Source organism: Lepisosteus platostomus, chromosome 1 (assembly GCF_059453375.1).
Source record: "Lepisosteus platostomus isolate fLepPlt1 chromosome 1, fLepPlt1.hap1, whole genome shotgun sequence".
Classification (NCBI taxonomy): domain Eukaryota; kingdom Metazoa; phylum Chordata; class Actinopteri; order Semionotiformes; family Lepisosteidae; genus Lepisosteus; species Lepisosteus platostomus.
This window is the reverse complement of record NC_142611.1, coordinates 48,416,160-48,488,248: the sequence shown is the minus strand read 5'-3', so window position 1 is coordinate 48,488,248 and position 72,089 is coordinate 48,416,160.

The following is a 72,089-nucleotide window of genomic DNA, read 5'->3' as shown; positions in this document are numbered from 1 at the left end:
AAATTTCCAACTGTGCAACCAGAATACAAAGGTGCAAACATCCCTCTGATACTAATTCAAACACAATAGCTCTGTTGCACTCTAAAAAGGTCAGGTGGAGCTGGGTAACAGGCTAACATTTCAACAGATGAGTAGATTTACATTTATGAAGAATTTCTATCAAAATATTACCATCTAATATACTGTACATAATGCACCCTCATAAAATAATTTAGATTGCTGTGCTTTGGTTTGGGTTCCAAAATATGAAAAGACATTCTCATCTTGAAAACGTTCAGCGGAGAGCAACAAGCAGCCAGAATAATCTGGTTGAGTACTGTAAGTTATTTCGTGCACAGAGATTAAAGGGACTCTGTCACTTTAGCCTTGAACAGATAAGAGTTTGCAGGCTTTTGATTGACATAGGCAGAATCCTGAAAGAAACTGAAATAAAACTCAGCCACAACAAATTCAAACTCTTCAATTAAATGGAACAGAATGCAAGTGCAAAAAAGAAATTATGTACCTGTCAGGGCTTCCCAACCAGTCAATAGTGGAGTGCTTGCCAGTCGATCGATCGCAAGAGATAAATAAAAAATAAATGGGCTATTTGACTATTTACTTTTTTCGATAGCCTAACAATTTACGCAAAAAAGGGAAATAAAGAACATTTCAAAACTGCACACAAAACATATGATGTGGACTTTCCCTCTAAAAGTGAGTTACGGAAAAGAAAAGTGGAAAAATTAAAATCTAAACTAGCAGCAGTAGGTTTTCACGAGGCCTAATAGAAGAGGGAAAGTGGCAATCATCACATCGTTCCGTGTGAGCCACTGTCACGCCCAGTACAACTAGAGGATGCTTTACTTCTCTCCTGTTCCTAGTTCCCTGTGATTATTCATGTATTTCTGGTGTGTCTTGTTTTTTTTTTATTTATGCTTAACAAAAGAACATAAATTACAATACAAACAAGAGTACATATAACAATTCAAAACAAAAATATCGTCTGGGGTACATACTACTACATAAAATTCAAGTTATGAAAAAAGATTAAACAAATTAAATAAAAATAATGTACGCACCGCTTTCATATTTTTGCATTTCGAAATAGTCTGCAAATACCCCTTTACTTCCGTTTTAAAATACTCAAACACAGGGTACCTCCCAGACCACTTCATTTTATGTATGTGATAACGTGCTAGTATAATTAAATTTATTACAAATGAAATTTTTATATACTGGTGTGTCTTGTTGTGTAGCCTATTTACTTCCTGCTTCTGCTCTGCTCCTCGCTCAGCATTGAGGTTCAGATGTCCTGAGACCCGCCTAGCACCTGGTCACTCCTGTCCATGGCCTGAGGGCATAGGTTTCTATAGGACGTTTCCTGAACAGCTGAGCCCGGGCTAACCCCCGTCTCGCCGCTACACATAGGGTCTATTTTCGCTCTCCTGCCGTTCCACGGTTCGTCCTTTCTGACATCCATGACAGCCACGTCCTGGCTAAACACAAAAAGTCATTCAGGGATCGAGAAGTAATTGAAGTGTTTGCTGAGGCTACTGACTTCTTGTTTGGAGATTTCATTTTTGGCAAGGTTCAGACAGCTGTTGCCTGAAATCAAAGAGTTTCTCAAGTCGTCTAAACATGGTGAATATGCCCAATTAGAGGATGACCAGTGGCTTCTTAATTTAGCATTCCTCACAAACTTGACCGAACTGCTAAATGAGCTGAATGTTGAACTGCAGGGACACACTAATAATGGCATTGACATGATCAGCAGTGTGAACAGTGTCAATATGTTAAAAAAATTACAAGTGTTCTCAAGTAAGCTTCTCAGTGCCAATGCTCACATTAAGGTAGGATATTCTTTTTTCTAAATGGGGAACATTACTTGTTCATTGTAGCATGAGTCACTTGCTTTTACTTGCTGTCATTTTAGTGATGGGTATCGTTATTATACTGATGTGTCCACAGTTTGATTTTCCTATATCAGAGCTTCAAATTCACACTGGTAGATTGTGCTGGACTGTGGACTGTTTTTTAAGACAGAAGGCTCTAGTTCATTTTAAGAGTTTTGTCTGTTTGGAACAAGGTGGAATGACAGGCCCCCCTTGCTCTTTTACATTTACGGTATATACAGATTTTTTTTTTAGCCTCACTTCAACCCACTTTAGAAAGAACAAGTAATGGATAATGGAAAGACAGATAGACAACAGTTTTGTAAACATTTTTTATTTTGATCCTGAAGAGACATGCTCAAATTATATAATTTTGTGTGATGTGATAATTTTGGGAATGCCATATACATATGCAACCACTCGGAATGTGCAGTATTTTTTCTAATTACCTCAAAAGTAACGTGGTGTGGTGCGTTATGTACAGTAATTCACTGGCTAAAGATTAACAATAGGTGGCACTTGTGGTGTGTTAGATGATAGTGAAACGATTGCTTCATTAAATCTGTTTCTCTGCTGTACATGTTTAAATCCACTTAATATGGAATTCTACAAATTTTGGTAGCAGAAAATAAAACAAATGTAGCAATAACTAAATTATACATAAATTAAATCACCATTTGAATCAAAATTGTGATTTGTCAATATAATTGAATTCATTTAATTTAAAACAACCTCTAATTCATAGCAATTTGTGATCAATAAAATATACAGATTTAAGGATAAAAAACATGTTTATGTTGTTACGGCAAAAAACAGTACATACAGTAGATGTAACCAAACATAAAAAGTACACAACAGTATTTCACCTTCTTCATAAATATTTCATTCATCAAAGTCTTTAACTTGTCAACTTATGTTGTGTATTTTGGAAAAGTTTTAACTTGCTTGTTCAAACTATATAAAGGTTATATATATTGTACTTAATAAAAAACTCTAATGTTTTGTGATGTTTATTTATAATGTTGCAAACATTGGCTGCAATGGAATACGTAAAGGTTAATTCCAAGCTGAAAGGAAGAGAGACAAGCACAACATATCTCCTCTATTCTGTATCCTCTTTAGTTTACAGAACTATTCCCTCAGAGCCACAGCCTTCTCCATGATCTTCTTATGTCTAATTTCCAGGGAATAACCCTGTATCATAAGGGAACAGCGCATCAGTCCTTAATTATGGATATGCAGTACATACAATGTCTGGTGGAGTTTCAGCATTCACTTTAATTTAATCTGTACAGAACCGTGACATCCCATCAAGTTTAATTGGGGTGGTATTACCCATGTCTATATCACTATATGACAAGTTTGAGTGGGAATGTCAGACAATAAAACAGAATGCTTCCCATTAAATTTAACTACATCTTCTTTTTCCACTCAATCTAAATTAGGCAAATAGAAAGTCAAATCAGTCTGGATCTCGGAGTTTAAAAAGCGAGTGCTTTGGTCTAAAATATTTCGGAAAACACGAACTTCGGCATCTAGACAATGTACATTAATAAACAACAGAGTAAGATAAGACTTAACAGAGTAAGACTTAAAGGTGTAACACATCTATCGTCACCGTCATGGTACGGGTTCAACATATTATTAAGATGTTCTCCAGTTACTGGCAATTGTCCCTCCTTTGATTAATTATGTGAAGAATTTCTTATTCAAAAAAACATTACTTATAAGAATTCTTCCAGATACACATACTCCCGCTGGAGCCAATTTTCCCAGAAACAACCTCCCAGTAAGTCTTTGGACTGTGCAGTGCTGTGCAGTACAATATATTGTATGGTACTGTGCAGTAATCAACTGCAGTATGATATAATCAGTATACAAAAATATACGGTATACACAGTAAAAACAGTATGATCCTGTATGGTTTTAATCCCACTACAGTACAGTACTGTATGTTAAGGAGGTGTGAGCCTGGTCAGTATCTGGATGGGAGACCTCCTGGAGATAAAACTAAGGTTGCTTCTGGATGAGGTATTAGTGGGCCAGTAGGAGGTGCTCACCCTGTTGCTTGTGCGGGTCTTAATGCCCCAGTATAGTGTGGGGTACATTATACTATAAAAAGGCGCTGTCCTTCATATGAGATGTAAAACCGAAGTCTGGACTCTCTGCATTCATTAAAAATTCCAGGGCATTTCTTGAAAAGAGTAGGGGTGTAACCCCGGCGTCCTGGCCAAATTTCCCATTGGCCTTTACCAATCAGGGCCTCCTAATAATCCACATCTTTGAATTGGCTTCATTACTCTGTTCTCCTCCCCACATATTGCTGATGTGTGGTGAGCGTTCTAGCACACAATGGGTGTTGTTGCATAATCCAGGTGGGGCTGCACATTGGTGGTGGTGTTCTTTAAGTAGCATGTCCAAAAAAGTGCTACAGTATATGAGTGTAAAGAATTATTACTAAAGTTAAATTCAGAGGCATACAAAAGACTCAAAATGTTACTTGCATAAAAGTATTGTTACTTCAGAAAATCAGCAATTCAGTAAAAATTTCCATTTGAGAAAACCACTGAAGTAAAAGTACAAACGTATCATCTCTTATCGGTACTCTAATATTAGAAAGTTAAAAGTAGCTGTCCTTTCTGATGTTACCATGACTTTATTTACCTACTTTTTCACTAATATTGCCAGCCTCTTATAAATAACAAATCTAATTGTTGCCAAACCAACTAGTGGAGCAATACATGAAGACACTTTCAATATATAACTTACATAATTGTGTTAAATTAGATCCATCCTGAAATGGCTGACTTCCCTATGGAGAATTTTTTTTATGAAGCATCTCATAGCATTAGTCACATCTTAGTCTGACAAAAATATATTACAGATTAATTTCCAAGTGTTTGTCAATGGATTTTGATTGCTGTAGACGCATATTTAATTGCTTGAAAAACATTTTCATAACCGATGCTGGGAATGCTTCAGAGACTGCTGGATTGCTCTGTTGAAACCCTAGCTAGGGTTAGGGTTAGCATTCCAACATTAGTCCATTTTTATGCTCACTGCTGGATTTTGGGTCCCAACTGAACCTTAGGACATGTGGTATGTTGCTGCTATCTTCAACATTTTTTTGGAGACATTTGGCTGCTTATATTGTATATTGCAGAGTTTGGAAACTTTGTTCAAAGTCTAAGCCAAATCAAATATTGCAATACAACCTGTTCCACTGAGTGAACTCTTTTAATTTGCTCGTTGAACATGAAATTAGAGGAATAACTGGAGTCAGCATTTAATGGTTCTTGTAACACAAACCCTTCACTGGCCTGAAATGCAACACTCATTGCAAATACCATTTTCATAGCAGTTTTCAGCTTATAGAACTTTTGACTAGAATAAACTCACTATTGAAGAAGATGAATTTCCAAGTGTTTTGTCAACGGATTTTGATTGCTGTAGATGCATATTTAGTTGCTTCAGAAACATTTTCACAACTGCCTGGAGTGCTTCAGAGACATATTGCAGGATTGTTCTGTTCAAACCCTAGCTAGGGTTAGGGTTAGCATTCCCTCACTACTTACACAGTTTTTACACCCAGTGCTGGATTCTGGGTCCAAACTGAACTTTAGGAAAAGTGATAAGTTTCTGTCATCTTCAACTTTTTTTGGAGACTTTTGGATGCTTATATTGTATATAACATTGTTTGAGATTTGTATTGCAAAACTGAGTAAGTTCAAAAGTTGCAATAAAATGTGTTCTGCTGGGCAATCTACAGTATCATCATTTTCTCAATTAACATGGAATTAGATGTATAATTGCATTCAACATCTGATGGTTCTTTTAACCCAACTGTACACTGAACTGAAATGTACGCTCATTCCAATACCATTTTAACAGCAGTTTCAAGCTTACTGAAAGTTTGACAGACAAGACTCATTCTTGAAGAAGATGAATTTCCAAGATCTTTCTCAGAGGTTTTGTTAATTTTTGACTCATGATTTGTTGTTTGAGGAACATTTCAAAATGATGCCTGGAGTGCTTCAGAGACATATCGCAGGATTGCTCTGTTCAAATCCTAGCTAGGGTTAGGGTTAGCATTCCTACAGTACATCTTCAACTTTTCTTTCAGAGGCTTGTGGCTGCTTATATTGTATATTGCAACTTTCAGCATTTGTATTCCAAACTGAGTGAGATCAAAAGTCGCAAGCAAACTTGTTCTACTGGGTAAGCTCTCTTAATTTTCTCAATTAATGTGCAGTTAGGTGTATAATTGAAGATAACATCTAATGGCTCTTTTAACCTAAACCCTACACTGGCTTGAAATGCACACTCATTCCAATACAATTTTCAGAGCAGTTTTCAGCTTATTGAAATTTTGCCTATAAAAAAGATATTATGGAAGATGAATTTCCAAGTGCTTTGTCAATGGATTTTGATTGCTGTAGATGCATATGTTGTTGCTTGAGAAACATTTTCACGACTGATGCCTGGAATACTTCTGAGACACATTGCTGCATTGCTCCGTTGAAACCCTTGCTAGGGTTAGGGTTAGCATTCCAACATTACTCACACAGTTTTCATGCTCACTGTTGGATTTTGGGTCCCAACTGAACCTTAGAACATGTGGTACACTAGTTTGCTGCTATTTTCAACTTTTTTTGGATACTTTTGGCTCCTTATATTGGATATTGCAGAGTTTGGGAACTGTGTTCCGCATCTGAGCCAGAACAAATATTGCAATACAACCTGTTCCACTGAGTGAACTCTTTTAATTTGCTCGTTTGCTCGTTGAATGTGAAATTAGATGAATAACTGGAGTCAACATTTAACAGTTCTTGTAACAAAAACCCTTCAATGGCCTGAAATGCACACTCATTGCAAATACCATTTTCATAGCAGTTTTCAGCTTATTGAAATTTTAACTGACAAGATTCATTCTTGAAGAATCTGAATTGCCAAGATCTTTCTCAGAGATTTTGTTCATTTTCGACTCATGATTTGTTGTTTGAGGAACATTTGCAAAAATGATGCCTGGAGTGTTTCAGAGACATATTGCAGGATTGCTCTGCTGAAGCGCTTGCTAGGGTTTAGGGTTGCAGTCCAAACTACTTAGATATTCCTTATGCTCAGTGTTGGATTTTTGGTCCCATGTGATTCTTTGGATGAGTGATTATTTGCTCCTGTCTTTTTTTCTGAGACTTTTTCCTGCTTATATTTTACAGGAAATTGGGTATTGGAGGTGTAGTTCATGTGAAAGAGTAACACAGTACCAAAGTATATGTAAGAGGAACAGGAACATGTACATGGTGAGGTTGCCAAAGCAGCAAGGACAGCTATTCCTTTAGGCATTCCAAATACAAAGGCAACTAAAGCTAAAAAAAATCTTATTGAACTTTTTTTTAAAGATGTTATCAAATTCATTCCTCATCATGGCCCACTTTGCACCATCTGTGTGAAATATTAATATCTGAATAGATTAACATCTCACAAGGCACCCTCCAGTCCCTCATGATACATAAACTACATACACTGTGTGGTGCCTTTTATTTCCACTGAGGAAAATAGCATGAAAGAACTACAAATGGCAGTATAGGTCGTCTGAGATGATAAAGGACAGAAAGTGACAGACTGTAAGCATGGGATGACTGGCTGCCATTTTGTTGGCATGGATACCCGATGGATTTTCATCATAAATAGATATGCTGGTAATGTAAATAAATAGAGGTCTAGAGGGAATGCAAGTCAATATCTTTATTCCAGTAAAACAGAAGATAATTTGGGCGGAATACACTCTATTGGTTAGTTCAAACAGTATAAACTTTTTAGTATAAAAGCTTTCTTTTCAGGATGGAGCTGACAGCAGAAGTGTTTGATTATCTGTCATGGTCAGCAGGATAATGATTTCAATAGGATTAAATGCCTGGACAACTATCTGGAATATTTTGCCAATAATCCAGCTCATTGCTTCTAGTTTGAAAGGAAATGCATGTGGGCCCAAATACTGTATGTGAACAGCTGTTCTCTGGAGAATCAAGTAATGAAATATACCTATGTATAAAATTAGAAAATATGGAGGAATATAAGAGATAAGGTTAAGATCCAAATGGAAAAGGGAGGTTGGCACTCCCATAGCAACAGAGGAATCTACAAACATTAAAATTTGCATAAATCCACTAATTCACCTTCCTGCAGAGAATCTCTAGAAACTGGTTAAAGCTGGACAGACTGAGTGTTCAAATATGCAAGGACTTTATGATTGAAATTTCAAGGAGAAAATTACCCACAATTAAAAACATTATAGTACATATTTTTCTTAAAAAGGGATAAGTTGTGTTTCAAGCCTCTCAGTAAAGATATCTTAAAGAAGCCACAGCAAGAACTTGTACAGTATGTTCACTTACCTCAGTATTGTTAATGTACAGTTGGGATCCCTCAGAGCTGCAGACAGCAGTTTCACCTCCTGAATCCCCCTGGTTATTTACTCTCAGATCCAACTCTCTCAGACTGGAGTATTGAGACTGAAGAGCAGAGGCCAGGCCTTCACAACATCTTTTAGTCCACAGCTCCTCATCCTGCAAACAAAAAGATAGGAGCACAACTGAACATCTGCACAGCTCACCCACATCTTTATTTTTAAGTCTTCACTACAGCACCCAGCTCAGCAGTATCATACAACATCATGTCATTATCCATCTCAGAGAGTCCATGGATGAGGATGATGAAGATAACAGCTACTTCAAATTTTGGGCTATAGAGGAAGAAGGAAGATAAGAAGAAATTGCCAAGAAGGGAGACATATGAAACTATAATGACTGGAATAGGGAAACAGAATGAGATAGACTTTGACTTTTAACTTTTAATTTAAAAAATTGCTTCACATTTTATTGTGCCTTTGTTTAATATATAGTCTTGGTTGTTTTTCTTCAAATGTTTGAATTAATACAAAATTAACAACACTGGAGTAAGTGAACTGGAGATTTATATGATAATAATATTTTCTTATTTTATAAGAAAATAAACCATTTAAACAAAAACAAGCAAGGTTATAACTGTAACAACTCATAATAAAAAGCTGAAGCAATAAACAGCATTTATGCCCAACCCCTAAATATTGTAGAAATCCCACAAAAAAAAGAAAAAAAAATGAACATCAAAATAAATAAATAGACCCCTCTACAGACCCTCCACCTGAGACTGTTTATCCTATTCTTGTTGAGAAGTTGGGCCTGGAGCAGCAGAAAGTGCACTGGGCATGATTCTTATTCTTATTGACTGTACTTATATAGTACAGTAACTCAGACTGAACACAGCAGCAGGGCTGCTGAGGGCCAGACTAAGGGTAGAAAAGAGGTGGAGAGAAATGTACAGGCTTCCCCAGACAGGCTGTGTATCCCATTGCACCTCCAGATGAGCTCACAGGGGAGTGTGTGGGAGCACAGAGAGCTGAGATCAGTGCACAAGCTGAATACTGTAGAGTCAGCTGTGGCCAAAGACTTGTCCCCTAAGGCAGTGGTTCTCAAACTGTGGTACACATACCATCACCCCCAGGTGGTATGCCAAATGACTCTGGAAATTTGTTGCATGCACTGAAAAATTGGGAAATCAAAATTGAATAATTTAGAATTATGTAAATTTTTTACGTGATTTACTTAATTGGTTTCCGAAAGCTTGAAATGGGTTTTCATATTTTCTATTTTAATAAAATTAGTTTATGTGTCAAATACGCAGCCTGAGTACTTAGCTACGTTGATACAGCGCACACCAATACTTGAGTGTTCATACTCCTCTCGGGCTTTAAGAGACACATTCGCCAATAGAGCAAGTGATCAAAAATGAATACCTCCTAAAAATCAAGTATTATGTCATGGCTGAAAGGAGTAGATGTCAAGAGTACTGACACCAGCTCTGGTAGATCACGCACACCCGTTGAGAACAAAGAGGATTATACATCGTCCACTAGGGTTCCAATATTTGGTCTTCAATAAAAGAGGACAACCTGAGCAACTTTTCTATTGCCTTACCTTGGAAGGGGGTTGGGATGGGTTTTCAAAATATCCCAGATTTTATGTTCATTGGTAAAATAACTGTGATGATGTTTAACTGTGTGAAATGCATAACTCCCCCCTGCTGCAATAACAGTATCATCTGTTTTGCTGCCAGATTTGACTAAATAATCTGTTAATTTGGTTGACAAACTCTTTCCTCGAATTGTGTTTGTCTGAGCCAACATGAGCTTGCAAGTCAAGTACACCTTTATTTGTCACAGAGACAAAAGTACCAGGCTTACACACCAAACAATAACCTTTTAGTCTTCTCTTCCACTTCTAAAACACGGAAATTTATTTTTTAGTTCTGCTGTGAATTTCCATTTTCACTTTGGCATTGTGTTAGGGAAATAGGGAGCGTTTCAGGGGAATGCTTCTGCACTGCACAGACTGTGTAAAGACACTGATATTGACACCTGATTTAGCTCTCTCATGACAATCACACATGTACAGGACAAAAACTGAATGACAACATACAATAAGTTGCAAAGTGAATTAGAGACATTTCATTGCCAGAAAAGACATTTCATTGCCAGCAACTACTGCTGCATGCTATATTGTTGTGCATTTGATAAATAAACTTTGATTTGATTTTATTTGATTTAGAGAAGTTAAGACATTCTTTCTCTTTCAAACGATCTGATTATTCTTCATGGTGAAAATAATGGGGTCGAAATCCCAGACATTTTTGGATATTTGAAAATTCCCCCCTGACAGACATATAAGGATCAAAATAGAGGACATGGTCTGGAAAATCCAGATATATGGTAACTCTAGCAGCCACCGAAACTTTACTACAGAACCTGACAGACAGCACTGCTAGTGTTAGCAAGCGTAGGAGCAAGGCGGTATGATCCAAATTAAGTGCTCAGTGCTATTTTTATTATACTGTATGTGTGTGTGTGTGTGTGTGTGTGTGTGTGTGTGTGTGTGTGTGTGTGTGCTCATGTTGGTCATTGAGATTTTCAGTGGTTCCTATGAGAAGATGATCTTTTCTACTCAATCATGCAAACCAAACCTGACTGGAGCTACTGGTTGTATTTGGACCTTGCTACACAAAGCTTGCTATTCTGTGTTTTTAGGGAACTTGGTTTTCCTAAATAAAAGATACCCTAGACGTCTTTTCTGCTTAGGGTGCATTTTTAAAATAGGGAGATTATTTTGTGGCATCCAGGGTGTGCAGAGTTTTAGCTGCAGGTTGTATTGCATTTGTTTAGAAAGGCAGCTTATAATTAATAACTAGTAGCAGTCTGAGGTTTTCTGGGTGATCAAGATGTTAGGCCTCTGAAACACCTCCACATACTGTACATAGAGAGATTTGTGTGTTGTACATTTCGTTGTGTGTAGCATAGTGTTTATTGTAACTAAAATATTTGTTTTACCAAGTGTGCCAGGATTATTACTCCTCTCACCAAAGCTGTGTCAGAAAATAAAGAATCCATGTGCCTCTAATTATACCAACCGCTTAGGCATATTCTGGAAAAATCATTGTTGGGGGCTGTGAATAATTATTTTACTAATTGACTAAACCCATCAGTCAATTCCTGATTTTCACCATTTTCATATCAATGCATATATAAAGATATACAGAAAAACTGCCAGTGTTATAATTTCTTACAGAGGAAGTCAAACAAAAGGGACGTGTTTTGAAATATGGATAAAAATTCAGAAGGAAAGTTGCATGAAAGTAAGTAAGTGATTCAAATTATATTGTAACTTACAGTATAAACCCTTAAAAAAACTGTTATTGTATAGTGTTAATCATATAGGTAAAGCACTAATAAATTAATACATTCATACAATTTTTAAAATAAAAATAATTAAGTCAATGCGACAAACAGCCGACACGGTACAGTAAGAATTGACTGTGTCACCTGTCAGTTTTACAGAGTAGTACAGTCCTGCACTAGATTTGAAAAACTAAGGGTGTTGGGCTTTCATCATTCTCCTGCATTTTTCTATGTTTCTCTATACTTCATATCTGATGCATCTTGAAAAGAATGTTTGTTTCCAACTGGAGTGGAATATTCTTTTTTCTTTTTATCTTTACTTTTTGTTTCTCTCCCAATTCTTAGTGCTTTTTTGAATTCGTGGGGGTTCTGGCCATGTAATGTATAAAATGGGGAGAGAAGTTAAGAAGCGAAACTGACATTAGCTTTGTGAGTTGTAACAGCTCTGCTTAAAGACAAGGACTGAGAGGAAAAACCATAGAATTCAATCAACAATAAACGATTGATTCTTGATTTATTGTACCAAGACATTAACGACTTACAGACCAACCTTGAATTTAGTCAATCACAAATAGAGACACTTCAGAAAGAACACAATGGTCAAAACTCTCAAAATAAACTAATGAAAGAAACCATCCTCGACCTTCACTGCCATAGCATGTGTGACAATCTAATTTTCTCGGGAATACCAGAACACAGGATAACACGGAGGACGTTATAAAAGAAATCATGCATACAGTCTTAAAACTGCCAAAGGAAACTGTAAACAAAATCACTTTTAATCGCGTTACCACCTCAGACCAAAAAATACTAACCGCACTAATATAGAACACCCCTACCCTATTGTCGCAAAATTTGAACACTACAAAGAGCTGGTAAAAAAAGGGAAGGAATTGCAAGGAACTCGTTATGGACTCATGATCAATTCCCACGTGAAATACAGTAGACGGAAAAAACTGGTACCTACAGTACTGTATATCTAATCAAAAAGATAAATTCTTCTTTCAGCCATTTTATAAGTTGTTTGACCAAAAATAAAGTTTTGTTAATATTTGTTTGAAGAGTTTTTAAAAATAAAAGTTTAAAGTTCATATTAATTAAGCCCCTGTGTCATCATTTAAGAAAAAAAAAAAGGGAACAGCAAATTACCTCTGCAAATTAGTTTGATTTTATCTTCATTTTCTGAGACAGCCATCAGTAATCATAAGTAGATTCAGTAAGAAGCTGAAAATTTCTTGCCTGGGTCACAGTAAGTCACAGTAAATGATTCTTCTCATATCAAACTAGGCTTATTATTATACTAAGTTTCTGGTCCTATTAATTTAGCATATTTTTCCTGGAGTCAGAAAATATTAGACTTAGACTTCATATAAATGACAGGTTGTACCAAGACATCACTAAGAGGTTTATAGCTGATAGTATTTCCTATTGAATTCAAGAGGGAAGGGTTAAAACAGAATTAAAATAAAAGATACAAAACAGTCACCATTAACAAAGGACATGAAGGTTTTAACCTCATCTTACACTTTAAATCTTATGGATAATTATGATGAATTTCATATCCTTTTATGTTCTTGAGAATTGACATAAAAATGCAAAAACAAGTCTAGGCCAGCTTTTTTTCTGTGCTAATATTTTTTTGGAATATTGTTTTCTACAAAAATGAACTCTGCAAAGACTGTGATTGGAAACACAGGAAAACATCTTTTAATTAAATGAGATTGCATTTTGAGGAACTCAATTTCATTTTTGGAAATTTGAAAATCCCATGAAAAGAGGCAGGATTTCATTTTAGGGAAGAGTTCAGACTGAACACTGAACATTGACACAAGAGTGAAGCAAACTGCTAGCTTTCAGAGAGCTGGGGTATATAATCACTTTCTGTTGCAGATAAATACCAGCTCTGGTGGAGAGGGCAAATGGTAGCTGCTTCTTCTTCTCAGTTTTCAGTTTCATTTCTTTTGCTTTTTCTAGTTGTATGACTCTTGAATGTTGAATCTTGAATGATTTTGAATACTGTATATCATTTTTAATATAATCTAAGTACTGTAGGTGTATTTTGAAGACTGATGTACTCCTCCTGCTTTATTTCTGAACAAGTTAAAAACTGCTTAGAAAGTGCTTTTTGGCCAATCTCTTCCTTGCATCGTTTTGTTGCCTGTCCTGCTGGGGGATCTAATGCATTGACTGCTTCTAAGGCTGCAGCTCTACATTTTCATTGACTGAGGGATGGCCTGTCAGCCATGTGACTGGAATATGGGCCTGGGATATAAGTGCCCCAATACTGCAGGTAGCTGCATGTGGGAACCTGAGTCTCCTGGACTGAACTACTGTGAGATAAAACAGTTACAGATAAAGTAGCATGGAACAACAAGATTCTGGAGTGCAAATGAGAAAACAGCACAGCTTCATACTGTACATGCAAACCAAGAGTTTCCAATAGTGTTCCTGGGGACCCACATATTAGCACATTTTTATTACAGTTGAGCTCTGTAGTATTTAATTCAACCAACAGATTGCTTGGTTAGAACTTAAAAACCTGCGATACTTACAAGGCAACCTCCTACTTGTATAGGAACTGAAACAATTAACAAGTTCACTTTGAACCTGTTAGGGTTGTTGAGGGTTCAGTTATTTAGTAGAGTGCTCAGGTGGAAAAGCAGCAAGTGTGTGGGATCCTAGGATCAGGACTATGAACTGTGCTGTGCTCTTATTTGAAGTGCAGAATCTTGATGGTACTGACATTTTATGGTGTGGAAGTGGAAGTTTTGCATTTTTGACTTTTTTATTTGCATCTAAAGATTGATTTGTTGCCTGTTGGAGTTATTTCTCTCCTGGATCCTGGACATTTTTTCTGTCTTATGATTGTCTTTTCTGGACTTTCCATTATATTCCTGCAGTATTCTTCACGTAAACTCTTAACTGTCTCCTAATTAGACTCACAATTAAAGTGCACTGTGCAGAAATGCTGTTCATTCATCAATCAATGACCCTAGTCTAGTACTACTGCATAATAGTTATCTAACCATGAAATCCCTAGTAATACATACATTTCTGCAAAGGTTTAGATATATTTTGAAACTAAAACGTTATTTTTTTATTTTCTAAAACTACAAATCCCATAACTGCACACAGGAGAGATGAGAAAATGTAGACAGGCTTCCGTGAAAAACCAACTTCACACCATTCATCCTTTAAAGGGGAACTGCAATCCCAATTTCTCAGGATGGTTATTAAATCTTGGTAACAAGTAGTATTTGTTGGGAAAACAGTCTCGAAATCGAGAGCAATATTTCGTGTAGAGTAAAAGATATATTTAAAAACCCATTTCTTTACAACATAATAAGACCGCATCATGTCACCAGAAGTTTAGTTGCCTCATTCTGAATTGCAGATCATGGTGGCATGGATACCTGGAAGTGTTGTCTATTTTGTGATGCAAATTTGAGGTTTTGCAAGTTACCTGTAATATAAAAATAGCATTGCGGTTCCCCTTTAACACTTCACAGCCAACACAGCTCTGTAATGGAGGAGGGGCTTGTCACCAACAGTACAGAATGCCTGGAAGGACCCGGTAGGCATCAGTGGTCGCTGTGTCACTGAGAATCAAGAGAGCCCTGGCTAAATAACCCCACACAACCTCAATTAGTTTTGCATCATCCCTCGAGGAATCCCAGTCACAATCATTAGTGAATGACCAAGTTCCAACCCGTGATCACAGAGCTCAACCTGAGCTTGTGAGAGACCATTTACCAGTTAAAGCACAAGCATCCTTGCATTTTCTTTACATGCTGATCACATTGCATTATGACACTTAATTTTTCACCACTGGAATCTTGCAATGTGTCTCAGAGTTTGCTGAACGTTTACTCATTTTTGCAAACTGATTTTGGCAGATTTTCATCTCTGGGTGATTTTAACCTTCACAAAGAACCACGACCCTGTTTGATGGGTGGAGCATTCTTAAATTGACTGTTAAATTAAGGACTGTCAGGTAGATTCATAGAATGTTGTATAATATAACTCATACAGTACTTGGCTGTGTCAAATTTGAGAATACTGGACCTGGGCTTTTTGGATAATAAGTCAGTCTCACTACATATTGATTCTTCTTTTCATGTTGTTACACCCAGACATCAGATCACTTTTTTAAAACGTGAAGTCTGTTAATTTAAAAGCTTTCAGAAGCGATTTTTCAATCATATCCAATGTCTAATATTAGAAAATTTATGACATGCAAAACATTAGACTACTTGAACATTTAAACTTTGCAGCACATACTGTACAGTATGAAAACACTGTATGCATCACTCCCCTAGTTCTCCCTGGTATAATGATAAACTGTTTGCAGTCTATAAAGTTTTCAGGTCACCAGCTGGAACACTAATAAAATTAACTAAATTAAGTGTGTTGTGTGAGGCCTGGAAACAGCAAAGAGGGCTGGTTTATGGAATGCCAGAAATACTTACTGCTCGAAACTGATTGGCAGCAAACAGCATAATCTAAGACATGTTTTCAAAATCATAAATAGCTTTTGTCAGCCTCCTTCTGTATCTGCACATGCTACTGAAGCAAAAACTGAAATGTATAATTACTTCATGATTTTATCCTGAGAAAAATCAATAGTCAGGCAATGTATTTGGGTCATTCTATACCCACTCAATGAGGGCTATTCTCTCAAATTTTACTCGATATATTCACTTGTGGATTTTCAGGGATGTTACATTTAGAAATGGTAGTCATTCTTTTATAATAATGATTTTTCCCCATATTAATTTATCTGTCAAATTCTGAGATGGCTGAAGAATAAAAGTATGACCAATTTGGAACCTGTTGATAATACCTCTTTTTCTTTTTTTACTTCCATTTCCTAATTTCTATTCAGTCACTCCATCTAAGGTGGCTTATTTAATACTGTACTTAGTAGGAAGACCACCTGTTTTTATCCCTTGTCTACTGTACATTTGTCACATTAATCTTCTTCAGCTATTACCAATTTTCTGATTATAAATACTTCTACAGTATGTGCACCTAATGGTTCTTCCATCCTTTAAAGAAGGCTGTTAAAAGACCATTACAGTAGAAACTTTCTACAGACTTCAAATCTGTCTTTTACTGCAGTTTCTAGAACTTGTTGTAATCATTTAGTTGTAAAAGCATCTCACAGGAAATGTGTAACTTGCACCGTCTCTCAAGCCCAGTCTCTACTGCCGTTAACACAAAGTATGAGTGGTGCCCTCACTCTGTCACGAGTGCATGCCCATGTCTAGAGATCAGTGGTCTCTATATTCCCAGGGGGAGGGTCCCTCTGCCACACCACACTCTTTGATACACAAGCTAATACTAACTACTCTAATACTGCTTTTCTTACTCAGTGGACTTCCTGGACAGCCCTGTTCTCTCTCACATGAATAGGCTCTCATCTCTTTAAATATTACTTTCTTTTAATCACAGTTCCCTCCGGAATTCTTGCTCTCTCCCTGTTCTTCCCAAGATCTTTCAATCAACAGAGACATTTACTCAAATCTTGCAGACCTGTTCTTTTCTACTTATAAGCAGCATCTCACACCCACTGCTCTCAGAGCTTTGCCCTTTGAGTCTCACTGCCATGCCTTAGCATGCATGTTAGTGGGTCACTCAATCTAGTGTATGCTCTGGTCTCCAGCTCACTCAGCACTGACCTGGTCTTCACTTAGGGAAGCAATTAGTCAACCTAATCATGCCCCCAGCTGAATATCTTTAGCTTCCAAATGGTCTTCAGCTGTAGCCTCATAGTAACACATATCTCTCTATAGGTCCCTGCCAAACACACCCAATATGATACCGCAATTATTTAATCTAATAAACAGCAAGATATAAATTATTTTCTCTATTACTTAAACAGGCAAGGATTTCTTTTTGCTAGGATTAATCATTTTATTACTTTATTAATTGGCATCTCAAAAAATCTGTTGAAATGTTTTGCTTCCATCTTCTGCAAAACGATGCTGTGTCAGGTTCTTACTATACCCCTCAGCACCCCCAGAATACTATGAGTCAGCTGCCAACCCCTGCCTTGTCTTCGACTGTATGCTGGTTCAGCCAGCCAGCTCATTCAGTGGCTAGATGTTTGCATGGAAGCGCAGCAAAGGTAGAACCAGCAGATACTGTAGTTGTAGGTAAATGTAGTGAAACTAATATTGTACACTCGTCTGTTTCTATTGTAAAGAGAGAGGTCATAAAATGGCTGATTGATTCATGTTGAAACATGAAACAAAGACACTAAAAGCCATGGTATTAGTGAGTTCTTCAATGAAGCTGGAGCTTGAACATGAAGAAGGAAACAGTCGGTCATTGTCTATTTGTAATGTACGGTATACTAGCACTAAGCTTTCTGAGTGGAAACCCGTTAAAAGTTATTGAGATACTGGTGCTTTTCAGTCCCTCACATTAGAAGGCGTTTTACCCCTTTTACCCCTAGCCATTTCCACTAATTCCACAGTGTTTGTGCAAGGTTTGGAGATGGGATTTATTGATGTCCCCTTACATAATAGTTTTGCAATCCCCTGTTGTTAGTGCAGAGCAGTGATGGGGGCTTGCCCTTCTCTTCCTTGGAAAGGAGTTTCTATTATTTTGGGAACAATTTAGCTGGTAGGGCCTGTTGCTGTTCTCTGCCCACAGCTAATATGATTGTTGACCCTATTGTTACAACCGTAAAAGAGGTATCAATCACTTTTAGATGTTTTAAAAGAATGTTATCCCTTCTCATTTCCCTCTTGTCTTGATACTCATGTTCAGTTTGAGAGGAGTGAATGCAAGACATTGCTTTGGGAGTGTTAATTTTATGTTCTACTGGTTTTATTGTAGATACAATATGCTCGAAGTTAAGAACTGAACAAGAATTATCCTGAGCTGTCAGTTGGTAGTGATTAGGGAGCTGGAAAAGACAGCAATTGGGTATTTGCTGAATGTAGTTTTAATTTGAAGATGGTGATTGCATAAAACTTGTTCTGGTGATGTCTGGCAAAGTATACATCAGATTGTAGTGCCATCTGTGTATCAGTATGATGTTTTGAGTCTTGCTCATGAGGCCATAGTGGTGTAAATAAATCTATAATCAGATACTGCATATTGGCCTGGGTTAAAGTGTGATGTTAGACCTTATTGCAAGTCTTGCCATTTATGTCAGCTGGCTGGAAAACCAGAATCCTGCTGTGCTACCTTTACATCCTGTGCTACCATTTGATGAACCATTCAATTGAGCTATGGTTGACTGTGCTGGTAATCAGTATCTGTTGACCATAATATTTTTATCTACAAGGTGCCCCAAAGACATTACGTTATGCAAGATAACTGCTACTCTTGTAGTCAAAGGTTTAATCATTTTTTTCCCCCAGTTTGGCTTGCCAAAGGATGAAAAAGACTGGGATGAGGGAGTGCCACTTTTACTTTTTGCAGTACATGACGTTGTACAAGAATCACAAGAAAGTTTAGCTTTTCAAAACAGTTTTTTGGCCATATGTTTTGGGGTCTTTAAGGTCATTAAAGGAAAGCTTACTTGATGAGAAAGCTACTCCAATGAACTTAACGCAATATGCATGTGACTTCAAAGATCATTTGTACCTGGCATGTGTGCTGACTAAAAATCTGAAAAGCACCCAATAGAAGATAAGAGTTTAGTATGATTGTAAGGCAAGAACACATACATTTCAACCAGCAAGTTTTAGTTTTGTTGCCACCCACAAGGTTGCCTGTTCTTGCCAGTTTGATCAGGAGGCAAGTGAAGAGCTTTGTGTAACTGTAAAACCTCCCCTTGTTAGTTCTAAGATCCTCGCACAACCGTTCCAATATCTGCCTAATTTACCTGATGGCAAACGTGTGTCTCTTAACTTTTCTTGTATCCATCTGTTTTCAAATGTGCCAACTTGGACTAATCTCTTTGTTACGGATTCGGCCAGTGAAACCGAAACCAAGTAGTGAACCCACTTGCGGGAGCCGACACAGACGAGTCGGGATCCAAATACCGTAGCCGAAGGAGAGAGCCAAGAGTCCAGGGGAAGCCAGTGATCCAAACAGGGAGAGAGTAGCCAAAGCCAGACCGTAATCCAAAACCGTAGACGAAGGAGAGAGCCGAGAGTCCGGGGGAAGCCAGAGAACCAAACTAGGAGAAAGCAACCGAAGCCGAGCCGTAATCCAAAAGACATAGTAAAAGGGGAAAAACCAAAGTCGGAACCAGAACAGTACGAGGAGGTAGAAGGCGTAGCGCAAGTAAGTAGCTCGAAAGGGAAACTAATACTGAGCGAGGGAGTAGGGAAAGACTAATGCTTAAATACCAGATGAGACGGAGGTGTGGTAGTGAAAGCGTACACTGATAGGTGGACTGATGAACTAAGGCTACGCCTTCTTCTGCCTCTTTCGTTGCCGAGAGGCAGGGATCGTAACACTCTTGTTCCATGATATCAATCTAGATGACTCTAATCCTGTTTAAGTGCATACAGAGTTGGTCCTGAGAAAAGGAAGAGATTTAGTGACAGTGGTATACGTGACTACAAATGGTATAGCTGAAGTTAATTGTAGTGCTTGGATTTGGCCATGTATTTGGGTATCTAAATGGTACTGGTATTTTTGTACTGATTATCAGCAAGTGAATGCTGTTACAAAAGCAGATTCATATCCTTTGCCTCATGAGGATGATTGTAGTGATAAGGGTGGGTTCTGCAAAATTATTGAGCAAGATTGATCTGTGGTCTCTGTAGGATTATAGTCTGCCATGGCTTCAACAGCACCACCAGTCAGCTACAAGCCAGTGATTCATCTCCACAATGTCCTGTAATGACCTCTGCAGCTCCATTGAATCACAACACTGTAGCAGCCAGTCTCCACACCAGTTTAATTGAGACCTCTACAGCTTCACCAGTAAACAAGCAGTTAGTAGACCATCTCCACTCTAACAGCCACTAACTTCGCTGGTCCATAGCAAGTCACTGCTGTGGCTGCTTCAGCCCCTCTGGATTGAGTCAAGTCAATGTATGACCTGCACAGTGCCTGCCAGGGCTTTTTTCAGTCCACAACCATTGTGGTTCCGTCTTCCACTTTATTGGTTTTCTCCTCAACCTGTGGGCTACTCTGGAGAGCTCTGACCCCTTAGCCTTCTGGCTTCTCCGGCAAACTCAAATCTCAACATTCAGATAATTCCAGAAACCTCAGAAACTCCCCAAGTCCAAGCATTTGGAATCCAACCAAATCCCCTCAGTGGCCACTTTCTGTGCATGGTTAAAGCATAATAGATATGAGACAGAACTGGATTTATTTTTTCTAATATGAAGCCTTATGTGTATCACAAACCCAAAACAGCACATCACCCAGTCATGTTACCAGCATCCCTACTGTTAGTCTGGTGGCTCCAACACGATTATCATGGATTGGGAAGCTTTGTCAAGATTGATGGGGAAATGGATCAAGTACAGCATAGCAAAATCTAAAAAAAAGGAAATGCCAAAGATCTAAAACTGAAAGTCACCTTTAAGCAGCAGAATGACCCAAAGCTTAAGGTCAAAGCTACATTGATGTGGTTTAACATTACGAAAGTGAATCACCTTGAGTGAATCACAAAACTTTAAATATCAACAATTTTAAAACAAATTGGATGCTGTAGTTACTGCAAAAGGTGCTTATAACACATATTGACTCAGATGCTTATAAGATGCTTATAAGATCAACATGTTTGAGTTTTAGTTCAGGTGGGTAGCTGCGTCAGCATGGGTAGGCTGCAACGGAACAAGTAATACAGTAGGTTTATTCCATGCCAAAAAAAAAAAGAAAACACAACGTTTTGGCTGTGGAGCCTTCTTCAGGTGTGCCTTGTGCCTTTGGCCTTTGGTGTGCCTTTGACTGCCTTGTCTTTCTCACACCTGAAGAAGGCTCCACGGCTGAAACTTTGTGTTTTCTTTCTTCTTTTTTTTTAGCATGGAATAAACCTATTACTTGATCTTTTGCATGTTTGAGTTTTTCTTCTTCTTTGCATTTTGGCTGACAGTTATCTTCATTCAACTATAAAAGTGTTCTGTTTGAGTTTTTATTCAAAATTCACTTTAAAATGTGTATACATTTGTAAATTAACAAAATAGGAGATCATTGGAAGAGGGTGAATACTTGAGCAAGGCACTGTAAATTGATCAAGAAGTTTTTTGGATAGTAGACTGCAAATTGCATTTGCTAGCTTTGAACTCAATAAAACAGATCAACTCAATAGCAATTTTGTGAGCTTTTATATTGTAATATTTTATTCTTTGCTCTGTGTATACTATTACTATAGAAACTAGAAATTACATTGAAATAGGCCTAATGATTAATTTCTTATCTGCACTTTTCAACTTCAATGCTTGCATTTGCATTCCCTTTAGAGATAAATGGGTGTTTAATTTTTTTAACTTATCAAAAATACCAAACTGTGCAAAGAGCCTTACTTAGTTTAATATGCGTATGTCTACTGAATATTTTAATTTTGCTACATGTTTTCTTAGTATTTGATTAACTAGATTTGCATCAATATTAGATTTCTTTTTCATTTGGAAATGGTGTGCAAGCCTTGTGATTTGATTCTATTCCACACAAAACATTTGAAAGGCAGCAGTCTTAATTTAGTTTAACAAAATTGTATAAATAGCATGCAATCCATGTTTTAAAAAGTAAGTTATGCCTTTTTATAAATATATAGGGTACATTAATATTGTTTAAAACTCTTTTCTGCTATTCTTGTTCTATGTTCTACTTTTTGACAGCCTTGCAGTATTGTTTATTTTTATATTGGCTATGTGTCAAACAGTAATTTCTGCCTTGTCTTTCTATTCTCTTTAACTTTTTTCACTTTCCACAATGCATGTCAGTTTGTGTTTTATCCAGCCCTTTCTCTGCACTTCAGAGAAAATCATTCCGCATGGCTCTTGGTACATAAGAAGAATGTTAATAATCTGTCAAAATATCAGAAGAAATCAAACTCATCAGCCACAACATTGTGGTGTCCTGTACAGTGTGACACCTTACTCCCATCTTGTGCCCTTTGCTTCTGAAATAGACTGGCTTGCTGTGAGCCTCACATGGATTAGTGTCTTAATTAGACTGGACAGCTTGAGGGATAATGAGGAACAACTTGCACACCCATGTTCTGCAAAGGTGGTGTGAACTTTCATCCCCAGCTTTATCAGCAAAAAGGTAAAAAGGTAAATCTAGATGTGAAAGCTTAGTGTTCCAAACAGAACGTGTTGAAAAAGTAGTACTGTACCTATCCTCCTATCGCCTTCTGCATCTTCTAATTTAATGTATGCACCAAAACCTCTTGCATACACCTGCAGTACTGTAAGTCGGAAATTCCTTAGAACACTACTAGATCTAATAACTATGACAAAACCAATAGATTTTAAATTTAAAAGTCTTAAATACAAGGAAATGGGTAATTTAGATAGGCTTTGTTTTCCTTTCACATTATATTCTTAAAGAAAATGTTTTTAGTTTTTAGTTAACTTAAATTCTGTAGAGAAATGTTTTGTTCAGTTTACTAAATGTAAAATTGTCTCATTGGTGATACTCAGTTTTGGAATACCTTTGCTATATTGAAAGCTTGCCAACAGAACAACAGCAGTTTTCAAATTATTGAAAGCCTGCCTCAAGTAGTAACCATTATTACAGAAGATACATTTTCATATCTTTTAAACAAAGGTTATTTTGGTTGTTTAAAGATTTTTTTTTTAATTAATCAAAGGACATTTTCAACTCATGAACTGAAAGGTTAATTGATTAAAAAAGTAAGCTAAATGTAAGGTTACCTTTCCCACAGCCGAAATTTCTTGACATTGTGGTTATACTTTATGACCCATTTGTCATTTAGAATGAGTGAAAGTTCTCTCCTTTCTTAATTTGTTTCAGATATACAGTATGCCTATTGTATTGTATTACAACTATTAGTAAAAACTGTAAAATTCATTCAGGTCAAAAGTTTGAAGCAAAGACATTTTGTAACTTGTCTTAATTTTGTCATTTTAAGATTGAAGTCAAAGTTTAATGGCTATTATAACCCCTGAAAGACATGCTTATTTAGAACACCATATTGGTGAAGAAGTAGACATCTTTACATATTTAATTGTTGAAAAGACATTGCCAACTCAGATGAACCTAGTATAACCCTGGTGTTTTGGGAAAGGTAGGAGAATCAATTTGTAATGTGTTTACAATGGACAGTTGCCTATTTTTCTAAAACTGATCTTTTTAACTGGAAGTATGTTTTGATGATATAATATAACAAGCCTGCAGGTGGACTAGTTATTGCAGCAAAGATAAATAAAAGGAATAATTGCAGTTTTGTCAGAATAATCTATCACAACCTCAAACCACTGTCATTGGTATCTTCAATAATAATTTAATTGATGGTTTACTCCACAGTACACTGCAGTAAACAAATTTGTTCCAGCCCATATTTGCGCCCTTCTACATGGACATTCTTTTTTTACCCCATTCAACCTTGCCCCACTTTGAGTACTGACACCTTTAGCACTCTGCTCATTCAGGAACAATTTTGTGGTATTAATAAGCAAGCCATTTGCTTATGAACACAAGTTCTGTAATTGATTGAGCCAATTGAGCCAATAAAATTTCCAGGTGTGCTTCTTTAAAATGAATTATTTATTCCTGTTTCATTAGTGGCTTGAACCAGTTATACCAGTTTTCAGGCTGTAACTAAGTTTAAATGGGCACACATAGACCACAAGAGCATATTTAATGTCACTTACTGTAAGTTTGGAAATTGGTGGCAAAAATGACTCTCCAGCCTGTTAACATATATTATTGCACATGAGATTATAGGAGGGGACTGGGTAGCACTGATTTGGTGCATTTAATAAAGTGTAAAAGGATTAAAATTAAGGGACATGAAAGGAGAATAAATGACCTGAAAAAAACTCCTTCAATGAAAGAAGGTAAGCGAGGGGATGTACTTTAAGATGTGAGTAATTACTTTGTTAGTAATTTGTTTGGGTTTCAGTTCAGAGGCTAAAAACGTTACATTTTTAAAATATTTCAATTTCTTTCATATTCAATCCTGCTGTGTTATTCAAAACTTGGAATTTCATCTCACAGTTATTTTGTAATTTTTTAATTATGAATGGAAAGATGTATGGCATGGGAAAAAGTCAAATTTGTACTTTATTTTCAGACTTTTAAATCAGTGTTAATGTAGAGGAAGTTTTTTCAAACAAACACCTTCATGTCAGCAATAACATTAGACATGAATACATACTGTATGGATATGTGAAGGCTTTAGTCTATCCCTTTGTGCTGTTTTAACATCTGCTGAATCTTTGAGTGCAAACTAAGGATGCATACTGTATATTGAAAGTAACTACTGTAGCTCATTTGTTCATTGTTTTGAATCCAGATAGAATAAAGTATATATTACAACAGTATATTGCTTAATCTCTAGAATGACATAAGAAACATGTTACATTTACACTGAAGCACCAGTACATGTTATGGGTAGGGCCCTTTCAAAAATGTTCTTCTTGTTATTTTAGAATGCATTCTGTTATTTTTGGATACAAGTATTTTTTATACAGTATCTGCAGGTGGTGAATAGGACGGGGTTCTATCTTCTATATTACCTGACCATCTCAAATAACTTAAGCTAGGACAACTTTACAATGTTATGGGGGTGCTGAGCTACTGTTTCACATGCAAAGTTGGGAAATGTTTGTTAACTCAGGTTTTATTTAAAAATGCATAAACAGACAAAAACAAAAGATGACCTTACAAAAGATGACAAAAGATGGTCTTACATGACCAAAAAATTGACGGCTGCCAAATTATGACAAAATGTATGACTGTTTGTTATGGTGACGCCAATATTTGAAAGGGGACAAATGACTTCTGTCTGTTCCATGGGGAAATGTTTCTTCCCCAAGTTAAGCAAATATTTAGACAGAGCATATGTTCTCTAACACTAGCATTAGGCAGAGGCAACACAGGCTGCTGCCTAGGCCATCAAGTATTTGGTGGAGCATATAAAGCTTTTTTTTAAATTGTGTTTTCTTCATCTGAGACACAAATAGGAAGCAAAACTAGAAAGCTAGGGGTATTTTCTGCCAACTCTGATATTGTTCCTGATTTTATTTCGAGTGAAAATAGTTAGAATTTGAAAAGATGGATAACTTTGAGAATGAATCCTGCCCATTCATATTTTAGAAATCTGCTGTGCACTTGTTTCCCTCTCTCTCTAAAGGAATGAGGTAGTGAATGTATGTTCAGCCTGTTGTCAGCCAAGGGGCATCAATGAGAGAATAACAAGATGTGATGAAAGTCTTACTGAACAATTACAAGAACTATACAGTAACTGCAATGTGTTTTAGTATTTTTTTTAGTTTTCTGCTCATCTTTAAAGTGTCAGTACGGGTGCAGTCTTGTAACCATATGAACAATTCCTGACCATACTTCAATAGTAATACCTCTGTGCAGTTCATAAGTTATTATCTAAATTTTTATGTTTTCTATTCTTAAAGTTGCTTTTCTTATTTAACCATGCATATTAAAATAATTATAATTGAAATGCATTTTATGAACTGGGATAGTTGCTGCACAAGTCTCTTGAAATTACAATTTCCATAATATTAAAGAAATTGAAGAGCTTCTTAAAAATTAAATGAAAAGCAGAAAAGATAATACCTAAAAGGTTTCATTTGATGAAAGAAGTTCTTACAGATTCATGACAGAGGAGTCTGTCACGAGGCACGGGTAGCACTGGAAAATACAAATCACACATTTTCCCACTGACCAGTTGCTAGCTAATTCCTCAGGGTACACACTCGGGGTTTGACTGATGACTGCTTTTATTAATAATTTTTAAAGTGGAGGCACCTATACATACAGAAACATCCATGGTAAATGTCCGTTTGAGTGTTGCGATTGAGTGAATGGAGAGCGTTCTCACTTCTCACTCTACTGTTTGTCTGTCTGTTGTTGTTGTTGTTGATGTTGTTGTTGTTGTTGTTGTTGTTGTTCAAGGCTTCAGGGTTGTGCCAACCTATGGTGGCTTCGAAGGGCCAAACCTAACCCCCGCTTCTAGAGGTGAATTTATAGGTAAAAGAAGAAGAACCACATGCATGTGTAAAGGGGGAAATTACATTTTTGTTTTCTAAAAGGGTACAAAAGAAGTGGTAAAATTATGTTTTGGATATATCTGTTTTTCTCTTTCCTTTGTGAATAGACTGAATTTCAGAACTGTTTTATATGTAAAAAGATAATGTAACAAGATAATGGTTCATTCCGGGGAGGGGGAGGAGGCTTACACACAATATAAGCTGATCCTCAGGCTGGAAGTTGGTTGGTTGGTGGATTGTTGGAGACAGTGGAATGTTCTGGAGTGTAGTAGTACAGTATGCATACAGAGTTCTAAATGCTTTTGTGATGGTTTCTTTTCATTCCTGATTTAAGAACTGTTTTTTGGTAACCCCCTCCCCCATTTTTCTTGTTGGGAAGAGGAGCACTGTAAATTGCACTTGAGATACCTGAGTGCTTTGCGGTGGTGCCATCATTTCAGGAAACTGACCTACTTTGACCATTGCTGAGGCCATTTTGTGACAAGATATTTATTAGTTTTAAGATATTTGCATGCAATATTATTTGGGATTTCCAAAATTCCTCAGTGATCTACTTTTTGATACCATGTGCACTGTGTTGTGTATTCTGCTTGATTTTCTTTAGTTTTGTCTGTTTTCCAATGAGGAAAATGAAGTCCTACATTGATAAATGTAGTTCCCTTCAAGACAAAAAATATTAACTCATTTTTAGTTTGTTTTTTCTAATAGAGTTGTTAAATGTTCAGGGAGGAAATCAAATTTAAATCTTTCACTTCAACTCTTCTAACACCCTTAACTCCTTAATCCTTACAGCAGCTTCCCTGGCTCATTCCTGGTAAGTGAGGGACATTTTAGCAGTCTTGTACTTATGACCAGGGCTGTTATTTCTTCATTCAGTTGAGTTGGCACCATACACAAGAACATTAAGTACTGTATTCCTTATATACTTTGTCTTGTTTAATCTTAATTAGAATTTGACCACACTTCTGAAAAGGAACATTGAGCCCCATATATGTCAATAAAACTCCTGAAGCAGAAGCAGCTCTTGACTGATGTTTAGGATTGAGTCATTCTTTTGTTTTTGCAGTACAGTAGGTGCTTGCATATCCACAAAGCTGAACAGAATAATTTTGAGAGTTCTTAATATTACCTTGATGCCAAAATCACAGTCTAGATTCAGTTAGACTCATTGTATAACACTATCACACTGTAGAGATAGTTCTTTGTTTTAATAAGTTCTTCATATTCATTGATGAAGATAAAAATGATTCCAGTGATTTTTATATTCATCAATATGAAAACAGTACTTTTAATATTTCCCCCCTTTATTTCACTTTAGATTTTGTATGCAGAGTTAAAAAGCATCTTTATCCAGTTTTGGTGGAGTGTTTTTCAATCAAGAGCATTACACATTGGCTTCAACTATTTACAGTACTTTGGGTTCCTCTTTCATTTACATAAAACTATGCACATTAAATGTTAGTGAAAAAATCATTTGAATTAAGAACTTGCGGTATATTTACAGGAAATGTTTTTTGGCATCTTAATAATAGTGTCTGAGAAATAATTAATATCTAATTAGGGAGGCCTTTGGGCAAACACTTCAGGCGCTTAGCAGGTGCTCCTGTCAAGGCTGAGAGTCTTTTAAATAAACTGTGGATAGGGCAAACCGAGATTAAGTTCAAAGGAACACTAAAGCAAGGATAGGACTGCCTCTGAACAAAGTGGAGGATCTATATGAAAACCCCTAAGGCATGTGTTTGATCCCAGTTTAAGGTGAGTTTGAAATCCAGTGGAGAATTGGTATACCTGCATTTCTGATGTAACCTCATGAGCAAACGAAAGCCCAAGGACTAGCAGCATCCAGTTATGCTGGTGGGGAAAGAAAGGGTCCACTTACCTTGTCTGTAATTCATGTCTGGTCCCTGTAAGTGAAGGTTTTTTCTTTGCTCCTACACAGGCTCAATTAAGAACCCAGTCTGTCTTGCAGCCATAGCAGACACTGCTATAATTTTAACAGTGCAAACTTCCATCTCTTTAGGAAAAGCTATGTTTTTAATGAGCACTAGTTTTATTATAAATTTCAAGGACATTCATCTCTTTGTAGACCTAGATTTCACCCAATTCTTAATTTAATACACATAAACATCTTTAGCAAAATGTGTGGTGCCAAAAAGGTACATGTCTTCTGGCAACTATTTCTCAAAAACATGCTCCACATGTTGACTCATCAGAACATTTGACTAATGGGCTCGTTGGTTGCTGGAAGGAATTAATTTCAGATACCGTTCTACCTAAAAAAAGATGTGACATTTAAACAAAAAACAGAGAACTGTTCCAGCTTTGGGCAATTTGTTGTCATTGTTAATTATAACAATAGAAAAAAGAAAAGCCTGGGCATCCTAAATTATCAGGTTCATCCATCATAGCATCAAGGTAATTTAATTAGAGTTGCAGACACAGAGGAAGCTACTGTATTACCTTAAAATAAGAAAAGGCACATTGTATACAATAATCAAATTATGTTACACAGTAAAAAATAAAACTAAATTACCCAACACGCCTTCATTGTGTCATGTATATGCCATTACCTTATTGTTAGCTTAGAGCAAGAAAAAATAGGTCTATTACACCAACAGTCTTTAACACAATGAAACTGGAAGCTTTAACACACATAACCCAAATATGTGCTCCAATTTTCAAATAGCACCTTTTATGACTAGAACAAGGGAACCTAATGAACAAATAAATGTAGAATAATTTAAAAAATGTTTTCATGTTTTTAAGCAATGTTCAGTTAGCTTTTTTGAAACCTCGTATGATTTAATAAGCTGGGAAATTGGATGGAAGCACTAAATGATATATAAGGTTTGACAGGGGAAAAATGTCAAAGGCCAAAATCTATATGATTAACATTTACTTTAATATTTAAATAATGCCTTCAAACCTTTTTAATGACTCACATTAGAGGCTTCTTTCAAATATCTTGAAAAGGTGACTGCTACCTCACATATAGGAGTTTAAATCAAAGTTCCTACTTGGTCTTCACTTTTGTATTTTCCTCTAAAAATCATATGAATATTGGCTTGTGCACATCTAAGGTGAGCATGAACAACATAATTACACCCAAATTAAGTGATCTTTGAACTGTCAAAAGTCAAAGCCTCATGGCCATGCATTAATCTATCCATCAGTGAACATATGAGGCTAAAATAAATTAATATCCATTTTGCTTTCAGCACAGGGCTCATTTCTTCTATCAATCACTATTCTTTGTCATTTTCAAGGTAAAGGTAATGTTTCTTCCCAATTACTTCAACATGAAAGCTATCAATCTTTTAACTAAACTGGCAAGCTTTTATTTTACAAATATATTCACTTTATCAAAAGAAATTACTTTTCCTTGAAGCGTAAAACCACTGTTATTGTAGAATTAAAACAATCATAAACCTTTTTGTAGCTTAAGATAAAAAAGCTGTTATTATCATCCGAAGTGTATTTAAGTTTAACAAGATAAAATAAACATTCCTTTTAGAAAAAAAATCTGAGTCTCTGTACAATTTCAGAAGAATGTAGAATTCTGGTGGCTTGGGAGATGCGGGTTGGAGACTTTTGGAACCATATTTCCTTGTGTTAACTACTTTGGTGGCATTCTACACAGAGCCAAATATGAGGTTCGTGAATCTGTAAGCTTGTACACTACAATAGTAGTTAAACAGTGGAGGACCATGTTGACTTGATTTGCTTTCAGGCTTCCTTATGTGTTTAAAAAAATACCTGAAATGGACAATGGTGGCTTTTAGAATGGAATTTGGCACAGGCTTGTAAACGTCTGAATGTTTCGAGATGGCTTGTGAGGTTGCTTTTAAATTTAGTGAACTTGTCTGCTATACTGTACATTGAAGTGAAAAACTATACTTAAAATTTCTTTAGGTGTCATTTACACTTTTCTTTTAGCACTTCTGTGAGCATGCCTTGTGACTCATTGTGTGGTACTGTAAGTCTTCGGTAAGGCCTAGTTTAGAGAGGGCAGGAATGTATTGTCCTTCAGATCTTTCAACCACTTCATCATACTGCAACATAGATGTTATGTAAGGCATTTCTTTCTGGGGTTACAAGATGAAATGAAATTGCTTTGAAAAGGGTAGGCAGCAGGAAATCAGAGTAATTGTAGTTTTTTTCATGTTCTGATTGTGGAGGGTCAAAAAATTGAGTGCAGCTTGAGAAGTAATGTCTACAGCTCACAGATTTTAGTCCTTAAAAAAAGCAATGTCTAGGAAGCTCAATACTTTAGCTTTAGCAGAAAAAAACTCTCAACCTGGTGCACCGATAGAAAGTTAATAAGATTTAATTTTTATTTTTACAGATGAAATTATAAAGCACACATCAGGCAATACTATTAAACATTTCCTTGCACTTTCAGAATGCTGCACCCACAGGAATTCCTTCATTCTGTCCTCTTACGTTCTCTTATGATTTGTTTAGGACCTTTTTTACAGTGTACTACTAGAAGAGTGATAGAAAATTGTGACAGAATCTAGAATTGTCTTAAAGTAATGCAGTAAGATTTTTCTGGATTCTTGGGACTAGGGATTCAAAGGGCAATGTTGCAGGTACAAATATTTTTACTTCTTTATTTTGATTCAGACTATGGCCTGCAGCTTGCCACTCTGAATAAACCCAATGACTTATGTTCCTAACAAGCCATTGCCTTATCAAGATCACTTAGGCGTCAGCCTCCTTAGACAGCCCAGATGAAAACCACACAGATCTCCTGTCTTGTCAATCACTACACGAGTATGCACTGTTGTTGCCAGGTACAGTAAGTACAGTCTTCCTCTATGATTATCACCTGCATAACATATTACAGCACTTAATAAAAACACGGAGTTGTGAATATTTTCCATCAATGTTTTCTTTTGGTCGTCACTGTGGTCTGTCCAGTTTTTGTTTATTAACAAAAATATAAGAAAATCTTTGTTTATAGAAAAACATTCTAAATAAAGTCCACTTGATAAGTCGTACACCTTTAATATTCAGTTGGATGCATACTGTAAATAACATGGTTATAACATACCTTTTCATGTAAAGGGGAAAAACTGTTGTTTTATAAGAGAGCCTCTCATTAACATCTTGGAAGCATAAATAAACAGCTTATTTATTCATATGTTGCAACTGTCTATGGTTATTGGTGTCGTTCAAGTCTCTAAAACCCCCTTGCATTTATAGTAATTTTCATCAAAAAGACTTCCAGAGCTGTTTACTGTACTGTACATATAGGGAGGGGGACCCACTTCATTCACCACTGATGTGCAGGACTCACCTGGGTAATGTGGGGCAGTGCCAGTACTCTGCAGGAGAAGTAGCAAACTGAGCAGTTATTTCAACTATTGAATTAAAGGGAAAATATACAGTAGGGATGCCAGGCTGTGCAAGCCCAGAGAGGAATTTAGCCAGGACTCCGTAGTTAACAGACATACTCTCATTAACTTTGCAGATTAAGGGTTTTTTTTTAGAAATCTTGTTAGAATCTTCCAGAAATCTATTCAGAATAAGATTTTTTTTTACCTGGCAATGTTTTTGATGTTGTGATAACTGGCATGGCATTGGACTCTCTCTTTTTTCTTTTCTCCTGTAACACTTCTGCAATTTCTTCCCTTTTGATGATGTGTATTGTCATTGTATTGTGTTTGACTGTGCTGTAAAACAAATAAAATTTCCCCTAGGGGACAATAAAGCTTGAATTGAATTGAATTGAAACAAGGAACGTCCTGTTATCCATTTGCACTGGGCAATACATGGATATGCTGCTGAGAACAGCACATGTAGCACTTACGGTACTTGTTACCTTGCTAGTCAGTCTGGTCATCTTGTCAATATAGTAAGAAGATTGCTTGCAGTGCGTATGATCCAGGTATGATGCCCAGTACAGACAGCCTGTTTCCTTCCAGTGTTACCTAATTCAGTTTTAAGAGGAATGTATTTGGAAAGGTGGTGTCCATTACCAGTGGTGCAAGCAATAAACCTTTTCATTTTATTGTCAGTATGTAACCTCACATATTTTTCTATGAAACTAGGTTTAACTTTTCTGTTAAACTTTTAGAAATATTGGAAATACCTTCCAGTTATAAACAATAAGATTCATTGTGATTGGTTCCCCATTAGGTGGTATTTTTGTAAATTATGCTAAATTTTTCTGTATTATAGATAAGAATATTGTATAATTTCAGAATACAGTAAGTGACTTATGTGTGATTATAATTTAGTCACTGGAATTTTTTGTTCTTACAGTTTTGTAATGTAAACATTGTAGTCAGTGCAAGCTAATTACTGTAAATAAATCATCAATCATTTTATTTTGGTACTATAATTGAAAAAAAATTCATTCTATTTACATTGATTGATGTTTCACTTGTCCAGATTGTTTCTTTCAGATTCAAGTCACCATAATGAAAATAGCAAGAACTGAAATATTAAAGTACATATAAAAGAGCTTGATTATTGAAGCAGTTTATTTGAAATTATGGAAGATGGCATAACAATAGATTGGTTCTCAAAGCTGTAAGAGATGATACAATTTGTAAATTCATTACAGTATGTAAACCTCTGAAAACAATCCATCCATCATTTCCACTTTTCTAGTTCACCACTAGATACATAAACATTGTAGTCACGTGAAACAATGATTTGCACTCACTTTTCATAACTGATTTAAGCGATATTAGTATGTAGCACATGTGACAGGGTGTCTGCATTCAATCAACATGTCTTTTAACTCCTTAACAATTATTTCTACTAATATGTTTCAAACAGAGTACTTTACCTTCAAGGTCATGAAACTTGAATATACCTTCAAGGGCATTAAACCTTAATATATCTGTTAATCTGTGTTGCCATGAACACTTACCCGGTTTTGCATTTGTGCTAATGGTTCATCAGCTGATTCAGGCTGATCCCTTGTTCACTGTTTACCCAAGTAAGGAGGGACAAAAGTGTAATCTATACATATGTGGTTAACAAATTAGCAAAGCAGTACTGTGTAGAGAGCACACAGAATTTATGGAATCCACTCTTCTTGAGGCCATGTCAGTGTTTTTGTGTTCAAGCTTCTCTGTTATTCTGATAGACCATTTTGAAGGAAAACAGACTTTAATCTCTTAGCTGCATTTTTACCCCAGTAAGGTTAAAAATGAGTGATCATACTCACTTGAAATGTTCAATTCTGTGATTGTTTTTTTTAACCTTTAGAGTATTGGTATGGAAGCATACTCGATTTTCCCCAAAGGCTTACAGATTTGGGGGTGTTTAGCTCTTAAAATGTAAATCTTGCCATGTTTTGGTCACTGTTTGGTATAATATAAATTTTCCCTTTTTATGCTGAAATGGACATAAAGAAAGTCAGGCCCTTTAATTAACACTATAGACTTTATTAATCTCATTACGATTTCATTATTCTCCTGTTCTGAAATTTTGGCTCCATAATTACACAATTAATTCTGACCTGGCGCTTGGTGGAAAGCCTCAAGAAGTCTAGATAAACTTGACATTCTCACTCTCCTATTTTCCATAATTCTAAATTCCTTCCAGGTTACTTCTGTTTTTCTGCTTAACTTTTGACTGATAAGGAAATTCAAATTTGAGCAGATATTTTTAATAAGGATATTTTATGCTCATTCTATGACTCATACTCAGTACGAGATACCTGACTCCTTTCTTTTTCACTTGTGTCCCTGTTCAGCAAAGTATTTTTGTGGTGCCCCTAGGGCACATGGATGTCTATGCACCCAATATCTAAGCTACTTTAGTGGCAAGACAAAAGGAATTGGCTTCCCTTGTTTATGGTTTTATAATGACATTATTCATATCACCCTATATAAGCTGTTTTTGTGTGGAATAGTACTTTTCATATTACAGCCAAAAATGTTCCTTTAAATCAAGAAGTACACAAAAGCAATGTGCAAAATAATATTAGCATTTTTTAGTTGACCTTGTTAGGTTTGAAAATGATTGTTTTTGATGTCAAGGGTTATTTACAAGGGTTCCAAAAATCAAAATACCATGTGTTGCACACACATAGAAAGTACTCTATAGTGCTCTATTGCAATCCTTACATTTTATAAACATGTTTCTGTAAGTAGAGCAGATCAAAAGTTAGAAAAATTGGAGGGGAACACCTGCAGCTGGGATATGTGATGGAATAGAAGCAAGCTTCAGTCTCTCTTGTTTTGGTGCATTTAAGCTCATTCCTTTTTGCATCGTTTCTTTTCCTCACTGGTTCTTAAACAGGTACTTCCTATTGCGTTAATTTTGTTTTGTGCTAAGGTTTATCTTTCTGTTCATGAAAAAAAACAACACATTAATCCTGTGCTTGTAGCAAGGTTATTCTCAAGTCCTCTACAGAATCATCACCTGTCATGAAAAGAATTTGCACTGAGGAACATGGCATATATTAACTTTTGTAGTTTTGGTTTTCTATCTAAAACATATTCTATTATCTACAGTAGCATTTTAATCAACTCTCCTCAGAGTCTTACATACAACAATAAGTTTTGAAAAGTAGCCTTTATTTGATTTTTTTTTCTTTTGTCATTTGAGATTTAATTCTCAGGAGCTGTAGCACTCATCACCTATTGAGAATGTTAGAATGGTTTAACTGCCTGTACTACAGTATGTTGTACCTTCTATAAGAGATAGAAATACAGTAGGAGTCTTAGATACAATCAGAGTAATCTTTGTTTAGCAAAGCCTTGCCCTTGTCATCCTCTCTGGCCTCCTGAATTGTAGTTAGAAAGCCAGAAGCACTTTGATATTCCCAACTGAATAATGTAGCTGAACTTTCAGCAGAAGAAGTTCAAGAAGATAAGAGAGGGTCCATGCCTTAATTTGAATCTGTGGTTTCTTCATAGAAGCTGTTGCTATGAGGTTTAGCATGCTTTGAAAATCAAGTGTTGTTTTAGAATGTGAATACAATGAGGAAACTTCTCAGCAAGATAAAATTTGTGCAGATTTTGAAAAATCCTTTTTGCAACTTTGTTAAAAGCATTTTGCTCCCTAGATGTATTTTAATTGATTGATTTAAAGTGAGAAGAATGAAGTGGTTCAAAGGTGTTTCATGATATATTTATGCTTTGCCCTTTTAAATAATCAGTCTCTATGGATAAGATTTAAATATTGTGAGTGAACCCTACTTTTTTGCTGTTTCAGCTCTCTTGTGATTTTTCCCTAGGCACCCTGTGTAAAATCCTTGTCATAAACTTTCACATGTTAAAAAATTAAATAATGAGGCACAGCAGTCGACCTTTTCTCTATTGTTTTAAACTGCATTTGTTAATCTGTTCCCCTTTCATATTAAATTAAGCAGAAATAGTTTGTTTTAAACCTCCCCTGGGAAACTATTAAGGGATGATAAGAATTGCACATTGCAGAACCTCTATCTGTGCTAATGCCCATGTGATTTATTTACCAGATATAATGTACAAAACACGTACATTGGGATAGACCAGAGGGCATACTCAGGTAAGGTTATAAGTTTGTCAGATGGCTGATACATTCATAATGATGGACTGGTTAATTATTAATAAAAAAAAGCCTGTATATATCCCAGTTAAAGGGGAGGCACACAAAGCTGAACATGAATTAGAAAGTATCCTTGATCAAAAATGGTCAAGAAATTAAATAGCCAACCAGAACACAAAGTAGTAATAAAAACATCCACTGGAGTATCTAAAAATCGATGCTGTAGTAGATTAAACAAAAAATGTTGTACTTCCCTATATTTTATATGTATTCTGAGACATTTTATTTGTAATGTAGTAATATTTCACTTACTGTATGGTCCGATATCTATTATCCTTAAATATTAAAATAATAATCTACAACTGTAAAAATATAATACTGCATTTTAGTCTAAATAGATACAAAACCTAGACAGAAAAAAAGTTTCCTATTTTTCTTTTCCTTTACATTTATGTACTAGAAGTCATTATGTGAATCAGAACTGCCTTTACATTGGCAGATGAAAGCTACAATAAATTGCCTGTGTGGGACATTACCTTGCCTTTTAATAATTAGATTCTGCTTTTTTGAAATTACTATTTCAAAGTGTATTTCTTCCCCTAGTATTTTCTTCAGAGAGATAAGATAATAATCTAATGGGATAATGAAAATTATTTTAGAAAACAAAGTTAAAAAGGGTGTATTCACTTAAAAGAGTTAAGATAAATGTTGTCTGTGTGTATCAAAATATTAAAATTAAGGAACATGGCTATTTATCAGGCTTGCAATTGCCTTAGCCAGATCATTTCAGTACATGACAAACAGTGAATATTAATGCTTCTTTTAAGATTCCTTTATTCATCCATATTCTTTAGTCGATACAAGGTCACAGGATGGCCGGAGCCTATCCCGACAAGCAAGGGGAGCCCTGAAGGGGACACCAGTCCATCGCCCGGGACACACAAACACAAAAGACCAGGGACAATTTTCCCTGGAGCAAATTATCATACCTGTATATCTTGGACTGTAGGAGAAAACTTTAGCACTTAGAGAAATCTGAATACTGGGAGAACATACACATTCCATGCAGATAGCCTCCCCTTTGAATTGAACCCACTGCTCTAGCACTGCAAGGCAGCAAAGCTAACCACTGCACCACAATGGTGCCCCAGTTTCATTTATATTGCGCCCAGATCACTCTAATGCCAGAATCTATAATGAAAATTAAATACAGTAGCTCCTCAAAAGGATTCCATAACAAGAACAAAAATAACTTCTGGCTTAAAGGTCCTTGGTTTTTTAAATGTAAAAGATTGTCACGGGCTACATGACACAATAAATTGCTTACATCTGCCACAAAGAAGCATCTGAAACATAGTTTGTCATAAAGCTGTAAAAATATTCAGCTTACCTCATGACCTATGGCCTCTATCAATATTAAATAAGTAAAAAGGGCAGCTGGTGCCCTTTTTCCCATTTGGTTTCATAAACAATGCAACCTGTGCTCAGACTTCATTAAGTGATTCTTAAGGTGCTTCAAACCCAACATTGTAATATCATTCTTTTTTTCTCCTGTAGTTTTTTTTTACAGCTGTGTAAAACTTTCAGCCCTTTCACCTTAAAAGTTCTAAAAGTCACCTTTACCATCATTGGCTTTGCATCTGAATGTAGACAGATGGAATTCATAAATACTCTGTTGTTTTTTCTGTCCATTTATTTATTTGTTATGCGCACAGGCCCCTCTGGTCTTCAGAAGAGCAGGTACGGATGGAATTTATTAACACAAATGTTGGTCCTGAAGTGTAACAGGGAAATCATCAAAATATGTAGAAATTAAACACAAATCCAGTGCATCTGCAAGGAGATAAAGGCTAATACAGTATATTTTTAAGTGATTCAATGCATTTTTTTAGAATTACAAGAATTAAAAATGTATTATTTTTCTGGAGTTCCACTCAGACTCATTTTGTATTTTTTTCACTGAAAGCATTATTAGAGAACTTCTCTTCTGATCAATATAGACAATCAAAATGACAAGAAGGTCATATAAGTGTAAGACATGTGTTCCATTCCCCTCAGTAATTAGGGGAAATTATTTCAAATATTTCACTTTCTGCTGCCATTGATGATTTTATTTGCCTTAAATATTGCTTGCAACTATAAATCCAGATAAATTATACTCAAACAGCCAAGACACAATATTTTAGATTACATATCTTCAGTGCTTACTCTTTGTTTTTATTGTGGTGCAAACATAGAAGATATTGAAAATAAAAAATCAAGCATCATCAAATCTGAGAGCAATGAACCAGAGAAAATGTACAAATTCTTGTTTATATAAATATAATGCTATTCACAGTCATTATATAATGAGTTATGTCTGGTTTAAATTAAATCTTCGATCTGCCTGCAACTCATAAATTCCAAATATGTCACTTGACAGTGGCTGTTTGCCAGATATTTCTTGGCGTCCCACTGGCAAGCCCCTATAGAGTGCTGTTTGTGATATTTGTCATTGGAGAAAGAGTGGATGTTTCGAATTAATCAAATACTTTTTATTCCAGAGATAAGATTTTTAAATTAACATTTGTAAGGGGACAAAAATGTTTGGGTTTAGTTTCTCATCCTTTTTTCTAGTCCATTCTTCCATGCATTACTACATCATCTGCAACTTTCAATATCAAAGCACATTCAAAGAGACAAATGAGATGAGATGATCTGCCTGAACAGAACAGTTGATGTGATGTGTGAGGCTTTTTCTCTTTGGTTTTGTCATGTCTTGCTTTTAATAATTGATGTTCTAACTTTCTGTTGACTTTTCCACTACTTTACACTAGGCTCCACAACGGAAATGAAAACTGGGTTAAATAAGGTGTAGTTTTAGAAAAGGCCATACTAAATGACTATGAATATTATCATTATTATTTATTATACTGTATATTAATATGTATATATTTTAAGGTGGGTAGCTGTGTCAGCATGCATAGGCTGCAAAGGAACAAGTAATAGGTTTATTCCATGCTGAAAAAAAAGAAGAAAGAAAACGCAACGTTTCGGCCGAAACGTGTTTTCTGGAATAAACCTATTTCTTGTTCCTGTATATATTTTAATATGTATATAATATACAGTATATACTCTATATTATACAGAATTATTACAGGTGTGTGCTTTAGGTTTTGTATAAATTATTCAAAGTGGATGTTTTAATCAGTAAATTAATCCTGAAATATACAGTAATTTTGCTCTGCAACCAAAGGAAAATCCTGGCAAAATCCTTGTGGAAAATTTGAGAATATTTTTAACATAGATTAAATTTCTGAAGAAAACATCATTTCAGTCGTGAATGTGATTATATACTCGACTTGATAATTACATTTAAAGGTCTGAATAATTCATAGAGCATTAATCACAAATCCACTAAAAGGTTGAAAAGTCAATTAATTCAACTACATTTGTAGTATTTTTATTCTGTACCATATGTTCCATTAGAATCGTCAAAATGATAACTTTCCCCTGTAAATTACATTACCACTATTAAACACTGTTATTTCCTTATAATTTCTAATACACTGAGAAAATGTAGCGATTACATGGCCACATTATTAGGAATCCCTAGTCAAGTGAATAGACTCTCAGCTGCAGTGAATTTATGGGTAGCCTGAGGAGGAAGACTTTCATTCCGTCACATGGCCAAAACAATTCCCAGATATCAGTCTTATTGAAAATTAGTGAAACTGGTCTGTGATTTTATTTGCTCCCGAACTCCATTTTCCTTATCACAACACCATCTGCAAGCAGTCCTGTTGGAAGACTAAGTGGTAAAAGCTTCAAAACCTTATGGAACACATGTGGCATCCTGTTTAAGCTGTTTTTACTGTTTGCAGAGTTCCAGCATGTTTCTCAGTGAAGTTTCCCGTGATTTTCACCAGTGGCTGTATGAAAATGTGTTATCCAGTGCTGTGAAAAAAACATATCAAGAAAATACCATATAGAACACAAATATTCACGCTGTGATTATTACTTTTACTTTTCTTATTTGTTGTCGTCACAGGAATTAATCCAGTTATGTTCCATATTTTGAACTCAGCTGGGCAGCTTTTCTTGTTTACTTTGTAAGTCACAGCTGATCTAGAAAGGGTTCACTTTATTTCCTTCGCTTTCAAGGGATTTGTTGCTGGAGTTTAAGCCTGGAGTGAAACATGTAGTTTTCTGATATAGGTATCCACAGCAACACATTAAGCAATTTTAGAATTGGAAATCCCAAACACGTGAAACTTGAAAATTACATTTTGGATACGTTTACTGAAAACTGAGTGTGGAACATTTAATAAATGTGACTAGTTCTTAAAATGGAGAGAGTCCAAAAAAAAAACTAACTTTTGGCAGATGTAAAACAGAAGAAATGGGTAAAACGCCAAAGGCACTTGATATTGTGAGACCACTGACAAGCATATGATGTCTGAAGATTTTATAAATAAATAAGAAACAGAAGCAAACAGAACAGTTTCCATGACCTATCCCCATTGCTCCTATCAATATTGTATGAGCCCTTTTGTCAGTCGGCTTGTGGATTTTCCATCCTCCTGTCCAATTGTGCCCAATTTGATTGATTCTGGAGCTGCAGAACATGTTTTCCCCTAATACCAGTGATAATATCTCTCTGCATGGAATATTTACTCCTCTGGTCAGGAAAATACCAATCAAAACCCTGCAGTCTCAGCTTTATTCAAATCAAGAGTAATGAACCAAATCCAGACCATATGGCATTTTACACCATTGCATTCACTAGATCATTTTCAGAAATTCCAAGGTGTCTGAGCCTAGTGCTTCCGTAAGTGATTCTGTGCTGGTGTACCTGTCAAATATGTCAGTTCTTGTCACTGTTCCTCTCAAGCTTTGAGGGACAGAATATCTCTGCATAGTCAACATATATTTGACATCCTCCTCTGCGGATTTAAATGATTGCACAGTTATTAATCAACATCCACACAGCATGTTTTGAAGCTTGAATCTGTACCTGGAAAAAGTAACTTAAAATTGAGCTTCCATGCTTTCACTGGTGATTTGCAGACGATTCAGAGGTATGAAAATGAATAGCAATACAAAGCTGGGAATCATTAATCAAAGCATTTATTCTTCTTTCAGCCCCCTGCTGGTGTGTGGTCTGGTGGCCAGCTGGTGAAAGATAATGCACTGATGTGAAAAGAATAAAGGGTGATATCCCATTGATGTTTCAAGTCAAAGTCTTTAAACGTTCAATAATAAGGTACATTATTTAATGAATTACTTTACAGGTCCTGATAGTCCTGTTTAAATGTTACTATTTGTAATACTAAGAAAATTCCATTACTTGTTGCATCTTAATGTTCAGATTTATGCATAGATCAGTTGCTGTATCATAATACTGTTATTGTTACATCACCCTCCCTTCTTTGCAGTTGGTTTTAATTGTCATATCTCTATTTAATTTAAAAATGCAATTATTCATTAGAGATTGATCCTGTTGCTGTTGTATAATCTGAGATAAACTGAGCTGTAGGTTTTTGTTTTTGTATTTTAAAATGAGTGATGAATATTTACTAGATGTTAAAATTCTAACTTTTCTTTCCAGGAGGTGTCCCATCCAGGTGCTGACCAGGCTCAACCCTGCTTAGCTTCAATGAGTAGCCAGTTGAGAGCTGCAGGGTGATACAGCTGCTGGTGGGAGTTGGAGCATTTTATGTACAGTATAATTTCAGTGATTTCATATTGAAATTCTTGCTAATTTTTGTACCCAAATTTTATATCCTCCCTAAATGAAAAAAATCTTTAAAAATTGGAAAAACATTTTAATGTACAAGTACCTGATAGCTACTGTATACCCTCAGCTTTCTCATGTTGCTTCTCCTGGCATCATGGCCTTCTCTTCTCCTGCAGCTCTTCTCTGTCCTGTCCCTAGTTTCCGGTCTGCTGTCCTTCCTGTCCCTCTCTTCCTTGGGCTATATATTTCGGGGTCTTGCACTCTGTCCTCGCTCAGCAATGATGTTCGGATGTCCTGAGACCCGCCTAGCACCAGGGCGCCCCACGTCCGCTCCCTGAGGGCATAGGTTTCTATACGGCATTCCTGAACTCTTTGCACTAATGAGCCCGGGCCTTTTTCCCGTCTCACCGCTACGCATATGGGTCTTTTTCCGCTCTCCTGCTCCCCACGGTTAGTCCCTTTGGACGTCCGTGACATGTTCTGGTTCCTCAAAGCTAAAATCAGTGTGAAACAGAAATCGCTCCCATACACGTACAGGTAGGCCCTTACTTTCGCTATTGTCTACATCTCCCCACACATAACAAATAAGTACCTTTCTCGTTTACATAGTGCCTGACAGGATGAGACTTGTTTCCATTTAGGGCCCAGTTGTGATCCCACTGTTTTTGCTTCTCAGAAAAAGTGTCTCTTTAAGTTTACTGTCCGAAAACAACTAAACATATTTCAGAAAATTTCCAATGCCTCATGGAATGCAGCAGCATGATCATCCAGATATGCTATGAGAATAGTAAGCAGCACAAAACTTAACACTTTTTCCATTGGTCACTTAATAAGTGTTGCACAGACAGAATGGCATATGCTTGAATTGCCACAACCCTCATCTCACCAAAAAAACACTTAAATCTTTCTTCAGTATTGAGCTCTAACTATAACGAGAAAGCTGAACCACTGAGAGCCTGTGACGAGGTTCAGGGATCCAAGCTAAGCTTAAAATTGGTGAAATGGTTCATATTACACATGCTGTAGTCTCATTTTGACTTGTGTCAATTGAACCTGAAACACAAATAATAAATAATGCTGACTTTTGTTTATGGAACCCACCTTTTGCTACATAAACTGTATATATACAATATAAAATGGGATAAATGTAGCTGGTTCCCTTACTTTTCTTACTGATACTCAAAGCCCATAGAAAATGTGGTTAAAAGTCAGCATTGTAAACAAATACTGGCAAAAACACTAAAGTTTGTCTTTATTTTTGCGTTTAATACCTTATTTCTGAAATTAGTAAATAGGTGACACACCGGCCCATACTACTAACATATCCAGCATTATTGAAAATTTGCCAAGGTTGAGTTCTAAGCCAGCTTCCGTAAGAAGCCGAAACCACAGATCTAAAGGCAAGAGATGATTAACTTGATATTTGCTGGTTTGAACATTTTTCATTTACATATACGGCATAAGACTACCAGCATTTTTGTGTACTTGCATTTCTGTGAAAGCAGATAATTGCTCAGTATGCATGCTACCTACACTGTTTCCTCTTAATTTTTATTATGGATAGACAATAAAATTGATTCAGGCAGAATTCAACTGTGGCGTCCTATTTCTTAATATCATTCTAAATAGACCTAAAGAAAAATACTTAATTTAGAGGAGCCCAGTCATTTTAATTCCAGCTACTGTATCACCCTCTATTTCTAATGCCATCAGAGGCTGAAAGAGTATGTTGCTGGAAAACATATTTTCCTCATCACTGATGAATTCACTGATGCTTGTAGCTGTAATGGCATAACCATCTCAACAGGCACACTGGTTGTAAAGAAACCTGTAGTGTACTCTGTCTGAAAAGAGCAAGCAAGCACCTATAAACTACACCAATTTGGACCTGATTTCAGGCATATTCATGCTGTTGTTGCAGATGGATCTGGTTACATGAAACTGGCTTACAGAAATGTTATTTTGCTGCTTCCTGACACCAGTCATTTAACCAGCATTCTTTTAGAGTGAATTTAATTGCTGAAATTTGGCCATATTCCTGTAAGCATCCGATTGTTCTAATTAGAGAAACATGCAGGAAATTCCCAGTTAGACGATTGCTGAGAGAATACATTTTAGGATCACTACCTGGAAAAGAAACTGCTTCTGTATCCTGCGAAACAAAATGGTTGTCATGGAGGCAAATAATTGAATAAGCTACAGAATATTTGAAAGCACTCAAAGAGCCTTATTAACATTCTGTTAAGTGAAAGAATTGTACCTTGCTGTACCTGTACAACTCTTTCTTTTACAGTATTTACACTTGATGTTAATTTTCTATATTCAACTTTCTATATTCAACTTGAAAGGCATCTGCTAATCGACCAACCAACAAAACACACAACAACAATAAAAGCACAATCTATCAGGGTCCTACTTTAAGGGCAATGCAATGCCCACAATATAGCCTATTATATTGAGACCAAAAGAGACCCTTAGCCAAGTTAAACAATGATTGGTTGCAGGAACTGGGTCTCAAAGAAGAGATACCATCAAATGCGCATCAAGAGGTGAATACTAAGTGAAGAGTGTGCGATCAGGTGTAATAACCAATTAATGACAGTCGCTGGCAGCACAGTGCTAAGGTAACTCATCATTGTTGCTGTGTAGCTGCATTGGCCTTTGTGTCCTAATAGGGATGTCTGAAAAATGAAATAATCATAGTGAGCCAAAGGTTATTAACACATATAATATCTTTACCTTGTGGTGTCATATGGAACTTTATGGCACAAACAGCAGTCTGTGTCAAATGAGCAGACATCAAGTTCAAGTTCAAGTTCAAGTTTATTGTCATTACACTCATATACATGGTATATGGTATAACGAAATGCTATTTAGCTAGCTCTAAGTAGCACAAAGAGAAAAAAACACAACAACAACAACAACAACAATACAATTGTGTAGCAAAAGAAAGACAGAGACAACAGGCAGTGTGCAAAAAACAACAACAGACGATGTGCAAAAAAAACAACAGGCAATATGCAAAAAACAACAACAGGCAATGTGCAAAACAACAAAAAAAGTAACAGGTTATGTGCAGAAATATGCATCAACAGAATAAAATAAAGGGATAGAAATTATGGGGAGTGAGCTTTTGACATGTATGGTAGAGGTAGATTTTCAATGTGTGTTTGCGTTTTTGGTAAGAAAGAAAGAAAGGAAGAAGGCACTGTGAGGTTCAGATCATACTGTAGGTAAGAGGTGAGGTGAGAGTGAGAGTGAGAGTGAGAGAGGCTGGGAATTTAACAGTTTGATAGTGCGGGGGTAAAAACTGTCTCTGAGTCTGGTGGTCTGGGCCCGTATGCTCCGGTACCGTTTTCCAGATGGTAGCAGATCATAAAGTCTGTAGCTGGGGTGTGTGGGGTCTTTGATTATGCTTAGAGCTTTCCTCAAGCACTGTCTGTCAAAAATGTCTGTCTGTCATTATTTTCCAGAATTAAAAATGAATTATGTCATTAATGTGACAATTGTAGGTTAAACAAATGTAGAGTTGAAGGAAGCTGAGACAGTCTGCAAGTGCAAGGATATACTGTATAGTTCGAAATGAGAAGGATGTAGAAAGTAGAAAGTACCAGTTGTGGTAGGAGCTCTGGGTACAATCAAGCAGGGATTCAGTAAGCACATGCCTCACATTGGTTTTAAAGTGTTAGACATAGCGTACTATCTCTGAGTTCTCAACTGGTGTGATCTCATTTTCAAAGCCTCAAGCAGAAGCTAAGAAAAATTTATAAATAACAATAGCTCTAAAGGTTAGTTCAGATACAACCTGCTTCGAGAAGCCTGATAAATTGCTATTAAATTATGTCAACAGTCTTCATGCTTCATGCACAGGCCTTTTTTTGCCAAGGACATTTAAAAAATACCAGACAAACTCAGAGAACACCTCTATGGCACTTAGACATAGTTTACAACATGCAGCATAACCTCTCCCTGGATAGGAGTTTTCTATCCAAGGCTACAAAGACTGCCTCTGAAGAGCCTGTGGTTACAGCAAACCAGAAATTCACAAGCGAGGGAGCAGAATCCTTTTCCTCAGAGCTGCATCACAAAGATGAGCAGGCAAACTAGAATTGCTCGTTGAAAACCATCCTTCATTGTTCAATGACTTCATGTCTGCATAAGTATTCAACTCTCAACAGATGTGCAGGTTATCATATACAGCATGAAAGAGGAGCTCTATCTCCAGACCAGACTAACAAGTGCAGTGAAGAACAATCACCTTGATGCACTTACAGTGTGCAGCTGCTCTTATTCTCTCGCCTGATGGTAGTAGATGCAACAGGAGTGCCAGACCAGCCCATGTAAGATAACCAGGATAGCTGTTTTTATGTGAGGTCCCCTCAAGGATGTGGAAAGATTTTTGTTAACCTGAGCAAGGTTGTTCAGGGATAAACTTCAGGAAACTACTGAACAAAATCATATACACTGTAACACTTTTTGGCTACTTAGATTTCTTTCAACTGTTGGAAAAGTATTAGAAAATTGGAAAATAGCTTAGAATGTGTTAGGGTTTTTGTTAGTCAGGTAGAAGATTTGTTGAACTTCTAATTTTCTTTTAAGAAAAAATGAAAGCTCCTTTTGCACAAGAGAAAACTATTTTCTGCTTACTATTTGCTGTTGAGGTGATTTCATGAAATGTTTTATTGGTAATTTTAAGATGGATAGGTGAACAATGAGACATTTAATAGTTTTTGCATATTGCAAAAAGTTTTGCATATTGTTCCAGATTTGGATTGACTTTAGTTATAAGATAATGCAAAGAAGGAGAATGTCACAGACCATCATTGGCATTGTAGGTGCATCTGCAACAACAGAGTCCATTTAAACTAATACAAAATAATTAAAATATCTGTGTGGTTTGGGCTATATTTAGTGGGACAGCAGTGCAAGTTACTCCAAAACAAACAAACAAAAGCTTTATTTCATACACTCCATCTAGCATAAAGATCAACACGTCATGAATGTGCAAAGGTCAAGGCTCATAAAGGCGCTACTTTATGCTATTTTTTATAATTATGTAAACAGTAAGAAGAGCCTGATAACCAAGCTTAGGTTACTATTAATAATAATCGTATTCCATCAATACTTTTAATAAAAGCTAAATAATGACTCAAATATAAGGCGGCTTGGTGGTGCAGTTGACAGCATTGTTGCCTTTCAGATTGGGGTCCTGGATTTTCAATACCTTCCACTACTCTCCCATCCATTAACCACTCACGAGTCTCTACATCTGCTTATTACAAACCCACAGATTCACACAGCTATCTCCTGTACAGTTCCATCCTGTCACGGGAGCTAGTCCAGGCTCCCGCAAAGCGTAGTTTAGGACCCTGTGCAGACGGTATAATATGGAAGTGACTGGGACAAGACATCTAGGGAAACACAGCAGGAGCAGGACCCTGTGCAGACGGTATAATATGGAAGTGACTGGGACAAGACATCTAGGGAAACACAGCAGGAGCAGGACGGGAAGACAGACAGGGGGGCGTTACGGCTGTGATCTGGTGCTCAGGGGGCGTGGTGCAGGTGAAATAGTCCAGTGGGAATCCAAAGTCCAGGTAGCCGGGAGATCCAATCCGAGACAGACAAGATTAAAACCGGTACAGGATCTGGAACAGGGAACCAGGAGGATAAAAACAGTAACGAGGCCAGGCGCTCCAAGCCCCGGACTCAGCAGGTCTGGATGCCGATTGGAAGCCTAAGCCCTCAAGCTGTGGTCGTAGCAACGACTTGATGGTAGGCAGGCCTCCGGGCGTCCATCTTCCAATGCAGAGCCCAGCATAGCCGGAGCGCCCGCCTTAAGTAAAGACGGACAAAACAGGGGGCAGGTGCATGAAATCAATGAAAATACAAAAGATCCGTTTGTGACACATCCACCCCACACATGCTAAAAACGATCTCCCTTTTTGACAGTTCCTCAGGCTGATAGCTTTGCAGTGGTGACAAGGTGTTCCATAATCCTTCGAAATGCGCTCTTTTTTCATTAACAGAGGATAACCTACCTGTGTTATTCACAGTGGTCTCCCCTGAGCCAAAAATAACCCTTGGATCAACAACCCAATTAGGAATTCCTGGACTCACAACCACATTCCATTAGTGCTTCCCTCTCTCCATCATGCCTGAAGAAGGCTCCACAACCAAAACATTGTGTCTCTTTTCTTTTCCTTTCAGCGCAAAACAAACCTTTACTTGTTCCTGTGATTATTTTGTATTACTAACTATTTTGCAGAGCTGCTATTAGCTGTTTGGTTAATGTATTATGGGTGAATTTCAAATATAAATGTAAAAAATGTAAAACCTTTCAATAAATTTATGGTACAACAGTATATGCTGATCAATATGAACTCATTTTTACTAACCCCATAACCATTTAAGAAAGACTGGAAGCAGTTTTGATCATTTACAAATATCTTGAAAGCAGAATACCATCTCTGGCTTTTCACATCTGACTTGCTTTATGACATTCAAACAAGACAATTAACAAAGAGGCTGCCCTTTCCAGCATACAGGTTAGTCCCACTTCGTTTTAGAGTATACTGTACCTGAATGTCGCAATCTGTCTCAGGGCAAGTACTGTAAATTCTTCTGGCAGTATCTAACCTCTGTGAGATTTCTGCTGCTCTGTGCTGAATGCAATTTGCTTTTTGGGACGGATTAATCTTGTTGACCTTAAACACACATGATAAATTATTTTAAGCATATGTCACACCGAGTCAAGACTAGAGTAGATTGTCTCTTTGAAAGCTGTCTGCGAAGGCGATAAGTACTGTATTATGTGCAGGTAAGGATAAACTAATGAATACCTTATTATTGGTAGGCTGAGTGTCCTATACATAGCTTTAGGATTGAATGCAAGTGAATTTACATTTCCAGTAACAGTTTGACACTGTTCTTTAATACTTAAATGAATTAAAGCTATTGACCTGAAATAATTACAGCTACAATATGTGACCTCTCTGATATTCTGTTACATTAATTCTAAAAAAAGTAAGTTAATTAGGCAAACAGTTACTTTAAAAGAGCTGTGAGTCAATAATATTCCAGAAACCCCACAAAGCTGGACAGGGTGGCAAACAGATCTCAAATCCTACAAAGAGTTTACAACAAAGTATTTTGATTAATACTGCTAATGTGTTTTAGTCAGACGAGACAAAATAAGACCCTTTTGGTCTAAATGCAAACCCAATATAGCACTTCATCCAACATCATTCCTTCTGTCAAACATGGTGATGACAGCATTATTTTATGGGGCTGCACCTTGTCAGGAGTAATTTGTAATCTTGTCAACTTTGAGGGCAAAACAGACGGAGCAACATACAGTATAATCATAAAGGGGAAAAATTGCTGTAGTCTGCTTAAGACTTAAAACTGGGATGAAAATTTGCAGGTTTCTACATAATGAACAAAAGGCCAAATCTACATTGGTTTACTGTAACATGAAAAAAGTAAAAATCTGTGTGCAACTCAAGATCCTGAGTTAAATCCCACAGAACATCTCTGCAAAAACGTGAAAATTACTATCAATGATCTCTTACCAACCTGGCACAACATCAGCAAGTTTGCAAAGAATAATGGGAAAAACCTGCAATACACTAGTATGCAGAGTTGGTAATGACCAAAAAAGGCTTGTGACTATAATTACTGCCAATGCTGCTTCCACAAAGTAGTGACTCAGAGGGGTGAATACATTGTTATGTTTCTGATTTTTCAGTGCAGTTTTTGTTGACTTCTAGCCAGTGTACAATGAGAAATGAGACACAGAGAAAAGATCAACAAGATTATAAGAATCATGACAGGCAGAATTTCAATATAATGTATGCAGAGACACATCATACATACTGGTTTTTGTGAAAATGCATATCTTTCTTTCATATTAAAAACTAACTAATAATACCGTAGGTCTATGCTTCAATTAAAATTTGTTAGGAGGATTTGTGCCACCATCCATACCATAGCTGTATACAAATCCTCTCCTGCAAATTATGACTTCAAATTTATTTTGGAGTCCTTATTACTTTAAAAAAACACAGTAGAATAGTGAGTAAAATAATTTCCTCAGTAAATAGGAAAGACCTACATAACGTTCATTTTTGTACTTTGTTGAACCTTAAAAATGTATTTAGATCGACAAAATCTTTTTGTAAAATATCTAATGCACTTTTTCATTTGTAAGACATTACAAGGGGTTAATATTTGAAGGTGTCTACTCTAGGTACATGAGCTATTTATCATCGTGGCACAGATTCACAGAAAATGCTAACTCTATCTAAGTTAATACAATCACAAGGCCACATCTTTTAAAGGTCACAGACTGAATTTCCCCCTTCTAAATGCTTTGAATCACTGTTGCTAATTATTGTTAGCTAATGTCACAAAATGTTACATGTTGCCATGGAATCACATATTTGCTTTGTAAAAGGAATATGGGAAAAAAAACCCAAAAATTAGTTGCCAGGAGTCATGTACTCATCTAAGAGATAAACATAATTACTGCATTTATGGTTTAGGGTTCAGAGGGATTGGAGATGAATTCCAGTAAACAGGCTGATGAAACGGTTAAAGTAAAACATAACAAATTCTCTATATTAAAGAGTTAACAAATGCAAATAAAAGACAGACTGCTATTTTTAAAAGAAAGATGTCTTCCAACTTCACATTTACAGAATCCTGATGCTCTTTATCAACAGCCTTCTGACATACTGTATCTCATCTGTATGCCTTATTTCCTATGGACTGGAAAAAAAGTGTCTACTGTTTTTGTGCTGAAAAACAATTACACAAGATAAACAATTCAACAAAATAGAACATTGCAGTTTTCCAAAGAAAGATCCACTATGAAGTTCCAAACAAGATTATACAATCAAAACCAGGGTGTTACAATCACACAGACAAGGTTACTACACTAACACAACATTAACTTGTACTCTAAAACCCTAAACTCCATCCCTTTCTCTTTTAGATTGACAGAAACGACTCCATTTAAAACAGGGGTGAGATTAGCTCTGTAACCTGGGAACAAAATGGCTGACCAAACAGATGAGTATAAGACTGTGGATTCACAACAGGTAAAACAGATACTAACAATCAATCCATACTGTAGATTAATTTATTGATGTGCGCCAACTTTTCAGCACACCTAGACACTCATCATATTTGCTAAAATCTGTATATTTACAGAGTTTCATAGCCAAAAATATAATGGGATTTCTAGGGAATAGAAATAAAGGTTTCTAAAAAACAAACTGTCCATGAGATTGAAAGACATTTCCAGATCTTTTTCTACAGTACATCTAATGATTAAGTTCATTAATAGGTTGACCACATGTCTCCATTTTCACATTTTTAAACCGGTGGAATTTTAAAACTGCATTTATGCTGAAAGTTGTTTATTTGTGATTTCAAAATTAAAATTAAGGTTTAATCCCATGTAATACTGATCAGTGGTTCACTATATTACAAATCCAAATGACCCTTAATGACAAATCAGTATGCTTGTTCAACTGCTCTTCTGTTCTGATAACAGCAATTGAAAATAATTAGCAATGAACAGTGATCAATATTACTTTATCTGTGTATGACAAGATGCATGTCTTACTGTAGACGCATAATGTGGAAATAAATTGAATTCAAATTGAATGTCTTTCACTGTGTCAGAGTGATACAGTGAATTTGAACTCCTATGGTGACACTATTTAATACTTAAAGAAATCTATAATATTTACTGGTGTACGCTACAGCAGTATTTATGTAAATAGCATCACTATCAAACAAAAATAAAAAAAAACTCTAGATTTTGAGGCAGTCTTATTCAAATAGCATGGAAAGTGTAATGTTTGACTATTATTGGCAGACTGGAAGAAAACCCTGTGGAAGAGAGCAAATGAGATTAATATTTTTGAATCAAGGACTTCGCTTCTTTTTGTAGCTCTCCACATTCATAGCTTTTTTAACATATCACATAAATCACAGCAGAAAAGAACTAGACCCATTGAATATACAATGTATAATATATTCAATGTATAATGAATGCAACAGGAGGTCTGAATAAAAAAATGTCTTAAAAATATATATTTTTTTCAGTGGTCTTTTTTTTAAAGCATTGAGTGTGATGTCATACATTTAAAATACTTAAAGCAGAGAAATTAACATTCAATTTAGTCCAGGCCAGTTCACCTGTACCTGAGAAGAAAAATTGCACAAACCCTGTAGAGATTCAGAGCAGGCAGCAAAATGTAAAAAAAAACAGACAATAAAAGCTTGAACAAATTCCAGCTACATAAGTAATTGGACAATCTATGAGCATTATGCAGGTTTAGTCTGCTGTTTAGATTACACATCTGCAAGCAATTTTGAAGTAATTTATTTGCACATTTTATTGTTCAGTATATGATTTTAATCAAACTCAAAATAAGTCTTCTCTCCCAAAACCCAGGAGTGTAAGAATTTCAAATTGCTTTTAAAGTTGTTTGTTATTTTCCCTTTGTCTGCATGTTTCTTTCACTGTTCTCTCCCTTTGCTAACCAGATTTAAAAAGACTTCTCTCAGTCATATTTCACTAGCGAAATAACTCTCATCAGTTACTCCACAGTTTCCATGTCAAAGCCAAGACATGGCGCGCCAGGGAAAAACACTAAATAATAATGCCTAAATCAATATGTATGACAGCAGTTCTAGCTGAAGCCCCCCTTGGGTTTGTAGTGGGACTCATTCTAATGAGTTGTGGCTGTGGGTTTCAAACTGTATTTCCCTAGTACTGCCAAGATTTTAAGAATTAAACTTGGAGTTGTCACTCCCAACAAAAACAATTATGAAGCAGAACTTTTTCCATACTAATTGAGTGGAGTATAATGTACATTACACATTTCTATCTATACGTATCCATGATATACTGTAATATAAAGTACACTATATACTGTAATAGAAACATGTACAGTATATGTATAAAAAATGTAGACATTTGTCTCAATGGGCATATATAGCCAATGTCCACAGCCAAAATTCAGTGTCTGAATGATATTAATTCCTTTCTGTTTGGACATGATTTAATTAGGCATAGATTGGCATAAGGAGTAATTTTATAACAGCCTTTTTTTCAGAATATTTCATGTCTAACTTTTAGTAGATAGGATGGTTTTCTGAAACCTGATGCACCTGTGTAAGGCTCTACAACCACAACATTTGTTTAACTTTACATTGTAGAATTAACCTCTACTTATGACATTAGGACTGCATTTACCTGTCTTTCAGACCAAACTGGGAATTCAGAAAACATTAAAATTAATACATTGTGCCAACAGCAGCCGTCAAATCCTAATCTCTTCAAGGCTACAGCAGGTTTGGATCCAGGCTATAATATTCACTGACTGTTATTGGGCATCCTACTTGCTGCAATGAATTTGCATGAATACTGCCAATGATTGGATTGCAAGAAGTTGGCAGGAGGGTACTTGTCTCACTGCATAACAGCAACTCTTTGAGACTGAGCACTTAAGTGTAAGTTTAAGCCTTATTTCTACTTCAGCTGGCATGGACAGCATGTGCCACATTATTTGGTTTAGCATGAAAGCTGGCTTGATGAATCTGTCTTAGAAAAATCTGTTTTTTTCTTCATTTCATATAAGTGTTCTGTTCCAAACAGAGATATAACTTAATAGAAATAAATACTAACCTGAATTTCGAATGCATCCAAAACTAAAATCCTTACCTTCTATAGTACATGAGGGAACATGTATACAACCACAATGTTTAAATGATGTGGCCACATAATGTATCAGGAGTAGGGTGATATCAATTCTATTAAAGATATTAGGGAATCATAATATTTTAGAAGTGGTACTGTATATCAAATAGTAAGTTTAAAATGATTTAGGAGGCTTTTAACTGAACTGCACCTGATAAGAACAGATAATCTATTCATCATATATTTTCAGCTCTTTCTTTTTAGTCTAATTTTGTTTTTCATCTGTGTCTCAGGGAATTTATTGATGCTTGGAGAAAAATGGGCAGTGCTTAAGGTGTCTTACATTCGATTACATAAGGCTAACAGCCTGTAGCACATCTACAGTCGGTCTCTACTTTTTCTCTAGGCCACTGAAATGCTCGGAAAGCTGATCCTGTTCAAGAGTCAAAATATTTTAGAATACCTTAAGAATAATCCTCACTGCCAGCTTTTCCTGCCATGTTAATATATCTTGCTCTACTATCCCTTTTGCAGTTTCTTCATTTGAAAACTTTAATACCTTTAGGATGTGGTATTATCTATGATTTTTTCTGCAACAAGATCTTTTCTATTTCCTACATACAGTACAATTACCTGCTGTCTCTCTAGGCCAAGGTTTCAAATGACAGCATTTGATGCAGTTCCATATAACTTTTTTTTCCCCTTTACTGAGCTGGATTTTGATTTCCATTTTCTCAGGGTAAGTCATATTATATCAGTTCCTCTTAGAACCTGTGTTTGTCTCTTGTGTGGGAAATGAGTAATGTGGTTAATTACAGTTGGACTAATTACTCTTGTTAAAGATGAAGTGAAAATAATTAGGATTTTACTGACATATCTATTTCAAAGTACATGGTGGTGATAAGTATCTCACAGACACTAGAACAATATCCATGAAAAGCTCTCTTTGTTTTTTTAGTACTTTTTAATACTGGGTGTCTGTAAACAAGACATTCTAAATAAAACAATTCATCATGTCAGTTTGTGGAATAAACATCTTTTGTAGCAAACATATTTAAAATATTTCAGGATTGAAGGTTTGTAAACATAAAGCAAACACAGTCTGAATGACTGCATTGGGTATCTTCAGTCACAATTTTTTCAAACTAAGAATTATTTTCAATAGAAAGTTAAAATCTATGTGAACTCTTCATTGCTTTTCTGCTCATACAATGATTTTTGTCATTTTTAATTTGATCAAATCATTCGATTTTCATTTCCATGCTGGTGGAAATAGAGCATCTCAACAGTATTTCAATCATGATTTACATTGGTGAATTAAAGTGGGCATCCTGGGCTAATAATGAAAAAATGTAGTTGCAGTGCTGAATAATATCTCTATATAAATGCTTTCACAAATTGCCATGAAGAAAAGGAAATGAAATGAAGATTGGCAACAACAAGCAAGTTCATGCATATTGAAGTTATTTAATCTGATTTCTGTATCGGTGAAAAGATGACACTTCCCACACCCTTTGCTCTGCAGAAGATGGACAAACTGGTTTACAGTTGTATATGAGCTGCTCTGTGTTAGGAAGCATGCTATACTATGGATAGGCATATCTACTCTTTATCTCTAATGCTGATTTCTTAATCAGACTTTTGTAGCTGTAGTCCCATTGATGTTTAATCAACCTTTTTATAATTATGAAGTATGCAGCAGTAATTCCACACAATTTAACCTGTATTAATATCACTATTAATTGCCTTCACCTTCGTATGAAGACCATATGTCCAGTGAAATTGTAAAAATGTTCAAATAGATTTCATTGACATCTTTATTTTAGCAAGCGAATGTCTTTGAACTCAGTTATTCAAGGACATTAACATCTTTGCTCAACATACACATCACAATGCGATCTCTTCCCTTAGATAAATCAGAGAGCTGCACCCCCATGAAAGTGCATTGGTCTCCAGTGAGAGTGGCATCTCTCTTAAAGCTATTCAGTAACATGAATATTCACTGTGGAAGCATGTTCTAAATTCTGACTAAATAAAATTAAAAACAGCCATTTCCAGCCATCACCCTTTGTAAATGTGAATAAATCTCATGCTGGTAACAGTATTTACTATATTTTAATAGATTGCCTTTTGAAGCTGGTACAGTTGTGCATTATGTTCAATAAATAATTTACATTTCCCTGGAAATGTATTTTATGTTTTATTCCAATAGTTAACTGCAAACTTGTCAAAAAATTAATTCATTCCTGTCTCTTAAAATTAGACATCAGTCAGCCTTGTTGGCAGCAAAGGTATTTAAAAACAATCCATGTTTATATCATAGCATCAGAAACATAACAAATCGGAGGGTGCTATTCAGACCCTTGTGCTCATTTAGTTCTGTTTCTTTATAGTTGCATAGGCAGTACTAGTTACACTGGGGACACCCCCAGAAACTCTTGAAACTCCAGGAAAAAGACAGTTTTAATAGTCAATAAATGTAACTGCCACGTCTTTGGGAGGCTGGTAAAACTGGAACGTCTGGTGAAAACTGTAAAGAAACCATGCAAACACCAAACAGACAGGTGCCTTAAGCTCAAATCGAACTCAGACCTTGGAACTGTAAGGTTTCTGGTACTGCAAAGCATTTTTTGCCATCTTGCAGTACTTATTAAAGCTACCCAGCTCACATTGAAGAGCTGACATGAAATGTAGTGCCAATTATAGATAAGTTCCTTGGTGTTCCGGCTTCCTCATTGATGCTTTCAAATCCCACAAGATCATTTCAATGTCAAATGAATTAATTTGGGAACTATCAATTTAATTAATTAAGCGAGGTTTCAACAAATGCCAGTGGAGCTTTAGCAGAAGACCAGTTAAGAAAATAGTTGTTTTTAGGGGCATTTGATCAATCTAAGTAGAATTTTATTATTTTTTATGATGAGAAAAATATTATGAATTCTAACTCCTGTCTTCTACAGAGTCTCTATAAACCCCAAAGCATTACTGTATATATCTGTTAAGAAGTGTAATGCTAGATTTTGTTGATATGACAATAATAACTATAGCTATTTCCTTTCACTTGCATGATATTTGGTAGGAGACACAATGGGAATAGAATGGTTGTTACCAGGACTGTACAGTATGTTATTCCTCGAAACCCAGTGGAGGAAGCAAATGTCCCCTTTAGCCCTGAGACTCCGCCTTCTGCTAGGAACTTTGAATAGCCTGGTGGAAGAGAGTTTGTCTTCTGCTCCTCCTGACACTGTTATGAACAGAATCTTAGTAGAAGCCCTTACGTTTGGGAGTACTACTCCTATACCTTAAGTAGAGAGAAGCATAAAAGACAAAATTATTTTTCCAGATACAAATGACAAAATCTGAGATAAAAACTGAAGAATGTCTACAGTACATTAATGGCAAAAGCAAAGTTGAAGTTCAGACTCTTCTACTGTGAGGAACTGGGTAAATGTGACTTGGTTTGAAAAGAAGCACAATGCAAACAAGACATAATTTGCCCAAACTTTCCAGTTAAATTGGTTTTCACACCTCATGGTCACACTCTTCAAAGGGTTCCTTGATCAGAAATAAGACTTTCCATCTGTACACAGTTTTCAGCTCTTAATAGTAATAACAAGAAAATCTTGACTGTTTGACACACATGCTGACATCATTCGCGTATAACTAACACCTATTGTTCACACTCTTCAAATGGGTAATGAGGAGAAACAGTTTTACGTGACTGCATTAAAATCCATTTGTAGTTAATCCCACTTTTATAATTACACTCTGAACACTTTTCCATTTAAGATACACTTTTTGTATTGATTGCAGCATTAACAGCAAAAGAATCTTATTTATACTGGTTCATAATTTGGTAGGTATTCTTTGTATTTTGTTCTTTAACGCAACCCTACAGTATATTGAGTAATTGTTGGGAATTCTGTTCTGTTGCTCCAAGGCTGTGGAATAATCTCCCAGCTCATATCACATTATGCAAATCTGTTAACACTCTTAAATACTTTTGTGAGGTTCTCTAGCACTAATTTTTAATTCATTAAATCCATTCATTTATGTATAACTGTCTTTTCTGTTCTGTAACCTTGAAAGGACTGTAACATGAAAGGATTTATATAAAAAAATCATAAAAAATTAGAAAATGATTTTCTTTAAAAAAAGAAGTGGTATATTTAGGGTAGTTAATAAAGCTATGGGTAGATAACCTTAAAGTTTCCACGAGAAGTAATGAACACTCTTATGAACAGAACACAGTTCAACTTCAGCTGTTTCTGATTTAGACCAGATTGGGGGGTGGACAGAAAATGACAAAGGCATGCTTCCTTTCAGGTGCTGGATGCCAAAGCGCTTGCCAAGAGACATACTGCCTGTATTTCCTCTAAGAACCTTCATTCCATTATTTACAGATCAACCTCACACACTTCACTCAGAGCCAATTTGTTTAGTGTTCTACAGCTTCTGTCTTGGTTTTTCTAAAGGAAATCAAGTTGGTGATGTTGAAATATCAATAGGAAATTGCTGATCCACTGTTGCAGGGCACTAAACCAATTTACAATTATTCTGGTAGTATAATGTAGCCGGTTACTATTAAGAACATTTGAGTAAATTACATAAACCTGAAGCTCATATCTTACATATCTGTTTCCTTTCATGTAAAGCAAATGGCCTTGAAGGAAACCTTGAAGGAAGCTCATTTCGAAATCTTGCATATTACCCTGCAGACTTACAGTAGACTTTAACCTAAAAATAAGCTACTGGTATGGTGGCAAATTGTTTTCACATTAATTTACTTCTTCAGAAATTAGAGAGAGTCATATAACAGTAAAGGTCACCTAAAGAGAAAATGTAAACTAGTTGCCAAATCTGATTTTATAGAATTAACATTAGTCCGTGAATTGATAAAAAACAATTCCAGGTTTTGTAGTATTATTTATGTGATTTTTTCATGGTTTGTACTTAAAACTGTGATCATTAATAAGCATGGCTAATAATACTACAATTTCCATTAAAATGAATCACATTGTATTGACCAATGTACAATATCTATTTTATTATCATTGTATTATATTTTTAGTTTAAATTAGATCAATTGATAATTTTCTACTTTAAAAATTAATTTCAAGGCTAATTTATCATTTTGTTAATGGTTATGTAACAATGTAAAGTATGTTTCTTTGGCAAGATTTTGGAAAAATGCCATAAAACTTTAATGATTTCCATTATTGTTCAATATAATTTAATGAATTAAAGTTATTATTACCTTTGTTCTCTGCAATATGCTTCCAAATTCTCACAATTAATTTGCAATTATTAAAAAAAATAAAGGCATTTTTGGGATTGACATCTTAGAACCCATAGAATGGTGGTATGCTACAGTAAAAAGATAATTATATGATATACAGTAGGAAATGAAGAATGACTATACTGTAGTATTTGCTACTTGGCTAAATATCCTCAAAAATGTTGCCTTATTGCACTGTACTGTGCTTTCCATATCACAATCTGTCCAACTACTTTGAAAAACAAAAATAAATATACTGTAAAAAAGGACTGGAATGTAAAACTGATTTAAATGAGAAAAGTGACATACTATAGGTGTGTAGCCCTACAATTACCATTAACTGTAGTTTTTGCAAAAACGTGGTCCTGTTTTTGCACCACTGAAATTCATTTGACTTTGAGATTCTTATTTGAGGCACATTTTTAAATTGTGTTCTTATCTGAAAAATCTAAGGATGATTTGTAATTCATATACACTATGCCTTGCACAATTCCCTTACACAGAGAACTGCCCTTGTTTAGGTGTTCTGTTTAAAATGTAACTAACTAAACCTCTGCAAAAGGAAAACAAATGCTTTTTGTTGTGGGACAGTTTTGTCATTCTCATCTCTGTCTTTTCATCATAATTTGATCACCCATTATGATGTTTTTAGGCATAAATATGGAAAAGCAAGTTAGTGAGAGATGACAATCTGTAAGCTTAACATGATAGAAACAATACAGCTGAAGTCTGCTTCAGGACTGAAAGCAGAAAAGTAAAACGAGAGTCTAAAAAACAAGCATGCAGATCAATTAAAGGCATCAGCACTGATGATTTAGAGCTCAGCTGGTAAGAAAACTAGCAGACACAGTGGTCCCTGAGGACTAGGACTGGGAACAACAGTTTTTGAAAGCAAAAATTGCCACCTTTCTTTTTTTCCTGCTATAAAAACAGCTTGCATAAAAAAGCATGCATGAAAAATACAAGAATACTCTCAAGTGATTTTGAAGCAAAAAAAGGTTTAGTACTCTTTAGAAGTGTTTGGTATGATCTTATGCTTTAACACGTAGAAAGAGATCCACCCGTGTTGCTCTGCACAATCACAACAGATTTTATTTTCTAAGAGAATTCACAAATAACTGTTTCCTGCTAATGTCCCTTGAATCAATTTACTGATGACAAAATGTGCCCTTTTTCATTCTTCTTCCTTGTCAAAGACTTTTGTCCCAGTCAGACAGCTATTACGAACTACATCCTTTTAAAGAGGATGCCTGGTTCTTAATGTTTTTTCGACCCCATGCTCAGCAAATTCCCTATCAAAGTTGACATGATTTATGGTCATAGTTTCCTAAATTTTCGACAGATGAAGGTTTAAATTTACACGCCTTGTGTGAGTGCTCTGTACCATTTAAATCACATTTCAAGGTTTGTGTAAAGCAAGTTACTGTTACATAACGTTTCAGTTCCTGAAATATTAGAGGCTCTGTTGCCAATAAAACTTGCATAAGATTCTCACAATGTGCATAAACAAATATTAGATTATAGATATGAGTAAATTTGTTAATGAAAATTCAAAAAGGTACTTCCACAAACATAAAAATATTAAATCAGATAGTTCTGGATCACTAAATTTGGGGGTAAAGATAGTCCAGGATTAAATCTATATTAATCATAACACAGAGAAAACTTGTTTAAACTTCATTAAACAGCTGTTCATCTGAAGCACCTGTCCCCCTAATCCCAGAACAAGACAATTTTAAAGTTGCCCTAAAACTGCACTATATTAGTGTGTAAATTGACCACTAAATCTTTACTAAATAACACTACTAAAATAAAACTTAATCAAAATATTATAATATAATCATTCATAGACAAGAGGTCATATACTGTAGTAATCATTTATTAATAGACATGCCAGCTACTGTGTAAGCAATAATAAGACCGTGATACTGTACATATCACTTTTCCATGGTCTACAAAGCCTTTTATCTTACAGTCTTCTGTGATCAAATCCGGAATTCAGCAGCTTGATCAGAATCGAATTACAATGTAATGAATGGCCCTTAATATTTTGGTGCTAATTGGCCTTGGCCAAAGGTCAGAGCCATCACCAGCCACCTAACTTGTGAGGAATGAACCACAGAGGCAGCAGCAAGGGTGCACTTCTGGGTTGGAGAGAGGGTTGCAAGAAAACAAATGTGCAAAACAATAGGCAGCCAGCAAGTATTTACAGTATACAGTATGTAGGAGAGTAGAAGTGCAAGATTATAATTTGGCATCTTCCCAACTTTCTGTTACATAACACAATTTGAGGAATTCCATCCATTTTGAGGAAATAAGCAGGTGAATATTAACTGATAATGTACTGCGTGCTTTGGCATTAAGTTGCCTGACTAAGGAAATTGCCTCCTCAGTCTAGGATGCCTAGAACACTGATGCAGATTTTTTCAGACATGTTGCAAAGAGCAAGTTGGTTTGGCTGAAATGTTTCACAGAAACCAACTGAAGAACATGTGGTGTTATGTGGATTGAATGAGAAACTCCTGTGATGCAGTCCTGTGCTTGCTTTGAATAAGTAGATATGCAAAATTTTAGAGTCACACTGATGGAGAGTGAAGTAAAAGCGAAGCATGTATGATGCAGACAATGAAATGCAAGTCAGTGAACAGACAGCGGTAGACTGCAGCTGCTGTACCAAACCCTAGCTCTCTTGAGATAAAAACTCTGTGGTGTGCAGCAGACTACACTGCAGACATACCAACATGGTAGGAAGTGGTAGTAAGTCATATCTTGTTAAAGTTTGCTTGAACTGAATTGATAAGGATTGATTCCGAGCAGAAATATCTACTAAGCTCAAGGGTAGAAGCTTGGGGGAAAACACTGAGGGCCAACCCCACACCAGTTAGATGCCACTGGTGAGGGGCAAAGGGGAAAAAACCCAATGCAGACTGATGCTGTGTGCTCACACTCTAAGATCAGTGACTGGGAGTGCCAACGGAGACAGTAAAAAGGAAGACTGAGGAAGTAGAAATTTTGGACTGATGATAAGAGCTGACAGTATGGCAGATGCAGAGGGATTTGTTTTCTATGGAGATTATTAAATTGAAGAGCCATTTGCTTGAGAAAAGGCAATAAAGCAATCCTTGCTCAGAGGAGGTGAATGTGGCAAAAGTAAGGAGGGTGTGCGTGTCTTCTTTCTCCAATGAGACCAAAACCCCAAAGGGTAGAAAAACGTGCACAGTACGTATATATAGGAAAGTACTCATGAGATATTTGAATTTGACCTCCTCCTGAACTTCTATTAAAAACACCATTATTAAAAATCCATGTCAAAACCTGAGTCACAAGACTTCTGCACATTGCTAGTCAAATGCAAATCACGTACTGAAGAGCAGCTTTCTTAAAAGACCAAAAAACATGGAAAAGGGCTATGAGATGGGCAGTGGTACCTCATTATGTAACACTATGTAACACATCAATTTCACTACGGGATTAATAAAGTCTTATCTATCTATCTATGTAAATATTCATGGGTATGATTGACAGAATATGGCCTGCTTTTATTATGTAGCATTATAACAGCAACCCAGGCCATATTCAACAAATGTCCTCTCATAAATCTTCCATAGTGTGAATTTATACTTTCTGCTACCATAGACGAGAATTGTGCTTGAATGGGCGTATCATGAAGCGGATGAAAGTGTTACAGTGCTATGCAACGTTCAAAGTCTTGCTACCATATTTATTTAAACACTCTTCCCATATCTGAAGCATCCACAGTTTTGCTATCAGAAAAGTTTCATTTAAGCTTTAGGTTTTGAAATTTCAGTTATATTTTAATCTAAATGATTTCCACATACCTTAATAAATTATGAAAATAAAGGATGAAAAAGGAAGTTTGTTAATTCAGCTAAATGTAATAACAGTAAGACAACTTTCAAACTACAGGGAAATGTGAGGGTCTGCCATCTGTCATGACCCATACCTTCACTCGTAAATGCCCTGGCTTTCCCACGCGTACTAGATTGCACACAAGCTCATCCAGAAACTAATTATCCAGCCATGTCTCTCTCTTCAATATTTAAACCCTCTTCACCGGCTTACCTATGCTCACTATTGAGAAGTCTTCCACAGCTTTCTCTTGTGCGCGTGCTACTATTCTCGACCTGACTCCTTTGACTACCCGACCTGGTTCTCCTAATTTCGACCTCACTCTTGCCTAATGATTTGGATTTGGAATATTGGATTTATTTGCCCGAACTCCCTTCCTCATGGCTTCACACAGGGGTCCAACAACTCACCTCTTTCAAAAACCCTGAAAACATCCAAGTGACCCAGGGAAGTGCTGAACTGGTTGATTGAGAACCTTATAATCCTGCAAGGTATCCATGAAGATTATATCAACAGCTGCAGGGATCCAAATGTATATAACAGCAACAAATGCTCCCATTATTAAGTGATTTCTCTACCCACAGACAAACATGCCAAGTACTGTACCAAACCAATTAATATACCACACCTTTTTTTAGCAAGAACAGTACATTGTTTGCAAAGTTTAGTATTGAAACTTTGGAATGGTGGTATTTTGAAATAGTTTATAATCTCTGGAATTTTAGCACAGTGGCCATGGCTTTTGCTTCTTGCATAAACTGGTATACACTCAGAATAAATACAAATATAAACCAAATGTCACATTTACAAATAACAAATAACAAATGACTACTTGGTTTGGTGACACATTTCTTGTCTTGAAAAAACATTAAAGTCAAAATGTAAAATTAGTGCTTAACATAATATTTCTCATTTAAAGGATATAATAAATCAATTACAGCTGATCGATATTGATGACATTGTTGAAAGTGGCAAGGTACAAGTAACAGAATAGTAATAAAAAACTCCTGTAGTTGCTGTAGTCAGGATGCTGGGAAAGTATTGTGGGAAATCTCTAAAAATCAGTCAAAATGAAAAGAAACACAAGAATGACCATCCATGAAAAACAGACAATTGAGTTTCATCGCTATGAATTGAAACATCTTAAGGAAGTGCATGAAATGAAAATATTAACTGATGAACCGCTCACCAAGGAGAAAGGGAGCATGGTACAGAGCATTAGAAATTCATAAGCTTTTGTGTTCAGTGAGGCTTCTTACAGGAAAATACCTGGTAAGTTTTGTAGATGCTAGTGAATAAATTTGAAAAAATAAAGAAATAATTGAATAAAGCTGAAAAACATGTCTTGCTTAAATTCCATTTTACAGTAATTACACTTGTGCAGTAAGAAATAGCTTAAATATTTAACTTAACTGAAACTGATGTTAGTCCATCTCTCTTTTTTTGTCTGTTTTAACTGCTCATATGAGTTTTATTCTCTTCCTTAAAAAAAGAAGTCTGTTACCTTGCTGTTTAATTTTTGTTTTTGTTGTTTGTGATATTGTGATGTGATACTTCTGTATTTCAAAGAATTTCAGCAAGGTTTCTAGTATGAATGTGAACTATTATAAATAAACCATCAGGCAGTAAGTCCAGGTGTGGTGGCAGCAGTCATAAAAATATGTACAGTAGGACACAAAATAAAGTGTAGAACCACTGTCCTTTTACATAACTGCTCTTGTTCAGGGAAAATATATATTTACAAAATAAGAAGAAAAGAACATACAACCAAAAGTAAAAATTATCAAACTATTTTTTACTACGAATTACAGTACATTGTTTAAGAAGCACATGCTTAATTAAAAGCCCACTTGTGTTACTACACGCATACCAGGTTATGTAAAGAAGACAAAGAGTCCCACTGCTAATCAACGTTAAGAGGAGAGCAAAAATAAAAACTAAACAACTAAAACTAAACTAAAGTAAAAAGCAACAATCATAATTCCTTCCACCTCAAGGTCCTGCTAAAGCCAGAGTAGAGGCACACTGACACCAGCCTAGGACAGCACTGCTAATATACCAGAAATTGAAGTCAACCAAATTACAGCATTAGCCAAACACCACTACCTCATCCATTGGGACACACACAAATATAACACAATCTAGAATTCTACCAGGCACTAAAAAGACAATACACACTGATAATTCTGATGAATTACAGGCTCAGTGACCACAGCCTAACCATAAAAACTGTGACACAGGCAGATCTGGATAGCCAGAGAAGACAGGACAATTCCCACTCCCACTGCCAGTAGGGGAAAAAAAAGAGTTGCATTTTCTACATAACTGCAAGAAAGGAGAGTGAGAAAATAGAGGGATAGACTGATACACCATGAGTGCCAAGCAAAATACCCTAAGCTTCACCCTGACTGCTCTTGATAGATAAGGCCTTTTAACCAGCAGCAAGTCTTTCTCTTTTACCTAACACAAAATGATGAAACAGACAGGAGATAAGAACAACACTGTAGTTCTACAACAGGTAAAATACAAATTCAATAACAAATATGTCGTATATGTTAAAATATGAACCCTTAGGTGGCATGGTAAAAAATTATGCATAGTTTTCCACATTGTTTGTCCACTTGCATCTGACAGATCCCTTAATATCCAAATGAAAATGAGTGTCCAAAAATCTTCAACTGGCAAATACAAAAGAGGAAGAGACACATACAGTAAGAAGAATTTTGTCTCAATAAAGTTTTGTCTCAAATAAGAATAGTTTTGTCTCAATAGTCTCCTGGACTATATTTTCTGTATGTACATCACAAAAACTGAAAAAACAAGTGCTAAGAGTACTTCCATCCATTTTTCTTTCTAGTTTTAAATACAGTACAAATCTGTTGTGCTTTTCAAATCTAAATGATTTTCTACACAGAGTGGGGTCTTTGTGAAAAGTGACTTTTAATCTTTATTTAATCCTGAGTCCTTAAAATAAAAAAAGGAATAAAATACATTTTTTAATTTGCTAAAGTCTCATTTGCAAAGAAAGTGTGAATTCATTAAAACATCAATTACAATAGCTTAAAGGAATAGAATAATATCTGGTACTGGTATTCAAAAGAACCTTTTATTTTTCTTTTAAAAGATGTAAAATGATGTATTGTGCTCAGTTTAATTCAATAGATTTATTAATAATAATTCATGAAAATTCCCTGCATTTGCATAAGGTGTTTTTTTTCTGAAGGATCCTACAGTATAGACCTGTACACAAAAGAGGAGAGTACTCTTCTACTGAAGTGTAGCACTAACCTAGGAGATATACAGAAGTCATATGTGTCATCACCTCCACAACACATCAGGTGGAAAAATGAAAAATTACTTTCATAATTTTCATAACTTGGTGGTCTCCCATCCCTCTAGTACAGGCTAGATTACATAGCTTCAAAGACCTGATATGAGATCAGGCTATAAGGTAGCAATACTGCTATAAAATGTAAAGATTGCCATACAAAAGACTGTCACATTACAGTTCCTTTAAAGTTCCATCCACAGCATTCAATAAAGTATTGAAAAATCAGTATCCTTTTATTCATCCACATTTCAATAATAAAAAATCATCCTGATTTCAGGGAAATGTGTAAGTTTGAATTTAGAATTGTATAGCAATAAAACTTATACTGATACCAAAGTGAAGTTTGTGAAGAGTTGTCTAAGAAGCATCCTGTTTATGTCTGGTGAAAAAAGACCTGTTTTCCAATAACAACCTTTCAAGAAAGATGATGAGTTGACATGTTGAATACGTGTGGTAGTGCAAAATATTTTTGAGAATGATTGATCATTCTTGAGGCAGATGTATCAAATATGGTTTCTTGTTTAGAAGGTGTGATGATGGCAAGTTTGAAGTGACACACGAATTGGCTGGCACATGGAGCCATAAAGGTACAAGGTACTGATTTGTTTGATGCTGTTGGAAAAGTGCTAGGTGACTATGGGCAACCTTGGGAAAGGATAGCTGGGATAGCAATGGACAGGGCACTAGCAGGGTTTGTTTACAGGTGCGCTGTAGTTACTCAAACAGAGGAAAATAGGAAATGTTCTATGATGTCTTTACTATTTTACTGTACATCAAGTTCAGCAAGATCAAAACTGTGAACTTCATCAGATCAAAAGCTCTAAATCACCAGTAGTTTAGAGTGATGTTGGGTAAACTGGTTATAAAATATGGAGATGTAATGTACTGTATATCCAGGTTGTTTGGTGGTTAAGCAAAGTATGGAAACTAGGTTTTGGCAAATGAAATAAAACGTTGATGGAAATAATTTATCATTGATCAACTGTACAGGAGCACTAAGACATTTGAACAAAACTTGCTACTTGCTTAAGCTTTTAGAAACATACTGTAAATGCAAGTACATACTGCAGTGCGCTGGAAGCTACACAGTATACCAGTCTTAGCTATATATACTGTATAAACATTGAGGAGACAATAGCTTTACTAGAAATGATACTAATAAAAGTGCTTTTTATTTTGTACTGATTAAAGAGCTAAGTTTATGTTGTCAGTGTAATATTTTTGAATGTTAGGAACCACATTGTGTGGTTCTTAATATTTTAGCAATGTGTGTGAAACAAGAAAAGGTTCACTCTGAAGAACGTTTGTAGTGAGAATATGTGAAGCATAATATAATATTTTAGTGTTAACATTACATCTGCCACATCTGCTACATTAAATGCTCCACATAACCTAGGAGTGTGTCTGATGAAATATTATTTGATATGACACACTGCCTAGGTTAACTGTTAATAATTAAAGTATTATATTAAAAGGGTTAGTGTTAATAAAAATGATTAATAATAATTTAATACATATTAATAAATATCTAAATTTGAACTTGATTATTACTCTCATAAAGCTGTGCTGGAAATTAAAAGAAAACATGTGCCATGGAATGTTCAGCATTCTTTGACTTTAGCAGTGACATTATTAATCTTTATTATTTGCCTGCACAGAACCTGATTTTGTTATTGACTCGATAGCCTGCTCATTTATAATTTTATCACACTATTGAGTTGTATGTTAGTTGTGTGTTACATACTGTACAAATACAGTATGTGTTTTGAGAATTGGTGACCAATCCAAAGCAGGATTCTCTGTATACCCTCATTGGACTTATACCTCCACTGTAGAGTGCACAAACACTTTTCCCTGATGTTGAAAACAATCATTCATGCATTACAAGAAAGCTGATTATTCCTGGGGAGGGTCACTGCAACTCGAAGCCTATCCTGGAAGTACCATGCTCAAGGTGGAACTACACCCTGGGCAAAATGTCAGTCTGTCACAGGGCACACTGGGACAAGTTACAGACACTAACATAACTATAATGTTTTAGGAAGAAACCAGAGTGAAGATTGACACAAACATAGGAAGAATATGCAAACTCGCACAGAATGCATTAGCTCATAATTGAACCTGGGATTCAACAGTACTGAACCAGCAGCTCTAACCACAAAACTACTGCAAACGACCATTCAATTCAATATTGTACTTCTGCACAAGTGTTTTATTTAACTATAATTAGTGCAGCAAGGTCACCACTTGTCAACAGGAGTGTCAGCCCACAGCTCATGGAGCCCTATTTCCTGATATTTCTGTGGCATTTTAGATGACTTTTGGGATTTCTTTAACTGTAAAGGAGCTACATTACTTTGAAACACATGTCTGGGTCCTCTACCCCTAAGCCGCCTGTGCTGTAATCATGGAGTCAAGTTGCTACCCGATCTGGACAACAGACCTTCAGTGACACATAGAGCTTCTTTGATGTGAGGGATTGGTTCTGTCCCTAATCCCCCTGGGATTATAGATCTCCATAGATTTACTAAGGGAGCTTCTAAGTTTCATAGTGAGACAAGACTTTCTCTCAGGAGGCTGTCTCTATAGACCTGCCTAACCCTTGCTCAAACCTGAGCCACACATTTCCTGCTTCTCCACGGAGTGCCCTCTTACAACTCACCTTTTTCGGTCATGTGAGATTTATGGGTATTAAGGAAAGCTCCTTTTCCTTTCTATCAGTGGACCTCCTCTCCTCCTCACCTCTGAGAAGCCCCCTATGGGGCTGGCTTTATCAGCCCCTCTTGGTTTATTCTTAGATGGGTTTTTTTCTGTCGTGCTGTGTGCCGGGATTTGTCTGCCTCCCGGCTCCTGCACTCTGGAGTATGCTCAGTGGATTTATGCATGCATCTCTGGCACATTTTCCTTTTCCATTTGCTGGGGCAGATGGGAGTGCCTCAGAGATGCGTAACCCTCTGAGTGCACTCATAAATTGCTTCAGACTATGCATATAAATGTATAGAATACAATTTCAGACACATACAGAGTACTACAGACAGAAGTGCAAAACATCTAGTGCAAAGTCTCTGCCATAGGATAAAAACTGTTCCTAAAACTGCTGGGTTTTGCCTGATAGATCTGTAATATGTGGGCTGGGTGTAACTTAGCCCTTCTGGTTGACCACTCAGCACAGGATGTAGCAAGAGAGGGTAAATCACAGCCCATGATCTTAGATGCTGTCTGAACAACCTTCTCAAGCTGACATTTCTCACTTTTTGCTTCCAAACACTATAAGAGAAAATGTCAACACACTCTTAATAATTACTTGGTAGAACTGGATCACAATATCCTTACAGCAAACATTTTCAAAGGTTTAAAACTTAAAAACATTCACTGCACTTTCTTCATGGTAGTATTAACATGCAGTATACAGTTACTGTACTAACAAAGTATAAGCTGCGAACACAGGTTATACTGGGATCCTCTTTCTCCTTTTGCCAGTTATCTTTTTTTATATATATATACTGTACATATTCTTAGAAAAGGTTACTTTTTATTTATTTGCCTCAATATTTTGAAGAAGGCAGCATGAATGTCTGGCTTTACTGAGGACTTACATATTTTGTGATTCATTTCTATTAATGCAGAAAAAAAAGCTTAACCTACAGTATTACAGTCATAATTCTGACAGGTAACACTCTCATTAAGATAATGTGGTCAGAGAAGACATCAGATGTGTCACTTTCAAAGGAAGAAAAGGAATATGATCCCATGAAATGCACATGTAAATGCAAAAAAACACAAACCTTGGAGTTGAAATGTTGTTCTGTACATGTCTATGTGTGACTGTTTAGGATGGGGTGGATGTAGGGAGCATGCTTTTCTGTGCATGGGCTCTGAAGTGGTTTTGGCATGCAGCACACACAAAGGGGGGGGGGGGGGGTGAATGAGTGTGGGCATAGTGGGCTAATCCAGCTGAGTAAATAGAGTCCTTTCCCATATGAGGAGAGCTCTCTACTCATGACCCCAGTCAGGGGGCTTACATAGAGGAAGGCTTGTCACCTTTGGAAAATCTGAGGAAAGGGCAGGGTAATGTGCATGCTTCTTTCTTCTATAAATACTCTGTTGACCGATTTTTGTAACGGAGACATCAGATTTTAAAACTAGATCCTGACTACATGGTCATTAAGGATCCCAGGGCTGGTTTGTAAGAGTGGGGCTCCCTTTACTTGCATCATCTGGTCTAGTTAAGTTACCCCCTGAAATCATCATCAATTTTTCAATTTTTTTAATTCAATCCACTATACTTTAGGTGAGTGCTGTATTTTAATAGTGGATGAAGAGGTTTCCTTCCTATATGTAAAACAATTTTGGATGAAAAGCACTATAGAAATGGGGGGTGGATTAATTTATTCTAACACTGTGAAAGAACTAGCTGTACTATCCTTAGCAATTGGAGTTTTTTTAAAGGTTTTCTTTTCTTTACTTTCAGTATTGTTTTACATTGTAAACTATATACAGTACTGTATATTAAATAATGGAACACTATAGAAGGTATGTGTTCACCCATGTGTTTATTACTGCATTACTAGCATCAGTTCTTACTGATGGCTGTTCAGTGGCACTTCATAGTTATACCAGGTGCAGGGAAATCCTATGTTTCTGTGTGGCACATGCCTGCTCACAGGCTACTGGCTCAACAGAGACATGCACGTGCTTTCTGTGCTTGAGCTATAGCATCCTGCCCTTATTTCAAATTGGTTTTGTTAGTGCCATTATGCTTTGAAATGATACTTCACATCGACTTCTTGTAGTTTGATTGAAATTACCTTCACAAGGAAGTGAAACATAAATTAAACAAAAATATTAACCATACAGTATATACTGTACTGTATATAAACAATAATTCCTGAATTGGAGCAATCGAATACCGTAACAAACATTGACAATAAAGCAAATAACAGCAAAAATATTGTGGTCAGCTTTGTATCTAAGGCCTGCCGAAATGCTTTTCTTGTGATTAACTTTGAGTTCCTGAGATAATTCACACAAAGTGCCTTTGTCTGAAACATGAATTGCTTACTTGAATTACAAACCAAGGAATAATAATAATTCTTCAACATCACCATCAAGCTTTCCAGTAAAAACTACACATAGCGTGGTAAATTTCCATTTTTGTCTTTCAGATAACTTATGCAAAAAAGCTTTTGAGAAGTTATCAGTCCTAAAACTGTTCAAACAGGAGAATGGTGTGTTACTAGATTAAGTGATTTTTACATTATGCTATAGCTTCTTTTTGGTTTTGTCTAAAAAAATAGCTTTACAAATGATCAAAGCAAAGATGGCATGAAGGTGAACTTGATCTAGTCAAACCAACAATTTCTTTTGCTCCTGCTCAGATAACATGCTTCTTAAATATACTAAATTAAATCAGTGCATAAATGTGCTTAGAAAATTGTGCTGTGGCAGAAAAATTGTACCTTTTTATTACAGTAGAGCTCTTAAGATATTTAGATGTGGCTCAGATCTACACTGTTTTAATATTGGCGATTTAATAATCTGTGAACACAGACCTTAGTGACTTTTCATACTGAGGGTTAAAATGCTAAGAAATATTATAAAGTATGCAAAGTGTGATATTATTAATGTTGTCCCAGGTATTGCAATTATAATATGAAAAGGTATGTAATGTAAATTTTGTATTCAGCTGTCTCTTATGCAGCACCAACTGTTCAATGCATCATAATGAATCAGCTTTCCTATGCATAGTGTAGATACAGCAACTTATTGTTGACTGCTATATTTTTAATAATTTATTTATAAAAAAAAACATTATACAGCAATGTACAACTTGGGTATTTTTTATTTCAGGAGAGCTTGAGTTCCCAAGAATTTCATATAACATCCTGAAAAAATAAAAATTAACTTATTTCATA